Below are 72,089 nucleotides of genomic sequence, written 5' to 3' on the forward strand. Positions count from 1 at the left end.
ACAAAAATTGTGAAGACTTTCCCTAGCCACTCGTGCCAACATTTTTAGATAGTTGTCCTTTATGTCGGAACTATTGCTATAAGCTAATTGTCTTAGGGCGGCCGTAACCTTTTGCCACGTGGTAAATCCTAAATTACCACCCACATCGGTCTTTGTTGGATAAAAGCATAATTATCCTCTAAATCCTTTGATGTTCTTAAAAATAAATTTTTACTCATACGAAAAAGACGCCTAAACATTCTTTCATCATACGTTGATAATTGATTACCAACAAATCGTTTACGGTTTTGCGTTCACAAATAATATACTTCCTCTGTTTGGGTTGGGGTTGTCCCTTCATCTGCATCTTCAACTATAGCTTTCACCATCTACACTGCTGATAATAACAATTCCCCCCCCCCCCCCCCACATCGTCGGATGATGATAACAAAACAAATTTATCATATGAATCGCTTGAAATTAAAGAATCCATAAATACTTTTTTTTGAAGTTTGATAGTGGTTTTTCAATTTTTGAATGGTAAAAATGAGTAAGAAATGAAAGGTTTATATAGGAAATAATTAAAAGATTTTTTAATATAGCCGTGAGCCAACGGCTAGCCAAACGGTCATCAAAAACTAGCCAACCATGGCCAGCCACGTCATCTCAGGCCAATGCCCCACGTCAGGCAACATTGCCATGCCAAGCGGACAACGCTGACGGAAACGCCAACCCGGGGTGGAGCATCCGGCGTTGAACCCAATCCGCCTCCCCAACCCACGCCCCACACCCCTATAGTCTTGTACATGTTTTTGCGTTTATCAATGTTTCTAAAATCTTTTTATGCAATTGATTAATCTAAAGACTAATGGGTAGTTCTTGTTTGAATATGACACTACACATAGTGATGGTTTCAAGTATAACCATCAAACTTGAAGAACAATTAGGAACCATTTCATTATTAATGACTACACTACAATTTCTAATGGTTTAACAAATCTATTTATTCACAATGAGAACAAAGTTATCAAGATAACAAATGTTTAATGTGAGGGAATAACAAGAACTTTAATTTGTCAACAGAAAATATGCGTAAACAAGACTGGGGACAAACTTAAGTTTCTAATCCAACTCAAAATTACAATGAAGTCTTGAAATCATATATGACAAACATTAAAAGTATGCATACAAAAACTCCATTTGTTTGTCAAAATTAACATATCTTACGTCGTAACTTATAAAGGATAAACTTGAAAAAAAAATAGTTCTAAATTTAAAATTTCAACAGCTGGATTATGAAAAACTTTTTAATGATACAAAAAGAAAATCGGGAAAGAAGATCTAAGGAACAAAATCAAGTCCAGCATGATTATGTTTTGACAAGACCTTTTTTATTGATCAAATCGTTTAATCATGAAAACTATTTATTCCACATTTTAAATAAGTTTTATTTAATAATATAATTATATCCGTGACAAGACTAATTATTTATATTTTACATAAATAATAAACATAAAGATGTATGATTACATCTCTAAACATTTATTTGAATTAGTTAAATTTCATCACAAAACTATTTATTTAAAATTAACTATTACGATTTCTGATATATACACTTAAATCCGAGTGTTATTATTTTACATATTATGTGTGGTGTTGATATGAAATATTAATGCATAAACTTAGAATAATAACATTTTTAATAGCGTAACACCATGTTTCTTAGATAATAGCAATTAAACAACTTTCTTAATAACATGACGACATTTTTATTCATAACCCGACTCTTTATTGTTTTTTGGGGCAACGTGTCGAATGATGACACCTTAGTATATGTATTGATGTATAAACTACATGTGTTAAGGTTGTGAGGTATGGTTGGAGCCCTTAGAGGCTCTATTGCGACACATCATCGACACGTAGGTGGCACGTAGAACAAGAGGCTTCATTGATTATGAATATATATGGGGAATTGGATCAGAGGTTTCTTAAAAATAAAGAATTTTTATGGATAAATGCGTATTTTAGTTAAATTATCTAGGTATGGATGAAGTTGTATTATGAATGATATTAGAACATTCATATTGGAGCCTCTATTTCCATCTATATAATTTAATCAAAAACACATTTTTCTCTAAATTAAGTTTACTTTTTATTAACCTCTTACATTCAACTCTCTATCTATTTCTCTATCATACTCACAATTACTTATTTTATTATTTTTTTCTCTTTCCTACACACTCACAATAAAAATATAGAAGTATGAATATGAACCTCTAAATATAGAGGTTTACTTTAATTTCTATAAAATTTTCTCTGTGATAGAGATTTTAATGTAGTGGTGTTTTTTATTGTTTTATCAATTTTTTCCTCTATATTATATAGAATTTACTAATATAGAGGTTCCAGTTTGAATACTTTGAATACTAAAGATTATTGCTTGGTATGCTCTTCGCGATAACTCTAAAATGCTATTCAACAAAATTATGAAATATTTGATAAATGCTATTCAACAAAATTATGAAATATTCATAACCCCACTACGGGTGGCCTTATAAGCTAGAAATCGAACAGTGAGTTTTTAAATGTTCGATAAGCATTTTTACTTATAAACTTTACTATATATCATCCTTAAAGCTATTCTAAAAATTATAACTTATATTCGTGATTAATTATGTCAGATTGATATACTAGTAAAAATACAACCTCAACTATATACGTATGAAACTATTTCTAAGGGACGGGCCACTTTGTCCACCAGCGACGGGTATTCCTGATCGTGCGGGCTACATTGTCATCGGTCCAACGGGTAGGGGGCAGGTACTAGCCGAACGATGGTTATGTGTGTGTGTAACAATCAAATGCTCAAGTAGACGATATAAAGTTTGATGCCTTTGGCACGATGAGGAGCCCAACACATTGTTCCCCACATGTAGATGTTGATCGAAAATCAGGTTGGCGAGACGAGGATGAAAACATGTAGGAAATACCTTTGTCGAATAAACCATATTTTATTTTTATGTTTCATGTTTTGGATTAATTGGATATTTATTTGATTATGTGACATTGATGAATTTTGACATGAATAATATTTAAACATTTAGTAGTTGTCATGAGTTATGAACAATCATCATGTTCCGGTTGATAATCTATCAGGGATTAGGGTGTGACATTTCTACTTTTGACTTTGGAAAAAAACAAATCAACTCTGGATAACTATTGCATTTAAATTTTATTTATGGTAATCGCGAATCAGACAACAAGATAAATATATATTCTTTGATCTTGTTTATTCTGGGATGAATTAACGATACAATGTGAAAAGAAGTATACGTGTTTATTGAATTTTTCAAATTGATGTTTTAATTAATTTTTATATAATCTATCAAAATCCGGCTCGACTGTAACAACCCTCACTAAAATTAATATTTAATATGATAATTATGCAATAAGGAAACCCTAATTAAGTTTAGTATGATTAATTAATCAGTTAATCAATATTAATTAAGCTAACAAGATTAATTAAGCTAAGTAAGGTTTATTAAAAATAGATATATATGGAGTCGTATAAGAACGTTTAATATTAATAATTAAATATATTATTTTATTTCCCTTACTCCGTTTTTAATGAAACTTAGGTTAAAACGTAGATAAAAATATGCTCATTCTAAAGACATATTCGTCGTTTTATAAAACGTTATATTTTAAAAGTTATACGAGAAAAACGAGTGAAGCAGCTGAATTAATATATATAAGCAAGCTAGCTAGCACGTCAAGCTAGCTAGCAAGCACGTCACTATCCCACATCGACAGAAATGATGTTGAGGTGCTTGCTTGCCTGCTTGCTATAAATAGGAAGCTTAGGATTCATTTTTGTGACAACTCGAACTTTAGACTTGCTTTGTGTAACGCTATGTGCATATGTGAACTAAATTATATGTTTGATTGGATGAATGTTACGGTTAAATGTTTAAATGTTGCGTTATTGGACCACACAACACTACACCCGATCCATAAATCAATTGGGCTTTACTATTGTTTGCAAACCCACTCGGTCCATGTAATGGACCCGAGATCACAAACCGGCCCAAGTGAGGCTTCGGCCCACTTCTCTTATACGTATATACATGCACACATCCTTAGGGTTTTTGTTTACACAATTTGGCAACCTAGAGCACACACACAAACTCTCTCCCTCTTGCGACTCGGAACCGGCAATCACACACACACACCCTTTGAAGCTCTCGGCTCCGTTCTTGTTTTCATCTCGGTTAGTATGTTGATTATGATTGATTGTTGTTTATGGAATGTTGAGGTTTAATGTTTGTGATAACCGGTTTGCATACATAATATATATATTTCATTGTAGAGTGGAAAATTGTACGATGTTAATGTTAGGAATGGGAATCACCGGCTGCATGTACACTAATTGGTCCGAGAACATGTTGTTAATCGGCTAGGTTGCATGATAGTTAAGGATTCGGTATAAGGCTTGTATGGTAATCCGATTGCATGTTGTTTGAATGGATTGTTACTGTTCTCAATAATATGAAATTGCTATGAACATGATCTATTGTTGATATGAAACTGTTGAAATTTCTGTGATTGATCTGATTTCGAAACTGCCTTAGATGTTTGCTAGAATCACGGATAAGTCAATGCAGGAATTATGGAAATCAGTTACACAGCCGGTTGCGACTCAGATTGCGAGTCGAAACCTCCCCGTCTCGACTCGAGACCACAAACAGCACCAGCCGAGACCACGGTTGCGAGTCCCGTTGCGACTCGTAACCAGACCATGAAGAACCGAGATCACCATTGCGACTCGTAACCAGCAGTTGCGACTCGTAATCTCCGGTTGCGACTCGAGATCGCCGGTTGCGACTCGAGACGAGTTAATGCACGTACACTGTTGGGCCTTCACTGTCACGGGTCCAATCATTTGGGCCCAACGATTTGGATTTGTGGACTGTTTGTTAATTTGACCAGTATGTGTTTACTATTTGGGCCGGGTTATGTTGGGCCAGGGTTAACACGCACAAGTACACTCATGACTGCTAATTGGACTGCTTATTTGTTTGGGCCGATTACTTGGACTCGTTACACGATATGAACCGCTGATACGTTATGTGATTTGCCATGATCATACTTGATACCATAAGTGATACAAATGTGCTATATACGAACCTAACTTGCATAATAACCATGATAGGACGTGGTTGACCATTTACTTGCTACCTGTACTTTTTGTGTATCTGCCGAGCAAACCAAGGTGAGTTCACACAGCCAAGGCATGGGATTCCCGGGTTGGGAATTGGGTTGGATATGTTGAATATGGAATGATTACTCGTACTTACGCATTCTCTAGACTATAGACCATCGTCCTCAGGTTAGTCAGGACACGTTACGTAAAGCTTACGTAACCCATTATGTTGCCATCTGTCTCCCGGGTCGGGAGGACACGTTACGTAAAGCCTACGTAACCCAATACCATCCACTGGCTTCCGGGTCGGAAGGCCACGCTGCGTAAAGCCTACGTAGCCCCCACGCGTACCACTGTCCTCGGGGAAGGGCACGTCACGTAAAGCCTACGTGACCCTGTACGTTTTCCTGTTCTCGGTAAAGAAGAACACATGGTCGGAAGTTAGTCTAGTAAGTACCGTTAATGAGAAGCCCTCATTAGCCAGGATAAACATGGGAAGCCCCCACTAGCTATACTTAAGCACTATGTTATGAACTTACTTTCTGTGAACTCGCTCAACTAGTTTGTTGATTATTTGCTGCATGCCTTGCAGGACCTTAGGTACATTATGGAGCTTGCACAGGGAGGAGCAGGTCGTTGTGGGATTTGGATTCATGAACGTTATTCGAACTTATAATTATTTTGAGATTACATACTATGCTTCCGCTATTTAAACGATGTTTGGTTTTGGAACATCAATCATGTCACAATGATTTACATTGATTACTTTTATTATTAAATGCTATGTTTGATATGATTGATGGCTTGATCCTGGTCAGTCGCACTCCCAAGCGGTGGTACTCCGCGGGTGGATTTTGGGGGTGTGACAGATTGGTATCAGAGCCATTGGTTATAGAGAACTTGGTTTTAATATGGGAAAACGTTTTTATTAAAACCGGACTATAACCAGAACAGTGCTCTCAACGATCCACAACGACGCTTCGCTCCACGTGCAAGACTCGACATCCTAGGTAATAAGGTTTATGTTTATTGCCTGTTTGCTAGAACTGTTTAGAACTTTGCTCGCATTACGCTTAGATACACATGATACTATAGCATGAGAATCCCTACGTGATTACTCTTTTCTGTCATCGCCCTATTCGCGAACCATTCTTACCTATGCTACTTGTTACTATGAAGATCATGTCTGGACGAATTAACATGACACAAGCCCAGCTAGAGGCTCTCGTTCAAGCTCAAGTTGCTGCGGCAGTTGCAGCAGCTCAAGCAGGTAGTAAATCCTGCAGTATAGGCACACACTAGGATCTTTAGATCCTACATTAACACTCGTATTTAACTTCGTCCTATTAGTACACAATAGGTCAACCAGCGCAGCAAGTTTGCACCTTTAAGAACTTCATGGACTGTCGTCCAAACTCTTTCAGCGGCACCGAGGGGGCAGTGGGACTCCTCCATTGGTTTGAAAAGCTAGAATCAGTATTCGAAATGTGCGAGTGCCCTGAGGCTCGCAAGGTCAAGTTTGCCACTGGTACTTTGGAAGGAATAGCGTTAACTTGGTGGAACGCCCAAGTTCAGATCTTAGGGTTGGCAGCTGCTAACGCCACCCCATGGAACGATTTCAAGGAACTCATCAAGCGTGAGTATTGCACGCGTGAAGACATTCACAAGCTGGAAGACGAGCTGTATAACCTGAAAATGGTTGGATCGGAAATCGAAGCGTATACTAAACGGTCGAACGAGCTGGCCGTTCTGTGTCCTACGATGGTGGACCCTCCGTACAAGCGTATTGAGTTGTATCTCAAGGGATTGGCGCCAGAAATTCAGAGCCACGTGACGTCGGCTAACCTCGAAAACATCCAGGAAATTCAGCGCCTCGCTCATCGCATCACCGATCAGGCAGTGGATCAGAATAAACTGCCCAAGCGTGTTAGTGCTACTGCTAACGTCACCACCTCGGTTACTCCTGCTACATCTGGTGATAGTAAAAGAAAGTGGGATGGAGATTCCAGCAGAGGCTCAGCATCCGTTCAGTCTCAAGCTCAGCAACAGAAGACTGACCATTACCAGAGTCCTAGTCAGCAATCCTCTGGTAGTCACAGACAAAGGAGATATCAGGGTAGTCAACCTAGGTGCCACAATTGCAACAGGCATCACCACGGCCCGTGTAACAAGGGTCGTTGTCAAAGATGTTTTAAGATGGGACACGAGGCTAAAGACTGTAGGAGCCCTCGTCCTGCGAATCAGAATCAGCAGCCTCAGCAACCAGCTCCACAGAACCAGCAGCAGCAACAGCAGCCACAGCGTGGAAACCGGGGATGTTTCCAGTGTGGGGCTGAAGGTCACTTCAAACGCGATTGCCCTCAATTGAACCAGAACCAGAACCGCAACAACAACAATAACAACCAGGGCAACGGCAACAACAACGGCGGGAACAACAACAATAATGGCAACGAGGCAAGAGGTCGAGCTTTCGTTTTGGGAAGAGGAGACGCAGTGAACGATCCCAACGTTGTTATGGGTAAGTTTCTCCTCGATAATATTTACGTTACTGTTTTGTTTGATTCGGGTGCGGATACGAGCTATATGTCTGTGAAAATGTGTCAACTGCTAAAACGTGCACCAACACTTTTACCCACCAAACATGTAGTAGAGTTAGCTAACGGTAAAAGTCTAGAAGCCACGCACGTAGTTCAGGGTTGTAATCTTATCTTAGCTGGTCAAGCCTTCTCTATTGATCTCGTTCCCATAGTTTTGGGTAGTTTCGACGTCGTGATTGGGATGGATTGGCTTTCCCAACACCAGGCAGAAATCTTATGCAGCGAAAAGATAATTCGCATTCCTCGTTCTGGTCAGGAACCTCTAGAAGTTCAAGGCGACAAGAGTGGTGCAGTGGTTGGCATCATCTCTTTCTTGAAGGCTCAGAAATGCTTACGTAAGGGTCACACTGCCATTTTGGCTCTCGTTACAGACGCATCAGCAAAGGAAAAGAAATTGGAGGATATTCCAATTGTACGTGATTACCCTCAGGTGTTTCCTGAAGACTTACCTGGCTTACCGCCTCATCGTCAGGTTGAATTTCAGATCGAGCTCGCTCCAGGAGCAGCACCCATAGCTCGCGCACCATATCGTCTAGCTCCATCGGAATTGGAGGAATTGTCAAAGCAACTGCAGGAACTCTTGGAAAAGGGTTTCATTCGTCCTAGCTCTTCGCCTTGGGGAGCTCCAGTACTTTTCGTGAAAAAGAAAGACGGTACGTTCAGGATGTGCATAGACTACCGTGAGCTCAACAAGGTGACGCTGAAGAACCGTTATCCTCTTCCGCGCATCGACGACTTATTCGACCAGTTGCAAGGGTCGTGTTACTATTCGAAGATAGACCTGAGGTCTGGGTATCATCAGCTGAGAGTCCGGGAGGAGGACGTCTCCAAGACAGCCTTCAGAACTCGTTACGGTCACTACGAGTTTCTTGTCATGCCATTCGGGTTAACGAACGCACCTGCGGTATTTATGGACCTTATGAACAGGGTGTGCAAACCCTATCTTGACAAGTTTGTCATAGTATTCATCGACGACATTCTGATTTACTCCAGGAATCAGGAGGAACACGAGCAGCATCTTCGCCTTATTTTGGAACTCCTTCGGAAGGAACAGTTGTACGCTAAGCTTTCTAAATGCGACTTCTGGCTTCGTGAAGTCCACTTCTTAGGCCATGTCGTGAACAAGGATGGGATCCATGTCGATCCATCCAAGATAGACTCGATCAGAAACTGGCCCGCACCGCGTACACCAACGGAAATACGCCAATTCTTGGGTCTGGCAGGTTATTACAGACGGTTTATTAGAGACTTTTCGAAGATTGCTCAGCCGCTTACGCTACTGACACAGAAGGGTGTTACCTATCGCTGGGGAGAGCCCCAGGAGACTGCTTTTCAGCACCTAAAGGATAGACCTTGCAGTGCACCTATCCTCTCTCTGCCAGAGGGCACAGATGACTTCGTGGTTTATTGTGATGCATCCATTCGGGGACTGGGATGTGTGTTAATGCAGCGCGACAAGGTTATCGCTTACGCCTCTCGTCAACTCAAGGTTCATGAACGCAACTACACGACGCACGACTTAGAGCTGGGAGCTGTTGTATTCGCGCTTAAGATATGGCGACACTACCTGTACGGTACCAGGTGCACGATTTACACCGATCACAGGAGTCTCGAGCATATCCTTAAGCAGAAGGATTTGAATATGCGTCAACGACGATGGGTCGAGTTACTAAACGATTATGAATGCGCTATCAAGTACCATCCAGGCAAAGCCAATGTTGTGGCTGATGCCCTCAGTCGGAAAGACACTTTACCTCGGCGCGTGCGAGCGCTACAGCTTACGATTCAGTCTAGCCTTCCAGCACAGATACGAGATGCTCAGGTAGAAGCGTTGAAGCCCGAAAACATCAAGGCTGAAGCCTTACGCGGCTCACGACAGCAAATGGAACAGAAGGCAGACGGCGCCTACTATGTAACGGGCCGTATTTGGGTCCCACTTTATGGCGGTCTACGCGAACTTGTAATGGATGAAGCTCACAAGTCTCGCTACTCGGTACATCCAGGGTCGGATAAAATGTACCACGACATCAGCACTACTTATTGGTGGCCTAGTATGAAGGCCCACATCGCTACGTACGTTGGAAAATGCTTAACCTGTGCGAGAGTCAAGGTTGAATATCAGAAACCAGCTGGCCTACTTCAACAGACTAAGATACCTCAGTGGAAATGGGAAGAAATTTCCATGGACTTTGTTACAGGCTTACCGAGATCTCAGCGTGGGAACGATACAATATGGGTCATAGTTGATCGACTCACCAAGTCTGCACATTTCCTGCCGATTAAGGAAACGGACAAGTTCTCCACACTCGCAGACGTCTATCTTAAGGAAGTTGTTTCGAGGCACGGGGTGCCCACATCTATCATTTCGGATCGCGACGCACGATTCACGTCAGAACTTTGGCAAGCGATGCACAAATCTTTTGGCTCAAGGTTAGACATGAGCACAGCATATCACCCTCAGACGGATGGGCAGTCTGAGCGAACGATTCAAACTCTTGAAGACATGCTTCGGGCATGCGTTATAGATTTCGGCAACGGCTGGGAAAAGCACCTCCCTTTGGTGGAGTTTTCTTACAATAACAGTTATCACACCAGCATTCAAGCCGCTCCATTCGAGGCATTGTACGGGCGTAAATGCCGGTCACCTCTCTGTTGGGCAGAGGTGGGAGATAGTCAGATCACGGGTCCAGAGATTGTTGTGGACGCCACAGAAAAGATTGCACAGATACGACAACGCATGGCGGCAGCACGCGACCGTCAGAAAGCCTACGCGGACAAGCGTAGAAAGCCATTGGAATTTGAGGTCGGGGACCGGGTTTTATTGAAAGTTTCACCCTGGAAGGGTGTGGTTCGTTTTGGCAAACGGGGCAAACTGAATCCGCGATACGTCGGACCATTCGAAATCATAGAAAAGATTGGCAAGGTAGCCTACAAGTTGAACCTACCAGCTGAACTCGGGGCAGTTCACAATGTCTTTCATGTATCGAACTTAAAGAAGTGCCTATCAGATGAAAACCTCATCATTCCCTTTAAGGAACTCACTATCGACGAGCGGTTGCAGTTCGTCGAGGAACCAGTAGAAATCACGGACCGGGATGTGAAGGTCCTCAAACACAAGAGAATCCCTCTTGTCCGAGTTCGTTGGAACTCCAAACGTGGCCCAGAGTACACCTGGGAACGCGAAGACAGGATGACAGAAAAGTACCCCCAGTTATTCGAAACCAATGCTACCACTACTGAGGCTGAAGCTACTACTTCGGAATTTCGGGACGAAATTCCAGATCAACGGGGGGAGGATGTGACACCCCAGGAAAATCAGTGAACAGTACAGTTTACCTAGCTTCCTCAGTGAGTGCATACCAAATTTCAGGACGAAATTTCCAATTAGTTGGGGATAATGTGACAACTCGAACTTTAGACTTGCTTTGTGTAACGCTATGTGCATATGTGAACTAAATTATATGTTTGATTGGATGAATGTTACGGTTAAATGTTTAAATGTTGCGTTATTGGACCACACAACACTACACCCGATCCATAAATCAATTGGGCTTTACTATTGTTTGCAAACCCACTCGGTCCATGTAATGGACCCGAGATCACAAACCGGCCCAAGTGAGGCTTCGGCCCACTTCTCTTATACGTATATACATGCACACATCCTTAGGGTTTTTGTTTACACAATTTGGCAACCTAGAGCACACACACAAACTCTCTCCCTCTTGCGACTCGGAACCGGCAATCACACACACACACCCTTTGAAGCTCTCGGCTCCGTTCTTGTTTTCATCTCGGTTAGTATGTTGATTATGATTGATTGTTGTTTATGGAATGTTGAGGTTTAATGTTTGTGATAACCGGTTTGCATACATAATATATATATTTCATTGTAGAGTGGAAAATTGTACGATGTTAATGTTAGGAATGGGAATCACCGGCTGCATGTACACTAATTGGTCCGAGAACATGTTGTTAATCGGCTAGGTTGCATGATAGTTAAGGATTCGGTATAAGGCTTGTATGGTAATCCGATTGCATGTTGTTTGAATGGATTGTTACTGTTCTCAATAATATGAAATTGCTATGAACATGATCTATTGTTGATATGAAACTGTTGAAATTTCTGTGATTGATCTGATTTCGAAACTGCCTTAGATGTTTGCTAGAATCACGGATAAGTCAATGCAGGAATTATGGAAATCAGTTACACAGCCGGTTGCGACTCAGATTGCGAGTCGAAACCTCCCCGTCTCGACTCGAGACCACAAACAGCACCAGCCGAGACCACGGTTGCGAGTCCCGTTGCGACTCGTAACCAGACCATGAAGAACCGAGATCACCATTGCGACTCGTAACCAGCAGTTGCGACTCGTAATCTCCGGTTGCGACTCGAGATCGCCGGTTGCGACTCGAGACGAGTTAATGCACGTACACTGTTGGGCCTTCACTGTCACGGGTCCAATCATTTGGGCCCAACGATTTGGATTTGTGGACTGTTTGTTAATTTGACCAGTATGTGTTTACTATTTGGGCCGGGTTATGTTGGGCCAGGGTTAACACGCACAAGTACACTCATGACTGCTAATTGGACTGCTTATTTGTTTGGGCCGATTACTTGGACTCGTTACACGATATGAACCGCTGATACGTTATGTGATTTGCCATGATCATACTTGATACCATAAGTGATACAAACGTGCTATATACGAACCTAACTTGCATAATAACCATGATAGGACGTGGTTGACCATTTACTTGCTACCTGTACTTTTTGTGTATCTGCCGAGCAAACCAAGGTGAGTTCACACAGCCAAGGCATGGGATTCCCGGGTTGGGAATTGGGTTGGATATGTTGAATATGGAATGATTACTCGTACTTACGCATTCTCTAGACTATAGACCATCGTCCTCAGGTTAGTCAGGACACGTTACGTAAAGCCTACGTAACCCATTATGTTGCCATCTGTCTCCCGGGTCGGGAGGACACGTTACGTAAAGCCTACGTAACCCAATACCATCCACTGGCTTCCGGGTCGGAAGGCCACGCTGCGTAAAGCCTACGTAGCCCCCACGCGTACCACTGTCCTCGGGGAAGGGCACGTCACGTAAAGCCTACGTGACCCTGTACGTTTTCCTGTTCTCGGTAAAGAAGAACACATGGTCGGAAGTTAGTCTAGTAAGTACCGTTAATGAGAAGCCCTCATTAGCCAGGATAAACATGGGAAGCCCCCACTAGCTATACTTAAGCACTATGTTATGAACTTACTTTCTGTGAACTCGCTCAACTAGTTTATTGATTATTTGCTGCATGCCTTGCAGGACCTTAGGTACATTATGGAGCTTGCACAGGGAGGAGCAGGTCGTTGTGGGATTTGGATTCATGAACGTTATTCGAACTTATAATTATTTTGAGATTACATACTATGCTTCCGCTATTTAAACGATGTTTGGTTTTGGAACATCAATCATGTCACAATGATTTACATTGATTACTTTTATTATTAAATGCTATGTTTGATATGATTGATGGCTTGATCCTGGTCAGTCGCACTCCCAAGCGGTGGTACTCCGCGGGTGGATTTTGGGGGTGTGACAATTTTTCTTTGCTCATTTCTCTTCTTCTCTCTATACGTTGGTGTTCTAACCAATAATCACCGATACGATATTCTGTTCGGTCGATTCAGGAACCAACTAACGGAATCCAAAGTATTATACTTTGTGAGTTCGTTAAACGGAATCCAAAGTACTATACTTTGTGAGTTCGTTAAACGGATGCCAAAGTACTGTCTGAATAAGACTACACTTTGTGAAGTTCGTTAAGGTTCGAATCTCGTAACTATCGTTGAGGTTTGATTTAGGTTTTACACAAATACGTATTCCATTCTATTATACTATAATCACACACACACAATCACGAAACGCTGCCGCAATCAGGGTAATAACTCGATCGCTATTACGATTCAACGTCCGATCGATTATAACTATCCAACGATAGTCCGGGTGCTGCTCAATTGAGCTTGTACTTTGATTATTCGTCGTGATTTCGGCTTGAATATTAGAGTGTTGTTCGAATTCGGACTATGCTCTGTTATTCGTTGTGAATCCGACTGAATTATCGAGTATCGCACTGATTAATCGTTGTGAAGGTTTAATCTCGTGAATTGTCGTAACTGCTGTATTAGTTACTAACCTGCCTGTGTGTGCATTGTGTTAAACTTGGTATAATCAAGGCTAATCAGTAGGCTTATCTATTTGCTCGTTAATCTGCAATGTGAGTCATTCTTCTTTTTAACTGTTTTCTCACAGTTTGTGAGTAAGTATTACAAAACTCCAAGTTATTTTCAAAGGTTATAATTACAGGGATTAAGTCTTTGTAGTCACCAAATTACAGTTGGTATGTGGGGTAATTGTGCACATTACTGTTATTATCACTCTATGTGAGTGAATCTTACTCTATGTGAGTGATTATTACTCTGTGTGAGTACACCGTCACTATTTGGGCAACGAGACCCAATAGTGGTATGACCACAGTCACAGAAATGAATCGAGTGACAAATACCCATTCTTGATAATTGGTTGATAGAAACATTGTAATCGCTCTTAATACTGTAAATTATAACTAACGGGTCGTTTTAGAAAACAGAATGATTCACTCAGTATTTCCCGCTGACAAAACCTTTTTAAAACGCGTTTCAGGTAATTACAGTAGATTGGAGTAAGGATTAGATCCAGCACTGAAGGACTTCAAGAAGTGGCTTATTTCATTAATTAAATCAAATTAAGAAATATCGTTTTTATATTAAAAACTACCTTTGTAAAACATGGGTTTATCCCATCTATTTAATAAATAAAATCCGGTGTTTCTAAACTCTGATATTTTTCCTAACTCACGGTCCTGATGAAATTTCCGCTGCAATGTTTTTCAAAATAAAAATAATCACCGGTACCACTGGACTGCTCGCGGCTCCCGATTCCGGCCAGGGTGGGTCGGGGGCCGTGACATCGACCCCCTCAGAATCTCGACTCGGCCGCCGAATCCCAGTCCAACCTTCCAGTTTGCATCACAATGGTTACAACACCCTAAATCAAACAAAATAAGGGCCCGATTCCCAGTTCGAACGACCGGTCCGGATTTCAAAATATTGAAAACAATCGTACGAGATCATAAATAATTAACACATATATAACAAACTAAAAACAAAGCATGGAACTACTTTATTTTTCGAAGGACATTTGCAATGATAAAAATATGGAGTTTTAAAGAGCAATGAAACATTAATGATATTTTATAAGGAACATAACTAAAAAAATATCATTTTGAAATCCAACTACCTATATGGTTTACCTGTTTAACTTGTCAGCATTATAACCCACCAACCAACCTAAATGAAGAGAATTTAGAAGTATTAAATTGGACTGTTGTGTATACCGGTTTCTGTTAGGTTTTGAAAAGACTAGTAAAAACACTTGGATGGAATAAAAGGACATATCTAATGCAAGAAACAAATGCTTAGGTGGCGTCCGGAAAATCCAAACACTCCAATGGAGGAGTCGTTCGTTTTGTTGTTCATATTTTGGCGTCTAAATTTCCAAGCGAAAGTAGATGAGAGATAGGTGAGACCCTTTACACAACCCACATTTTAATATATATATATATATATATATATATATATATATATATATATATATATATATATATATATATATATATATATATATATATAGTAGAAACCTTTACCTGGTGTGAGTGAAGGAAGAGTATAGGCAGACTCAAATTGACTTGGGACGAGTCGATTATGCAATATCTGCTAGAGTTGCACCTCTATATGGACATGGTCCGTGAGAGGAGTTCGTGATAACGTACACGTAAGGTTAATGACTTTTATGGGAATATTGAGATGTGTCTGACATTTGTCTCAAGGCTTAGCTTTCCTACAATTTGGGTGGACTTTGAATGTGATTAAATTCTTGTATTTGTGTTTATACATTGTTTCTATATTTACTATGTTACTCTGACACCAATTCTTTTGTTATTACCAAACTCTCTATCTTTAGGGATAGAGACAAGATTTGTCTACATTCCCTTATTTTCATATCCTATCAGTAGTTTTTCTATTTGTGAGATTTAATATCATAGATTGTTGTGTGTTTTTAATGTGTTTGTTTTAAAAGGCTTTTTTGAAAAGGATTGTGTCATTAGAGAGAAAATAACTATGCTTGAAAGGATATATACAATTTTGATGTATCAAGTAACGTGAGACATTTTAAAAGGGATAGGTCCTCCAAAATACATATATTTTTAAATATAATAGTTTACATGCTTGTCAACAAAATTATTCTAAATATTAAAATATAGGTCAACAAATTATGCTAAATTTACTTGCATAAAAACAAGTAAGCTAATTTGCAATTTTGTTTCTTGTTTTAGTGGGATAATAATTAGTTTAGTAATGTTTGGTGATGGGGTGGGTGTCTCAACCCTACAATACTTTCTATCTCCGTCCAACAATCCATGACTACCATCGCTAATATCCACGTGTCACTCCAACATTCGCCTATCAAACTTTCTCTTGCTCTCTCACACACTTCACACTCCCTGTGTGTTTACCGCACAACCGTCTACTAGTTGGACCGGTTTCAAAAAACCCAATATTTTCATAATAGTAACGGACATTGAAATGGCCACCTTACTGGTCTACCGGTCGGACCGATTGATGTAACAACCATATGACATCCTAAAGAATATATAAATAAATACGGTAAAATAGAATAAAAATCAATCAAAATCCGATTCAACCCCCTCAGATTCTCGGCCCGATCGCCGAATCCTAGTCCAACCTTCCAGTTCGCATCAGAATGGTTCCAACACTCTAAATCGAACCGAACTAGGGTCCGGTTCCCAGTTCGAACTGTCGGTCCGGGTTTCAAAACATTGAAAAAAATCGTATGAGATCATAAATAATTAACACATATATAACTAACTAAAAACAAAACATGGAACTACTTTATTTTCGATGTACATTTGTAATGTTATTAAAATATGAAGTTTTAAATAGTAATGAAACATTAATGAAATTTTGTAAGGAACATAAATAAAAAGATATCGTTTTGAAATGCAACCACCTATATGGTTCACCTGTTTAACTTGTTAGCATTATAACCCACCAACCAACCTAAACGAAGAGAATATAGAAGTATTAAATTGGGCTGGTTGTGTATACTGGTTTCTGTTAGGTTTTGAAAAAACACTAGTAAAAACACTTGGATGAAACAACAGGACATATCTAACGCAAGAAACAAATGCTTAGGCGGCATCCGGAAAATCCAAACTCTCCAATGGAGGAGCCATTCGCTTTGTTGTTCATAGTTTGGTGTCTAAATTTCCAAGCGAAAGTAGATGAGAGATTGGTGAGGCCCTTTCACACAACCCACATTTTAATATATATAGTGGAAACCCTTACCTGGAGCGAAGGAAGATTATAGGCAGACCCGGATTGACTTGGGACGAGCGGATTATGCAATATCTGCTAGAGTTGCACCTCTATATGGACATGATCCATGATAGGAATTCACGATGACGTACACATAAGGTTAAGGACTTTTATAGGAATATTGAGATGTGTCTTACATTTTGGTCGGAGTGTCGCGCTCCGGTCAAAGATAATATTTATAAGCCCTATTTACCCTTAACAAATAGCTAGTGGTAGCAAGGGGTCGAACCGCGAAGAGTATGTGGTTTGTGAATGGATTCGATTGAATTAACAAAATTGTCACAAATTATGAAGCTTGCTAAGTATCTTTGTATTTTTTTTGGTTGATTGAAAAATTGTAAAGTACTACTGAAATTGATTAACAATTAAGATTAATGATTGCAAGAAAGATTGATTAGTAAACAATAGTAAGAAAAAAGATTCACGCCCTGTTTCGGTAGTTGCCAACCTAGGGTTTCTACACGTTTTTAGATTCAACTCAATTGCATATGATTAGCGGATTTAGTGTACCGTGACTTAGGTGCTAATAACTATCAAGGTCCCGAAGAACGGACAAGAATACACTTTGTAATCAACACAAGTAAATCCTAACCACGGCAACGCACAGTTACACATAACCATTTCGCAAAGTCATAACTTTTAACATCGTTCGACAGTTTACGAATTCGCAACAAATGTAACACTATTATCAATGGTTTAAAAAATCAACACAAATTGTCACAAAGTTGAAGCAATAAACAATTCGAAACCCTAAATTCAACAACTACCTACTCCGGGGTGAAACCGAGATGATTAGCCGCTCATGATTGGAGAAGCTTGATCACCGGATGTGTGGAACTTGATAGAGATCATCTTGAAGCTTGAAGAATAGAGGAATGGTGTATGAGTAGGGTTTTTGGTGAATGATGATGATGGTGGAAGGATTAGGGTTTGTGGATGATTGATTCGTGAGATGGATGATGATGATTGTTCTTGATTCGGGTGATGTTCTTGATGATGGAGGGAATAGAGATGAATTGGATGATGTATTAGGCTCCAAAAACTTGATTTCAAACTCCCAAGATGTGTAACCTCCGAATTGAATGCTCCAAACCCAATTAAAATCGTTCTCCTCACCAAACAACCAAAATTCCTGTTTCGGTTTTCTGCTGCCCGTTGCCGACGGGTATGACCCCGTCGCCGCCGGGTTCGTCTGGTGATGTTTCCGTCCGACGCTTTAATTGACTAGTTACGGGTATCTTTGGCCGACGGGTGTTTCTAGAGCCAGTCAGGGACGGCCTCTAGCCCGTCGGCGACGATCTCCACAATACCAATTTCTCATTTTTCAGCTCTCGCACTCCCGGTTGATCCGTAACGCGTCCCGATGCTCCGGTTTTCGACCCGGTGACTCGTAAAGCTCCCGAAAAGCTCCTTGAACTCCATCAAACCTGCAAAACACATTTTTGATTAAAAGTAGGCTATCCGAAATTAAAACTTATGTAAAAACATTAAGTTATACACTAACGAACACCGGGTTTCAACCACGCATCACATTTGTCTCAAGGCTTAGCTTCCTTACACTTTGGGTGGACTTTGCATGTGATTAAATTCTTGTATTTGTGTTTATACGTTGTTTCTATATTTACTATGTTACCCTGACACCAATTTTTTTTGTTATTACCAAATTTCTATTTTATACTTTTTTAGTTATATTTGTTTGTTTTTAGGCCAAAGGTTTAATAGAAAAACCTCTATCACAACTTGATCATTTATTAAAAAACTAATTTATCTCTCTTTCATCTCCACAACCTAACCCGATCTAACTTTTCATTCACATCCACAACCCAATTTAAATCAATATTTATAAATAAATATGAGTGATAAAGTAAAAGGAAAATATTGTAATAATAAAAAGACAAACAAAAAATATTATAATAATTAATATAATTATATTTTAAAAGTGAAAAAGTTATTTGTCTTATTTGAAGGTGGCAACCGGTTGTGAGAAGCGTTTATGATAGTGGGTAGTCTTAGGGTTAAAGGCAAGATTTGTCTACATTTCCTTCTTTTTAAATCCATTTAGTAGCTTTGCTAATTGTGAGATTTATTAATCATAAATTATTGTTGTTGTTTAATGTATTTGTTTTAAAAGGATTTATGAAAATCATTGTATCATTGGAGATAAAATAACTATGTTTAAAAGGATATATACAATTTTGATGTATCAACTAACATGAGGCATTTTAAAAGGGATACATTATAGGTCATCTAAAATACATATATTTTTAAATATAATAACTTGCATGCTTGTCAACAAAATTATTCTAAATATTAAAATATAGGTTTGTCAACAAATTATGCTAAATTTTAAATCATCAACTTGTATAAAAACAAGTAAGCTAATTTGCAATTTTGTTTCTTGTTTTAGTGGGATAGTAATAGTAATCACTAATCAGTCTAGTAACGTTTGGTGGTGGGTAGGGGTGCAAACGAGTTGAGCTCGAGCTCGTTTAACATATGAAAGCTCGAGCTCGAGCTCGGCTCGATTCGAGCTTTATTTCTGAAGCTCAAGCTCGGCTCGAAGTTAATTTTTCAAGCTCGAGCTCGGCTCGGGCTCGACTCGATTAGTATTTTTTAATTAATTTATATTAATTATAATTATTATTATACATATAATTTAGTTATTTTTTATATTTATATAAATGGTAATTATTATTATATAAATATATGTTTAATATATTAATAAAAAAATATACAAATAGAAAGCTCGATTAGGCTCGCGAGCCGGCTCGAGCTCGATAAGCAAAGCTCAGGCTCGGGCTCGTTTACTAAACGAGCTTGTTTTTAGGCTCGGGCTCGAACTCGAGCTCGTTTAAGCTCGGCTCGTTCGAGCTTTTTTTCGAGCCGAGCTCGAGTAGCTCGCGAGTAGCTCGGCTCGTTTGCACCCCTAGTGGTGGGGTGGGTGTCTCAGCAGCCCTACAATACTTCCGATCTCCGTCCAACAATCCATGACCACCACCGCTAATACCCACGTGTCACTCTAACATTCGCCTATCAAACTCTCTCTTTCTCTCTCTCTCTCACACACTTCACACTCACTGTGTGTACCGCACAATACATGCCTTACTACCAACTCTTGCCTTTTTCTCCCCTCTGACATATGAGAAAAAAGAATATCTTCACTCCAGAGATCTACTTAACAGGGGGAGGGGAGGGGAGGGGAGGGAAAATGGTGTTCCAGAGATCCACTTAACAGGGGGAGGGGAGGGAAAATGGGGTTTTTTTTGCCTGAAAATAGTCTTTCCAATTTGGAAAGACATGGAGGGGAGGGGAGGGGAGGGGAGGGAAGGAGAGGGATTTTTAACTCGGGAACACACCGTAAACAACACAACCCCTTTTCTCCATTTCAATTTCTAGAGAGAGAAACTGCAAAAAGATTGAATTTTTAGCCATACCCACCTCCCAAATTCGGTTTCTTGAAATAAAAAAATTAGGGTTTATGTTTATTCATCCTCCTCATCATCTTCTTTGCTGTTGCCTGTATGTGCTCTTTAATTCTTTTTCTGTAATCTTTGATTCACTGTACTGTTTGTAGATGCTTCTGTATTTTAATCTTTTGTGTTCTTATTCTCTCTCTCTCTCTCTCTCTCTCTAACAATCTTTAACTTTTTTTGCAGGTTTCAGGGTTGAATTTCCATCTGGGTGTTTGATTTTTGGGTTGTTTGTTTAATTTATTCATCTGGGTATCGGTTAATTTTTGTTTTTTTTGGTTTTGGGTGGAAAAAGATTCGATCTTTTGAATTCTTTTTCAATCTTTTTCAATCATCGCACTGTTTTATTGCTGTTTGTGATGTTTGTGATGAAAAGGTTGAATCTTTTTGAGGGTTTTAGGTGTTAAATTTGTGGGGATGATGAAGAGGAACACATGGTTAATCTGAAATTGAAGTATGAGTAACAGTAACAGTGAGAAGAAGAACATCATTAGGACAATAGAAGAAGGGGATTTCGATAATAATAATAATAATAATTATAATAATAATAATAGTAGTGATGGTAATAATAATAATAATAGCAACAATAGCAATCATAAGTCTGGGACGGTTAAATCGGGATCGGGTTGCTCGAAATCCGTTTGTTCGAATGGGTCGATCACAAGTTCTGACTGTACGATCGATGAACGGGTGCTTGTCGATCCGAAACTGCTGTTTATTGGAGCTAAAATTGGAGAAGGGGCTCATGGGAAGGTTTACGAAGGAAAGTGAGTCATAGTTCTTACTTCTTATCTATGATATTAGCATTTTAATTCTATGTTATTAATGTTATGAGCTATGTATAAATCTTGGACAAAAAGTGCCAAATATGGTGATAAATTGGTTATTATTTGTTTATTTGTATGAAGTGCAACGATATTTTGGTTTGAATAATTGAAATTCACAAGAACAATGGTCCGTTTTCAATAAAAAACAAGTGCTTGAAATGCTAATTACATGTTACATTTCTTATGAATTTAAAGTTTTTCTTGCCCTGTTTTAATCAACGCTTAAAGTCATTTCTTTGAAACGCACACGGTGGGGGTGGGGTTGGGGGGGATAGTGCATGGTCCTCCCAACCGCCGGAGTGATCCCACTCCGGGAGCCGCTACCCGACCAAGCTAGCTCCGCGGTGAATTCCCCTTGCCGAGTTCTTACCCTGGACGACATATGCCACTCCCAAGAATCGAACCCGGTACCTCTGGGAAGAGGTGGGTGTCGGTGGCCAACTGGGCTACCCCAGTTGGTTAACACGCACACGGTTTCTGTCCTTACGTTATACTTTTAATCGATGCCTTGAACCGTTTTCTTGGCTTTTCGTTGCAGCATTTTCATAAGATGTCAAAAGAACTAATATAGCTTTTAAGCATGAATGATTTTGAATAAATTATGGCATTATAGATGCAAACCCATGTTACCCATTATTGTTCTTTTTGTTCAAAACAACTCATTTTTTGCAAAGTGTACTCTTTTTATACTATATCTCTCTTTATTGAATGCTTGAAAGCTATGTAGTTAATATCCCGATATATCAGTGATATATCGGTTATCAGTCCCCTACCGAGATAGCGGTACAAAATATTGGTCAAAATATCGGTACTGATAATATCAGCGATATTGTCCGATATTTGACCGATATAGGACCGATATTTGATCGATAAATCACCGATTTTCCCGACATCAATACCATTCTTCTTATTTCTACCGTTCATTTTTCTTCTTATTGCTGCTATTAGTGTTTTAAGTCTTAAGTGTTAGTTGTTACTGTTAAATGTTCGTGTTTTAAGTCTTAGTCAGTTCTTACTTGTTACAATTGTTAGTGTTAAATTGCTATATATATAAATTTAGCATGATAATAAAATTACCGATATTCCACTGCCATAACCGATATCTCAAATATCGGTCCTTGACCGATATCCGATATTTTACCGCATTAACTACTTCGCTTGAAAGCATACGGCTTAATATTATGGTTGAAATTGGTGTATAATAATGTGTTTTGTAGGTACGGTGATCGAATAGTGGCAATAAAGGTCCTCAACCGTGGGAGTAAGACGGAAGAACGGGTCGCACTTGAAAGCCGTTTTGCTCGAGAAGTTACTATGATGTCAAGAGTGAAACATGAAAACTTAGTGACGGTAAATTTACTTTTTACAAGCATTTAAATTGAAAAAAATCCGTGCTTTACTTGTTTTTTTTTTAATTTTATTATTTCTAATTTTGTTACAGTTTATCGGAGCTTGTAAAGACCCGTTAATGGTGATCGTATCTGAATTGTTACCAGGGATGTCACTCAGAAAATACCTCGGCAGTATTCGTCCGAATCAGTTAGACCTTCGTTTAGCTTTAAATTTTGCTCTTGATATTGCTCGAGCTATGGATTGTTTGCATGCGAACGGGATTATACATAGAGATTTAAAGCCTGGTATTTATTTTTTTATTCATTTATTTATTTATTTATTTTCTTGCTGCATTACGACGGTTTATTTGTTTTAGTTTCGAGTAAATTGCCATTTTAGTCCCTGAGGTTTGGTCCAAATTGCCATTTTAGTCCAAATAAATTTTTTTCTCCTCTGGGTCCCTGACCTTTTCATTTTCTTGCCATTTTGATCACATTGCCTAACTCAGTCTAAAAATCTGGTTATAACCAGGGGTATTTTTGGCATAACTGTTGTGTAGTGATAACCAGGGGCAGTTTACAACATTTATAAACCTCATAGTAATTTAATGCCAAAAATACCCCTGATTATAACCTGATTTTTAGACTAAGTTAGACAATGTGATCAAAATGGCAAGAAAAAGGAAAAGTCAGGGACCCAAAGGAGAAAAAAAAACTATCTGGACTAAAATGGCAATTTGGACTAAAACTCGGGGACTAAAATGGCAATTTACTCTTTAGTTTCTAATTTATTTAAGGGTTGATAAACAGTTATGTGCAGATTTTGATTCTTTAACACCAGAATAGTCAGTAAATTATAAGCATAAGATTATTGCAATATTGATTGCTGTATTTTGTTTTCTATTTTTTATTTACTAATATAAAAATGTTGATGCAGATAACTTGCTACTTACTGCAAATCAGAAGTCTGTAAAGCTTGCCGATTTCGGTCTTGCAAGGGAAGAAACCGTTACCGAAATGATGACGGCGGAGACTGGTACTTACCGTTGGATGGCACCCGAGGTATGTGGTTAATACGTAATTCTTCTTCTGCTCGTTAATTCAATTGTTTAGGCGTTTATTAATAGTTGATCGTCTTCTACTCATTAGTTTAATTGTTTAGGTTATATGTCTGCTTTTCTTAGATAAAATCCTTTAGTTTAGAAAATAGGATATGGGTTAAAAAGGTCCTATCTTTTTTTTTTTTTTCAAATAATCTTTTGAAATAGTGGTTTTTTAGGCGTTGGTGGTTTACATGATGATTAGCTTTATGTACAAGAGGACAGTGACATATTATTAGGGGTGTTTGGATGTGCGTTTTGCAAGTAATTATGTCATCATTATCATCATACTCGGTAAATCCCACCAATAGCAAAGCTAGGTACGGTCTGAGGAGGGTAAGATGTAGACAGCCTTACCTCTGCCCTTTTGCAAGCAATTCTGTGATATTATTATTGTTGTTATTATTATTATTATTATATTAAATAACAAAGAATCAAACATAAGAAATATTAAAAGTAGCCACCCGTTAGGTTTGTTATACCTCATTGGTTTAAAAAAGCGCGCTTTAAGCGAGCTTAAAGCGTGAGGTGCTGAGGGCTGGGAATGTCGCTTTTTTTGCTCTTAGGCGTCACAACACGTGAAGCGTTTTGAGGCGAGCTTTAAGCGCGAAGCGACCTTGGTTTGAGGTCACATTTGGGTCATTTATTTAGGCCCAATAGTCTTTAAATAGGGTTTAAATGAGGCCGCTACTTCTTACCCTAAAAAAAGAACGTTAGCTATCTTTTAACATATCCAGCCGCTCCCTTCCTCTTCTCTTGCGATTAAGGATTAAAGACTATTTTTATGTTTATGTTTTAAGTGTGTTTCGACTTTAATTTATGTTTTAACTATATGTTTTATGTGTTAAGTGTGTTTATTAATCATGTTTTTGTGTTTATTATTGATAAACAAGTAGAACTAGAATTACGACCCGCCGCAATGCGGCGGGGATTCTTTAGTTATAACTAAGTCAATTTAGGACCTGCACGTTTTGTTGAACATGTCAAACGGTAAAAAATAGACGATGTAAAAACGTTCACCCACACACGCACGTTGCGTCGTGTTAACTCGCAAAATTTAGAACGAAACGTAAAAACGTTAACCCAAAGACGCACGTTGCGATGTGTTAAGTCATAAAATTTAGAACGAAGCATAATGCGAAAAATTTGCGGAAAATGAAAACTATAAAGGAGCGAAGTTGAAAGAAAAAAAAGTTGTGAGGATAAATTGCAAAAGATTAAAAGTTTTGGGTTAACCGTAAAAAAACAAATAGCTTTGGCTTAAAAGTAATTTATCAAATACTTTTGGGTGAAAAGTAAAAAGATCAATTTTTTTAAACCCCCGAAGCCATGGTTACAACAACCATATGCATAACCATTTTTTCTTTGAAAAACCCCCAAAGCCAAGATTACAACACTTCGCGAAAGATGAAAAGTATAAGGGACCAAAGTCGCAAAAGATGAAAAGCTTTGAGTTAAAAGTAAAAAAATCAAAGTGGTTAAATCGCAAAAGATGGAAAATTTTGAATTAGAAGTGAAAAATCAAATTAATCAAAGGGTTGAAATTGTATAAGATGGAAACTTTTAAATTAGAAGTGAAAAATCAAATTAATCAAAGCGGTTAAATTACCAAAGATTAAAACTTTAAACTTAAATTGTCAAAGATTAAAACTTTAGGGTTAAAAAGGAAACAAAGATTAAAATTTTAAACTTAACTTGCCAAAATTGAAACTTTAGGGTTAGAAATGAAAATTTCAAATTTATTTTGAAAAACTCCCAAAGCTAATTGTACAAGTATGATATGCATAAAATAGTTGGTTATTAATAAGGTTTTAATTTAATAGGTCATATTGATGTGTACAATTTTTTATTTTTTATTTTGAGCACTTCGTATACGTGAAGCTCTCGCTTCGCGCTTGAAGCTTCGCTTAAAGCTTTTGGAACCAAAACGCTTCGGAGCACCTCACGTTTTTTTAAACCAAGTATACCTCTATAGTCACGTCAGAGAAAGATTACACGCCACTAGCCATGTGGCTTACATATTTGATGTTATACCTCTACTTTTGCTTGCGTATCTGAATTTGTTCCCATAAAATGGATAACATACGAAGATGTTATGTAAGAAATTGCGCTATAGACACATGAAGAAAATGAAAAAAAAAAGCATAACTTACAAGAGCAAAACCAGGAAATAATACATAAAATAAAATAATGTGTAAAAAGAAGAGACGAGTTGTGAGATGAGAGTGAAAGTTGGCAAAGTACGTTAAAAAGAATAGATAATTGATTATGCAAAACTGCTTATTTGACCTTGAATCGAAAATTGTTTATTCAAACCTTAGAAACCAATTATTGTGATGTCATGTATTAAAAAGTCCATTTTTATTATAGACGAACAAACCGTTGATGCAAAACACATAATTATTTATACCGTCAATTTGATTTTGAGTAAACTTCCGTTTTGCTCCCTGTGGTTTGGTCAGTTTAACGGTTTTGCCCCAAACCTTTAAAAATAGCCATTTTTCTCCGATAGTTTGCTATGGTTTTTCCATTTTGCTCCCCGCCTCTAACTCCATCCAAATTGTTTGTTTTTCTATTTTGCTCCCCGCAGGGAGCAAAATGGAAAAACCATAGCAAACTATTGGACGAAATTGGCTATTTTTAAAAGTTTGGGGCAAAACCGTTAAAGTTACCAAACGACAGGGAGCAAAACGTAAGTTTACTCTTTGATTTTTTTGGTGTTCACAAATGTCTCATTTTTGTTAGAGTAAACTTCCGTTTTGCTCCCTATGGTTTGGTCACTTTAACGGTTTTGCTCCTAACCATTAAAAATAGCCATTTTACTCCCTGATGTTTCGGTTTTTTTGCCAGTTTGCTCCCTGCTTCTAACTCCATCCAAATTGTTTGTTTTTCCATTTTGCTCCCCGCAGGGAGCAAACTGGCAACAAAACCAAAACATCAGGGAGTAGAATGGCTATTTTTAAAGGTTTGGGGCAAAACCGTTAAAGTGACCAAACCACAGGGAGCAAAACGGAAGTTTACTCATTTTGTTATAAGCATTTATTTAATTTGCAGCCCCCAAATAATAACTTTAATTGTATGATTTACAGTTGTATAGCACGGTGACCTTGCGTCAAGGGGAGAAAAAACATTACAACAACAAAGTTGATGTTTATAGCTTCGGTATTGTGCTTTGGGAGTTGGTTACAAACCGAATGCCATTTGAAGGCATGTCAAATTTGCAGGCTGCTTATGCTGCTGCTTTTAAGGTACCAAAAATTGGTTTTCTTTTACTTTAGCCTATTTTAATTGCTTTTATAATATAGACCCGTCATTTAATTAGCGTGCTTTATTGATTTCTAGATAATCACATAGTGCTTTGAATTAGACATGGATTATTTACTATTATTATTATTTTTAGAGTAAACTGCCGTTTTGGTCCCTGTGGTTTGGTCACTTTTGCCACTTTAGTCCAAAACTCAAACATTTTGCATCTGGGTCCCTATGGTTTCAGTTTTATTGCCATTTTGGTCCAAAAATGAAATCAGGTCATATTTGTCTTATAAATTCTTGCGATTTTGTTCTTTTCCTCAGGGGCAAAATGGTCATTTCTTTTTTATAAATAAATACCAGATTTTATAAGACAAATATCACATGATTTGCCCATGAGGAAAATGACAAAATTGCAGGATTTTATAAGACAAATATGACGTGATTTCATTTTTGGACCAAAATGGCAATAAAACTGAAACCACAGGGACCCAGATGCAAAAGGTTTGAGTTTTGGACTAAAGTGGCAAAAGTGACCAAACCTCAGGGACCAAAATGGCAGTTTACTCTTATTTTTATTTTTATTTATTTATTTATTTATTTTTTTTTTGGGGGGGGGGGTTGTTTGTATGTGCATTTAAATTGAGGATTAATTTCATATATATTCCTCTAAAAGTTGCAAATTTCATATATTTCTTTTTTAAATTTCATATCATCTGAGCGGATAATGTCAAGTAAATGTTCATATTTTTTTATATATGAAACTGGTGAATATGATATTTTTTTTTTGTGTTTTAGAAGGGGGTAAGTATTACTATAGAGTTAAGAGGGTAGCAGGTTTTCTTTAAAATTTTTATAATATATTTTTCATGTTTATAAGTATGCTTTTACAACAATAAAATCACAAAATTGTTATTACAATATATATGTGCTTCTTTATCTAATGTCAAATCAATTTTATGGATATTTTTGAAAAATTGATACAAAAGGGAGCTTAAAAATGAGTGTTTTGAGTCCAAAAGATCAACCTACCATTGCCGTCGCGCAAATTGGGATGATTTTTTTTTTTTAAATTGCGTCATCTTATATCAGTGTATGTGGGTATGTTACGGGCAGTGTTGTAAGAATCGCTAGGGCGCTAGTCGGTCAGTGAGGTACCGACCAACGATTAATAGGGATTGATCGGAATTAATCAGATTGGGATTTTTATATATAATTTTTAGTTATATATACACACACATTTTTATATGTAGCTTATTAAAGTAGCCATATTTTAACCCCTTATTGACCCATTTTTTTAAGTAATTGACGGAAATTTATAAGGTTTGGTCGAAATTTGGCCGGAATCTGGCCAAAATTTGGCCAGAATAGGACCGCTATTGACCGCCTAGCGATTAATCGGCCAATAATCGGTGAACCACCGATTAGTGATTAGTTGGCGACTAATCGGGATTTTTACAACCATGGTTACGGGTCACTCGACTATTTTCCCTTTTTTTAAATGCATTTCATTAACAAATTTTTGTTCCAAATTCGACCAAAGAAACATTTTTATGTGATGTTATAATGCCAAATGCGCATTGTGTGACTCTTTACATCATAACTTGTACTCTGAAATTTACATATCTAACGCTCTTTTAACTTGTAAACCAGCAAGAAAGGCCGAATCTTTCGGATGATATCTCGCCTGAACTCGCGTTCATCATACAATCATGTTGGGTTGAAGATCCGAATCTAAGACCGAGTTTCGACCAAATAATACGCATGCTCAACACATTCCTCTTCACCCTACCGCCACCACCACCTTCATCGCCGCCAGAAGAATGTGATGCCAGCGAGGATGCAGCCGCCAGTAATGGCGGCGAGCTTTCTGCACGCTCAAGACGGAAGTTTTCTTTTCTTCGCCAGATTTTTGCTGCCAAAAAGACCAAGAACTCGCAATGACCGACCCCCCATAAGATGTTTCAAATTCGAAGGGATCTCTCGTATGTCTAAAAAGATGAGATCTTTGATGTGAATTTGTGAATGTTTGATGAAGAAAATATGGAATACATGAGAAAAAGTGTCTTGCTGCTCTATATTGGTTGTAAATGAGGCACATAAAACTCTAGATTTTTCTCTTATGTTAATATAATGAATGCTCCAGTTTAGCTTAACTGACAAACTAAAATATTCATTAGCAGTTAACTATGCAGTTAACTGACCGATAACCTAACTGAGCCCATGCAAAAAACGACTAATCAAAAACTGATTGGTCAACATTTTAAGGCTTAAAACTGAACCGGGCTGCTCCTAGCGCAAGCGCACCCCTCCCAATACCTATGCCGCCAAAGTTGTAGTCCGCACTGCCAACACCACCCTCATTGTCGCCGCCACCACCACCACCCTACAACTCTTTGAAACATATAGAGCATCCTTGATAAGGGATGATTTTTGTTGGTTTTGAGATACCAAGATGGAACCTACCAAATCAATCACATGAGTTCTCTCTATTTCATTCACATTGCACATATTATAAAAACAAACTTTCTTCCCTCATTCTTCTCTCTTCCTCTACTCCATACATTTTGGTTTTGGTGGTTATTTACCCGGAACATACATTCTTCTCATACATTCTTCTCTCAATCTTGAACCCAAAAAATGTGGATAGGAAGGAGTAGGGGTGTGATTGTCAGGCACGTCATGAGTGTGAAGAGGTTTCGTAATTATTACCTGATACTGTTTATTAATAACTTTTGTAACTTCAATTATATTTATAGAATTAACAAAAAAATATTTTGTTAAACATTTAATTATAAAAATAACATAAAATTAACCAAACATTAATATTAATATTCTAAAGCATTGCACTATAAGAAACAAAAAGAGTTAATTACACAGATGGACCTTGTGGTTTATAGCCAGTTTCATCTTTGGGTACTAACTTTTTTGTAACATGTTTAGGTTTTATGGTTTCAATTTCGTAACACCTTTGGGTACTAACATCAAAATAATCAATATAATGACTAAAATACCCTTCCATTTTTTTTTTAATTTTATCAATGTAACACCTTTGGGTACTAACACCTAATTCTATTTAAGTTTAAATCAATTTTACAAGATCTATTTTTTTTTATTTTCATCTTTTTATTATATCTCTTAATTAACATAAAATCTATATATAAGTAAATATTTTATATAATTTTTTAAGAAATGATAAATAATTTAGCACGATAGAAGTTGCTCAAAATCTTAAATAATTAAAAATTCAATAGGTATAATAATAGTTGGTAATGTGCAAATAAATTATTATTAAGATATTAGGTTAAAAATCCGTGTATTAAAACCAATAACAATAATAATAAAAGACTGTATCTAATTGAAACTAAAGTGTTTCCTAAGCACATAGATACACAAATAAAATAGATACATCATGGTTTAATCACATCGTCTCAAAATGTGCCAAGTAATTAATCGTAAAAAACAAATCAGATTAGATTATACATTTTTACGATTTTACTACAAAATATATTAAATTAGTTGTAGTTATTTTTAAACACTTTTTCTCGATTATGCTACATATCTTGATATATTAATTTAACTAAATTTCAGATATTATATTCGTGTGTTTTCAAGATTGCTATGGATTTTAATAGATACTTATTATATCACTTGTTTCGTTATTTAATTTATATTTTAAAGAGTTTTTATATATTCATAATATTAGTCAGATATTTATCTAGTATTATTTAGTAATATTATTAATAAATAAAAAATGGAGCTGACGTTTTCTGACTTTTTTAATTTATATTTATAAATAAAAAATAAATAGATTTTATGTTATTTAAGAGATATAATAAAAAGATGAAAGAAAAAAAATAGATTTTGTAAATTTGATTTAAACTTAAAAAATTAGGTGTTAGTACCCAAAGGTGTTACAAAATTGAAACCATAAAACCTAAACATGTTAAAAAAAAGTTAGTACCTAAATGTGAAACTAGCTATAAACCACAAGGTCCATCTGTGTAATTAACTCAAACAAAAATAAAATCCAAAATGCTACTCATCATCTCGTGCAAATCCAAATATGTTCAATAAAATCTGCAGTGAGAAAATTACGTGTTTCCTTGTTGCGTAGATCTTGATAGATTGCGTCTTTCTCTTCGTAGCTCAGCACCATAGTTGATTCACAAACCTCTTCATAATCTTGGCAAACGGCGAGGCATTTGTTCTTCAATATCATGTTATGTAAAATAATGTAAGCATACATCACATTCTTTATTTTGTCCTTATGCCACATTCGTGTCAAATTGCATATGATATGCTAACGCTGTTGTTGTACATCAAACGGGCCATTATATATACTTTATTGGAGATTATTGTGCTTTTTTGAAATGTTGGCGGTTGTCGTCTAATGGGCATGTAAACAATTTGACAATCACGGGGTAGTCAAGATAAATTCCATTGCCAAGATAATACCCGTAGGTGTACTTTGATCCATTTACATAAACTGAGGACGCTAGTGCAAGTCCGTCTATAAAGTCATCCAAATCATGTGATTGCTTAAAAAACATTGATGTCATTATTAGATTTGAAAACACCAAAGAAATATATGTAAAATCTAAAGATCATATTTTACCACCCCTTCAAGCATTAAGGTCGGGACACCGTGTTCAACTTGCGTCTGCTGGCTAGTCCCACGCTAATGTGTGCAATCGATGCTTATAATCATCCCGAGAAACTTTAATCCCATATAATAAAATTGATTATTTTCTCTATAAAATTCAAAATAATGTATATTCTACTATATCTTAAAAGACAGTCGGTGGGGCGACCCACCGGCTTTGCCTTAAACCCCCTAAACTTTTACAATTTTGTGTTTCAAGCCCCTCAGCTTTGCTACCCCCTAAACTTTTAAAATATTTCATTGAGTAAATTGCCATTTTAGTCCCTGAGTTTTGTCCAAAATTGCCATTTTAGTCCAAATAGTTTTTTTTTGCCTCTGGGTCCCTGACTTTTCCCTTTTGTTGCTATTTTGATCACATACACTAACTCCATCCAAAAACTCCATCTTTAACCAGGGGTATTTTGAGGATTTTCATTTTAAATGTTTTCAATTGCCATTTTGATCCAATTCCAAAAAAATCTAAAAAATTCCAAAAAATCAAAAAAATTCCAAAAAATTCTAAAAAATAATAAAATTCTAAAAAATCATAAAAATTCTAAAAAAAATACAAAAAATCCGTTTCGACGCGAACCGTTTCGAACCCGAACCGTTTCGAGCTGAACCGTTTCGACTGGTACCGTTTTGACCCGAACCGTTTCGAGCTGAGCCGTTTCGAGCTGAACCGTTTCGTCGCGAACCGTTTCGACCCGTACCGTTTCGAGCTGAACCGTTTCGACGCGAACCAATTTCGAGCCGAACCGTTTCGAGCCGAACCGTACCAGGTCGAAATGGTTCGGCTCGAAACGGTTCGGCTCGAAACGGTTCCGCTCGAAACGGTTCCGCTCGAAACGGTTCGGCTCGAAACGGTTCGGCTCGAAACGGTTCGGGTCGAAACGGTACGGGTCGAAACGGTTCGCGTTGAAACGGTTCGGCTCGAAATGGTTCGGCTCGAAACGGTTCGGCTCGAAACGTGTTTCGAGTCGAAACGGTTCAGCTCGAAACGGTTCGGGTCGAAACGGTACGGGTCGAAACGGTTCGAGTCGAAACGGTTCGGGTCGAAACGGTACGCGTCGAAACGGTACGGGTCGAAACGGTTCGAGTCGAAACGGTTCGGGTCGAAACGGTACGCGTTGAAACGGTTCGCGTTGAAACGGTTCGCGTTGAAACGGTACGGGTCGAAACGGTTCAGCTCGAAACGATTCAGCTCGAAACGGTTCGGGTCAAAACGGTTCAGCTCGAAACGGTTCAGCTCGAAAGGGTTCGCGTCGAAACGGTTCAGCTCGAAACGGTACGCGTCGAAACGGTACGGGTCGAAACGGTTCGCGTCGAAACGGTTCAGCTCGAAATTTTTTGGAATTTTTTAGATTTTTTCGGGTCGAAACGGTTCGCGTTGAAACGATGTCAGTTTAGAATTTTTTAGAATTTTTATGAGTTTTTAAAATTTTTTGGAATTTTTTTGATTTTTTGGAATTTTTTTGATTTTTTGGAATTGGATCAAAATGGCAATTGAAAACATTTAAAATGAAAATCCACAAAATACCCCTGGTTAAAGATGGAGTTTTTGGATGGAGTTAGTGTATGTGATCAAAATGGCAACAAAAGGGAAAAGTCAGGGACCCAGAGGCAAAAAAAAAAAACTATTTGGACTAAAATGACAAATTTGGACAAAACTCAGGGACTAAAATGGCAATTTACTCTATTTCATTTAAAGCCCATCAACTTTGTTACGGCCCCTTTACTTTTGGAGTAATCAATTTTAGTCCCCCACGTGCTTTGCCTTACCCCCCTAAACTTTTACAATTTTGCATTTCAAGCCCCTCAGCTTTGCTACCCTCTAAACTTTTACAATTTTTCATTTGAAGCCCCTCAGCTTTGCTACGACCCCTCCACTTTTGGAGTAATTAATTTTAGTTTTTTATCTAACTTTACTATTCTTTAACTTTAACAATTGACATTTTTAGTCCCTAGCTTTTTATTAATTTATATATTACTTAAGTATAAAGTCGGTGAAACCACCACTCTTTGACTTTCAAAATTTCCACTTTTAGCTTATAGTTTTGTAATTCATATTTTTTGCATATAGAATTTTCCTTTTTTTTACTCTCTACTTTTGTAACTTGCATTTTTTACCTATACTTTGGTAATTTATGTTTTTGGCACATATGCTTTATATCGACCACTCAACTTTTAAACTTTGCTTTTTTACATTTTGACATAAATTTGGTATACGCTTTCAGCCTTTATTTTGTATGTTTCCTACATATGAATCGGGTCACATATAATACGTTTTGACTTGATGGTATAAATTCGAGTTAGTCGAGTCGCATATAATACGTCATGATTGTACAATATAAACTCCATTTGCTTTACATTTTAATCCAATTGCAACACATCTATAGGATACATTGAGTTCAGTCGGATACGTCGAAACGCACATTATTATATGATTAATATATCACATAACGCTTGGACTAATCCGTTCGACGTTTGCGATGTATCCGCGCTGCAACGCGCGCGGTTCTTATTACTAGTTGAAATTAAAATATAAAAAGATAATCAAATTAAAAAAAAATCCAAAAAATGAATTATTTTCTCTATAGAGTACAAAAAATAATGAATCTATTGGAGTTAAAAATCCTAAAATAATAAAATTCAATAAACAAATCCAAAATGAAGCATGGGTTTCCTAGGAAGAGTCACCACGTGTCTGTAAACAATTCATGAAAAGTGCCCAATCAATCAAGATCCTGAGAGTCAAAGGCCGTGTTTTGGAGTTTTGACTCAACCAACCCTGTTGACAATTGGAAATTATTGCCAAACACAATTGATGGGTTTGTAATATCTGAATCTTTAATTGATGGGTTTGTAATCTTCACTCTCTATTTTCACCATTACATATTGTATGCTTTCACTATTGATTTCTTGTTCAAGAACCCTAAAAATCCGATTTTTATTGATGGGTTTAGTGTCTTTAGCCCTAATTCGAAAAGGGTTTTGGATTTAACCTGATTCTTGGATTTTGGGAGGTGGGTTTGTGATCTAATCAAGAATTTGGTACTGAAAAATTAGGGGGTTTGTGTAATTGTGTTTGAAAGTTGGAGTTTTTTATAAATAAATATAAATCCTTATCTTCAAAAAAAAAAAAAAAAGTTATTGAAGTTTGATGAGATGGAGGAAAATGCAGCAGCTTTGCATACCGCGGTGAATTCGGTACAGGCGTTGGGTAAGGGTTTCGATGTGAATTTCGATACGAGGTTGTTGTATTGTAAGGGAGTACTAGCAGGGTCAAAAGTTGTGGAGATTGATGAAGAACATACAAGGGATGTTTGGATATATGATAATTTGGTTGTGCCCAATGTGTCTAGAGATATCGAGAGTTCTCAGGATGCGGTTAACCACGATAGTTCCGGGGTCTGCAGTTATCATCAGGTATACTGTTGATCACCACTAGGTTGTTGTTAGTTGTTACTTATTAACGAGAATCTTTATCTACTTGCATAGAAAACGCGATGATCGTTTTGTAACGAAGATCATTTATTTATGGCTTTTGATGTTCAAACATACAGTGGCGAAGCTTGACCCGAATGACCGAGAGAGGGGGGGGGGTCGAAAACGTATATACCGAAAATTTCTATAGAACCAGGGGGTCTAAAGCATGTATACCCAAAAATTTCTATACGAAAACTACATATATAACACTACTGAGCGAAAAGTTCGGGGGGGTCGGACGCCCCCTCCCGCCCCTTCTATACTTCGCCTCTGCAAACATAGGGATTTTAGGTTCCATGATCTAGAAGAATCCTTTAATGCCTTCACATTCTTTTTTGTTTATATGCTGTATTGAACTTAAACATCAACTCGGTTCTATCCCCCTTCGTAAAATAGTCATATGAATTTGCGAAATTTTGGATTTCAAACGGAGTCAATTTGACTCTTAAAAGTCAATGGGATGCTTAAATATGCTCATTAAAACTTGTTATCCGCTTGTTACGACCTTAAAAAAAACTATCTTATATATGTTTCAAAACTTAAGAAGAAAATATTTTTCATGAGGGATTTTTCGAATGCAGATGGTCGAGTATTTTAACGAGAAAGCTAACCTATCAGGCAACGTTCCTCTTGGTAGCTTTAACACTGCATTTGGTTTTACGGGTTCTAAAAATATTGATGCCGCAGCCACTAAGACCCTTTGTATGGATGGTTATTTCATCCCACTTTCTAAATTTGAGCTCACAAATTCCTCTTTAGTGTTGCAAGAAAGTGTTAAACGCGCGGTCCCCACATCATGGGACCCGCCTGCCTTAGCGAGGTATCGTTTTTTTTTTGTTTGAAGTAAAAGAATATTTGAGATTTTGAGTTGCTTTGAACGAACATCATCACTAATGCTCTGTTTATTTATCATTTTGTGCGATAGTTTTATCGAGACTTTTGGCACTCATGTGATTACATCGGTTACAATTGGCGGTAAAGATGTAATATACGTCAAACAACACCACTCGTCACCTTTGTCGACTGTTGAGATGAAAAATTACGTTGATGATATAGGAAACCATCGGTTTACCAACACCGAAAACCTTACCAACTCGGGTCTTTTGAGATTCAAGGAAAAGGCTAGTTTCTCTTAATTTATTCTTCTTATTTATTCATGCACCAATTTTTTTTTTTTGAGTAAATTACGTTTTTGGCCCCTGTGGTTATATCACTTTTACTATATTAGCCCAAAATAAGAATTTTTAACGTATCTGCCCCCATGGTTTCTATAACTAACCATTTTGGCCCCTAAGTCTAGAGATCATGGGGGCCAAAATGGTTAGTTATAGAGACCATGAGGGCTAAAATGGTTAGACTTAGGGGCCTAAATGGTTAGTTATAGAGACCATGGGGGCAGATATGTTAAAAATTCTTATTTCGGGCTAGTATAGTAAAAGTGATATAACCATAGGGGCCAAAAACGTAATTTACTCTTTTTTTTTCATGCATAAGCTCTACAAGTTTTTGATCCTTAATATAAATTTGTAGGGCAATTGTTCATATTGGATAATTTTTTTAGTATACATGAAAAGGCCGGTTTGGGTTGACCCGTAAACACTTTATTGTTCATTACATATAGTTCCGTTTATTATGATTACAAAAACGGCAATTTTACAATTGTAATCCAACTCGTTGTATACAACGATTTCAAAGGTTGTATGTATTAAAATAGACGCCGGATGAAATTCAAATCCTTGTACTAGTTTGACCCCTTTGACTAATATGATTACAAAAAAAAAGTTTAGAGTAAAGTACACAGATGGTCCCTATGGTTTGCCAAAATTTTGGATTTGGTCCCTAACTTTCCAAAAGTACATAGATAGTCCCTATGGTTTGCACTTTGCTACGCATTTAGTCCCCAACTTTTTCCAAAAGTACATGGATGGCCCTTGTGGTTTGCACTACCTAACTTGGACATGCTAAAACCTCTAGATTTGTTGGTTGGGGACTAAATGCGTTACAAAGTGCAAACCACAGGGACCATCCGTATACTGTTGAAAAGCTAGGGACCAAATCCAAAAGAGTAAATTACGTTTTTGGCCCCTGTGGTTATATCACTTCTACTATATTAGCCCAAAATAAGAATTTTTAACATATCTGCACTCATGGTCTCTATAACTAACCATTTTGGCCCCTAAGTCTAGAGATCATGGGGGCCAAAATGGTTAGTTATAGAGGCCATGGGGGCCAAAATGGTTAGACTTAGGGGCCAAAATGGTTAGTTATAGAGACCATGGGGACAGATATGTTAAAAATTCTTACTTTGGGCTAATGTAGTAAAAGTGATATAACCACAGGGGCCAAAAACGTAATTTACTCAAATCCAAAATTTTGGTAAACCACAAGGACGATTTGTGTACTTTACTCAAACGTTTATAAATACGTTGATATTTTCAGTAATAAGATTAAAAATCACACAACCAAATGATTTGGGCCAAGTCGACTCTTTTATAAGTAAATGGGTCGAAATCACCACCTCTACAGTTTCTTAAGTTTTTTTAGTACTTCCGCTTTCCATAATATACCGTTATATGTGATTTTGGTTTGTATTTTTCATTGATCAAGTTTTTTTTTTTTTTTTTTTTTTTACAGGGCGGTGATCCATCATTATTCAGTAGCCAAGGCGTATATCCTCAACCCACAAGCGTACCATCACTTAGCGGAAATGCAAAGGAAGTATGTAAGACCGTATACTTGTACCTTTTCTTCTGAATAAACCAACTCAATTGACGGTCAAAAGTCAACTTTTTACGTTTATACAGGATGTAACGGTTATTTTAAGAAGAAGGGGAGGAGATGATTTAGAGCGAAGCCATACTCAATGGGAGAAAACCGTTAAATACTCTCCCGATATCATTGCCATGTCATTCGTTCCCGTTACTTCTCTTCTAGAAGGATTACCGGGAAACGATCATTTGACTCGCGCTATAAATCTTTACCTTGAATGTAAGCCTCCAATCGAAGAGCTGAGATACTTTCTCGAGTTCCAGGTGGCACGAGTATGGGCCCCGTTACAAGGTCGGCTTCCGGGCCATCAAAGAAAAGAACCTATGTGTCCTTATTTACAGTTTAGCATGATGGGCCAAAAGCTTTACGTTTCTCAAGATCAGGTATGTGTCTTTGAATTAACGGGTCGATTCGGGTTGTATCGTATTGTAAATGGGTCAAACCAGTAGAAGACATGGTATAAAGACGAGTTACACATAAAATATTTAAAGAAATTGATAACGGGTCAATCGGGCCTTGTAAAGAGGCCAATACTTGGGTTATAATTTATATATCATTGATAATTAATAATGGGTCAAATGGGCCTTGAAACGGGTCAGTGCATTACTGCATTTTTTATATTGAAGCAGGTCAATGGGTCAAATGGGTTGGACATGTTAAATGGGTCAAAAGCCGCCTGACGTGTATTCAAATGGGTAAATCCTTTTACAAAAATAAGTTTGACCGTTGACCCAACCTGACCCGTGTATAAATATTACATGTACTTCTGTAGTTTTCTCCTGCGCTGACCCGACCCGACCCGACCCGTAACCAAATACCAATTTAAATACATTTTATAAACATTTATTTGTTGTTTATTTTATAAACAGATAACGTTAGGACGTAAGCCCGTAACAGGCTTACGGCTATGCTTCGAGGGTTCAAAACATAACCGTTTAACCATTCATATTCAACACCTGCAACCCCTCCCTAAAATCCTCCGCCCCTATTGGGACACACATGTAGCCATCGGAGCACCCAAGTGGCTAGGACCCGAGGAGCAAGACAGCCGATGGTTCGAGCCGGTCAAATGGAAAAACTTCTCTCACATCAGCACCGCACCAATCGAGAGCCCCGAAGCCTTTATCGGCGACTTCTGTGGCGTGCATATAGTCACCGGGGCCCAGCTTGGCGTATGGTATTTCGGGTCAAAAAACGTTTTATACATGAAACTATTATATTCCCGGCTGCCCGATTGTACGGTTCGAAGATCGTTGTGGGACTACTCTCCAACCGATAATACAAAGCGGTCAACTGGTTATGGAAACGGTGTCGGTGATTCAAGCTCGGATTCTGGAAGTAATAAGAAGTTGGCGAAATTTGTGGATACTACGGAGATGAGTAAAGGGCCCGAGGACCCGCCGGGCCATTGGGTGGTTACGGGCGGTAAGCTTGGGGTGGAGAAAGGGAAAGTTGTATTGAGACTCAAGTATTCTCTTCTAAACTATTGAGTGTGTTATTGCTGGTACCGGGCCGGGCCGGGCCTACTTGGGCCGGGTCAGTTCGGGTTGGGTCGGGTCGGGTCGTATATAACATGTATGACTGTAACCAAATACTTAAAAGAGTTATATACAACATACCTTAAGGCTTTATTGTTGTATCGGGCTGGGCCGGGCCTAGTCGGTTTGGGTCATATATAACTTGTAAACAGTTTTATATAACACACACAACATAATTGTTATATCGGTCGGGTCGTGTCAGTTCAGGTCATATATAACTTGTATGTAGGGGTGAGCAAAAGGGAAAACCCGACCCAACCATTATCCGACCCGACCCGACCCGAGAACTGATCAAACATAAAATACAGAACCGATTCACTACCCTAAATATAGAGTCGGTTCCGGTCCATAGGTCCAAGTCGGGTTTCACCATGAAAAGAACCAAGAACCGACCCGACCTTATTTTATATGAAAATTTGGAACCGATCTAAATACCTAGGTACTTGGGTTCGGGTCGGGTTGGGTATATTTTCAGTTCGGTTCTCGGTTATTTTCGGTCCGGACCTAAACTTGCTCACCCCTACTTGTATGACTGTATAACTATAACATACACAAAATAATTGTTTTGTTGGGCCGGGCCGTGTGGATTCGGTTATGACTGTAACCAAATACGTTAAGCAGTTTTATAACGGGCCAGGCCCGGGTTATATATAAGTTGTATGAATGTAACAAAATATTTTGAACCATTTTATATAACATACACACCTTAATTATTCATATTATACAAAAACAAACACATAAAAGAACAAGGAGATTATAGTATTATACAATTATATTCCCTTTTTATTTTAATTTTAAATGGGATTTAAGTATTGAATTTTTTATAGATCTTAAAACTGACCACCTTGAAACGTTTGACCGAACTTCCAACCAGAAGGTACGACGTGGTAGCTGGTTACAACTCTTCCGTTACTGGCTGTTACTCTAAAAGAGAGGCTTTGACCGTCTAGATAAGAGTTGCTTTGCCAGTTTTGACCCCAGTTTCTTGTCATCGTTTGCCACCCTGTTTTCGACCCTTTGATCGAGACCCCATGGATATCCCCCGCACCGCCGACGTTGGTGATCAAAACCAAGTTGAAGTAAGAGTGACCATTAATTGTGAACCTCATTCCTCCTTTCTTTATACATGGCACCCTATAAAATACATCACAAGTTAAATAAAATAATTATATGTATTTTTTTTATAATTGGTTAGTTCGGTCCGAGTGCGACCGTTTATCCAAACCGTCTATCATAACGCATCTACGGGTGTAAGCAAGCCCAACTGAGTCGAGCCTAAGCAAAACTTGGTTTGAGTTCTGCTAGTTTAACTTACGAAAGCTCGAGTTTAGCTCCTTTCGAACGCTATTTCTAAAGCTTGAGTTTGGCCTGTGAGTAGTTTTTCAAATTGAGCCCTGCTCGTTTATTATTTATTAATTAATTAGTTAATATACATTTATAATTATTTATAGTTATACATTTTGTATATAACATAATATATCATTTTCTTATTTTATGAGATTATATATAATAATTAGTGTGTGTATATATAAAAATATAATATGTTAAATAAATTAGTGTGTGTATATATAAAAATATAATATGTTAAATAAATATTAGATAAATAATAGGTTTGTTTAGACGCACAGGCTCGATAAATGAATGTTACATGTCATACCTCCGATAGGCAACGGGGACGATTCCAGCGCGATATTGTGCAATCTTCAAGAAAGCGGGCTGCGACAAATCAAAATGGCGGAGTGGGGGGTTGCACCACCCGCCATTGTCATTGGCGAGTGCGTAATTGGGCGGGCAATAGTTGGTGGCAGTGATGGTGATGACGCCTTGAATGCACCATTTCGGATCATCAATACACCGCAACTGGAAGCAAGAACCGCAGCTCAGCCCGTTGTTGAATAGTGCGGTGCTCAACGCTGCGGTGTTTGTGCCGTAACCGTCGCTGTAGAGGTTTCCGTAGCCACAAGCACCACCTGAGCATTAAAATTGTTCACAAAAATGTTAAGTCACCAAAGAGGTGGGGTGCCACCCTATGTTGTGTCACAATCAAAATGATAAAAAAAAAAAATTGGGACAAAATCAATTAATATTGGTATTTATTATCGTTTTCTTATAGTTTTGACCTGAATAATTATGTTACGAACTCAGTTGAAAAGTGACGCGATGCATTGTTGTTTGGTAGGTAATATTAAAGAACGAGGTCTTTAAATACTAACGGTGATCTGTTTTCTCCCTGTCAACTAACTACTTTTAAGGTTTAAAGTTTAGGGTTTATATATACGCACACTTGCATGACATGTTATATGACGTTTAGTTAATAACAAGTCACGCGTGCAAAGACAAACATAAACACATACCCATGGTGCCAGATGCATCTTCGCCGCCGTAAAATGTTGCATGAGCCTTTTGCCAACCCCCTTTTAAGCCATGGGTGGTACGGAAAGCCAAGAGGATGATACTAAATGGCAAGAGAAAACCCATGATCAAATTCACAATGAGGAGAGAGATAGAGAGAGAGAGATGGTTTGAAAGAGGAGGGAGATTTGGAAGGTATAAATAGGGGATATGTGTGTAAAAAAGAGTAGATGAAGAAGTGTGCATGCATGTAATGGAATCACGTTTGCAGCGGCAAAAAAGTCCCAATAATTCAATCAAATCATATTATTCAATCTTTACATTTTAATTAATTAAATTAAATTTTGGCTTTTCTATAGGTGGGTAATTAGGAAGAGTGAAATTCGGGTATATTACAAGGTGTCTAAAGACTCTAAATTAGGGATCATTTTGAGTTTGGATTAATAATAATTTTGCAAGTTTTAGTTTGGGTCGGGCTTTGGTTAATTTATCAATAGTTACCTGTTTAAGTTATCTTATTTACATACATATTTTTAATGCATCACTTTTAATTGGGCTAAAAAGCAAACCAACAACGTAATAGTTTATGTTGTGGTTCAACCAAGGTTTTAAAAACCGGTTTATACCTGCCGGTTGAACTGGATGCTGAAAGCTTGGCTGGCGTGAATCATATCGGTAAACTGAGGGGACAGCAAAAAAGTGTACCGTCGATATATTGGGTTATACTGTTTTAAACCAGTATACTGGTATCGAATTAAATGTTAAAAATTGGATTTATAATCTTTTATGGGTCTAAAAAGGTAACGGCAGTGAATTATTGAATTATGTTTTTTTTAAGAATTACTTTTGGAATATTGTTTATTATGGTATGCTGTAGTTTTGAATTATTTTTTGAGTTGAAATTGTATTTTATGGATTTATACTTATAGAGTTAATTAGTCAAACCGGTTTACCGTCCGATACAACCCGATTCAACCGACTAAACCATTTCTGAGCCTAGCCGGTATGATTTAAAAACCAGTTTTTACATTGGGTTCAGCCCTGGAACGACCACTTAATCACTCGACATCTTTCTTAACAATAAATCAACTTTAATACGCACACTCAATATCGCTAAAGCCAAGATCTAGTAATTAAAACATTAAGTGACAAAGTGAAGATCGATAAATTTTAAAAGGTATATGATAAGGAAATAACTAGAAGTTATAAATATTTTTAACAAATGTATAATAAAGGAAATTATCTAGCAAAGTCTTGCAAATTCAAATCAAATGAAGTTTTAGTAAAAAAGTGTACAAAATATATTTGAGAGAGTAAAATCCACGGATAGTCCCTGTAGTTTGATAAAATTTCACCTTTAGTCTTCATCTTTTCAAAATTACATGTATGCTTCCTGTGATTTGTTCAGTTGTTATTCGGATAGTCCCTGAAGTGGACGGGGTAATTTTGTCATTCACATAGATTTAACTCAGAAAATTAACCCTCACCCACTTCAGTAATTATCCGAGTAACAACTAAACAAATTACAGGAACATACATGTAATTTTGAAAAGATAAGGACTAAAGATGAAACTTTATCAAAGCACAGGGACTTACATAGTTGCATTATATTTAGTGAATAACGATGATACGTTGAAAAGTTCCACGTCAGCAAAGAACACCACGTCACTACATTAACTTTTGTACTCTTTTCTGACACGTGAACTACTATCGGCCTAAAAAATAAGGTAAAAGTTACACGTCGGCAAATCTAGGTGTTTGGTTAACACATGTGAAGCAATCTCATCTGCACTTCCTGCTTTTCCACCAAACGCTGATTTGCCACGTCATCTCAAAAGTGTAACTACTACATGACTCATCTCACACTTTTTTATTCATAAATGTAAACTTCACTTCTTAAAAGTATAACTACATGATGACTCATGTCACACTTTTAGTCATAAATGCAAACTTAACTTGTAATGTTATTCATTGTTTATATTATTTGGGCTTCAACATAGAGTGAACTAGTAAATTTCATGCGTGTTATGACGGGGTCTACACGTAAAGTAACTCGAATTTATACTGTTTAATGAAAACGTCTTATATTTGATCTGACATGTTTTAGAACAAAGTTTACGTTAAAATGTAGAACAATTGAAAACATATATAAAAGTAAGAATAAAAACGTATTGTATTTGATCTGTCCTGTTTTCAAACAAAGTTTATGTTAAAACGTAGACTAACTGAAAACATATATAAAAATAAGAATAAAAGCGCATTATGTTTGACCTGACTTATATTTTGGAAGAAACAGACGTTGAAATGTAAACCAACTTAAATTTATACTGACACGCATATAGAAATAAGCACATAAGACTATAATGTTTATTAAGTTAAAGAATGGTACGACGCATTGCGGCGGCGTTGGAACATAAAGTAATTTGAATTTATATTGTCTAATGAAAACGTATTATATTTGACTTGACTCGTTTTAATTTATAATGTTTTATTAAGTTAAAGAATGGTACGACACGAAAACGTATTATATTTGACATGACTCGTTTTAATTTATAATGTTTCATAGTAGTTGGTTAGTGCATGTCGAGTTTGAGTAGTCTTGTATATACAAGTTAAAGTAACATTAATTTGAATAAATGAGTTACAAAGAAAAAGGGTATTCAATTAATCAAGAGTTGTAGTATATGATAATATTTGTTGTTAGAAAGAGTTCTGTAGTTGTGAAACTTGGCTTTTCAATACTTGAACTGTTAGAATCACATTTCAATGATTTCGGGTGTTTTTGTACAAACTTATAAAAAAGGTAAAAGTATGGAAGTGGCACAATGTGCATAATCACTAAACAAAGTTTTCAATCAGCTCTAATACCAATTACCAACGTGTGTATGCATGTCATACACATGATTATATGATTGAATATAGCCGTATAAGATACACGGAGTGGGCGTGGAAGCTTCTCCACGCCGGGCAAACCGGCCCATGGGTGGCGTGGAGGGCGGTGTGGTGGAGGGGGCGGCTTAGTTTTCACCGGCGTGGAGGGATTGTGGGTGGCGTGTGGTGTTGTTTGGGTTGGTTTTAATTAGTTGATATTTATCTTATTTTAATAAAAATGCCACTTTCACACTCTTTCACCCCGTGTTTTTTTATCACACCCCCTTGCGTGGGTGCCACATAGCACTTAATGCCCTCTCTTCATGCCCTCACTCCGCATAGTCTAAGAGTAAATACTTTAAATTGACAATAAAGCGGACACAAAGACTTGAACGTTGGTAAATATTCAAAATACCGCACTCCTTCGTATACGTCAGGAGTCCATTGATGAGAAGGGGTTGGGGAAAGCTTGAACCCAATTCCTACAATGATGAATATGAGAGCAATTGAAATTCCTAGGGAGTTATACATTTGCGCAGGAATAATGGATTTTAGTAATCCCAACTATTGCCCGTTGGCCGGCAACGGTCCTAACATAAAAAATTCCCACTGGCGGTCCCATCTTTTCACATATTGGCTTTCAATGGAACATGACTAATAGAACCATAACGTCGTTAGTCTCCGGTCGTCGGAAAAACGTTTTTGGTCGGAAAAAGGTTCCTAAATGTTTGATCAATGGTTACAAACAGGTTTGGGATGAAAACTTTGAGTTTTCCAGCCAAAAAAATTGAGTTTTCCAGCTAAAAAGAAGTTTTCTGGTGAAAAATGAGTTTTTCCGACGACCTTAATAATTAGGGCTATTATCAAAAAAAGGTTCTTAAAGGTCCGTATTAAGGTTACAAAGAGGTTTGAGATGAAAAGGTTGAGTTTTCCGGCCAAAAACATTTTTTCGGCGGCTGGAGACTACCGGCGTTACGGTTCTGTTAGTTAGGGTCCATTGAAGACCAATATGTGAAAAGATGAGACCGCCAGTGAGAATTTTGAAGTTAGGACCGTTGCCAGCCAACAAGCAATAATTAGGATTATTAAAAGATAAGACCATTCACTATTTCTTCAAGCTCGATCTCTACCATATAACTAAGTGAAACCATGAACTAGAAAAAAATACTTTCAAAGTGTACTAATAGAGTAATAGTTCATGCCAAATTAAATATTATACTATAAATATTTAAGCCCATGGGCTTTAGGCCTTCAGCCCAATATTATGCAAGCTTCAATTATATCAACCTGTTACCTGGTGCGTAACTGCAAAAAAATTTCCTTAACCATATAGTGACTATGAAATGGTTTTAATTATTTTTTTTGTTGGGAAATCTTATATTTCATTCCAATCACCATGACAAATTACATAAGGATAGCAGGTAGACGAGCAACAAGCTGCGCCGCCATCCCCTTCTGAATAGAAAACTCTAATCTACGGTTTATTAAATTACTATGATATTTCAACTGAGTATTCTCAATTTCGACTAGGGAGCCCCTAACGACTTTTGCATCCATGATCAAGACGACGTGTGATTGAAGTGATACTGAATACCAGATGCCGTCGTTTTATTTTCTTTAGTATGGTTTGTATTTGTTTTTTAAAATGTTGTTACTATAACACTTGATGCATATAAATGTTTCATGTAGTAAAATTCTTTAGGGGATCTTGTCCATCATACCAATCATTATAAACATCATTACAATAGGTAATCATATAATGCATGAGGGTGGGTTCATGATAGTATCATCATGGAGGTAATATTAGGAATTGTAATTTGTCAAAGGATTTAAGTTTGGATTTTGAACATTCCAAAAGAAATTAGAATCCATGAAAAGAATTTTTGTTTCTAATGTTGAGCCACAAAACACTCGTATATGCATATTTTGTTGTAAATGACATCTAGTTCCATTTTTAACGTGTTTGGTTGAGAAATAAATTAAGTCCACTTAAAGCCCATTAAAGGATATCAACATTTCTTTCAAATCGTGAAGGAATTCAACCAAAGAAATTTGAATCTTCGATCTCTCACCATTATACAACTCAAGCTCGAGACGAATGCCGGGCAGAAAGACAAGTGAAGATGTCCAAGATGGCATAAAACTATCGTATCCAACATCATAGTTAGCAATCTCATAAATGTAAAAGAAAATTAAACAATGTGTACAAGGCCTCGTAGTCTAGTGTCACAGGGTGTTATCTTGTCAAATTGGTATGTGTCATGTCTCAAAAAATTAGCAATAAATGGGTTTTAAAAGTAGATTTTATTGGGTTGTCTTTATTTGCGGTAAAAACAATAATAATTTAGATAAAATAGAAATGCCAATGACTGCCCACAGGTCACGAGTTTGATCCCGAGCCAATGGGTTCCTGCACGGAGCTTAGGTCAGACAGACCGGGAGGTACCACATTGTGGGCCGGCGGATTCGAACTTAAACGGGTACGTCTAGCGGTCAAGGTAACCAATTGATACACTCCTTCCCAAAAAAAAAAAAAAAATAGAAATAGAACTGAAAAAAAGTTGGAATAAATGACTCGGTCGACAGATGTGACATGGTAGTTATATGTCGGCACTAAGATTCAAAGAAAAGTAAATTTGAAATAAATTCTGAAACATAAAATAATGTTTGAAATAAATCCTGAAACATAAAATAATAAATGTGTACGTTTTAATTATTTACTAAAATGTTTAAAGTCTTACTTTTTCTCGTAAAATAAAATATCTCATAAGCATCCGTCGACGAATGGATTGAAGATGGGATGATATTGATGGTGGTGAGCAATGGATTGAAGATGGGATGATATTGATGGTGGTGGGGGATTAGGGTTATCGATGATTCGGGTTGATCGGATAGATTGATGTGGAAGAATGATGAAGGTTGGGGTGTTCTTGGCTCCAAGATGATGATCAAAACTCCTCAAATGCGTAACTCCTTTCAAAATACCCAAAAACCATGATATAACCCATCCCCAGACATTAAAAAGCAAAATTTCCCGTTCTGCATCAGATGAGGGCGTCGCCGACGGCCCAGGAGGGCGTCGGCCACAACTTGTGGTTAGCCAGAATGTCACACCCCTTTCTAAGGCGGAAGCATGAGGTGTGATCATGAAAGGTTTTCATTGCATACGATTGGTAAACATACTACATGCTCATAAAAATAACTTCAAACACCATTACATAACAGAAAACATAGTTAAGTGTTTACATCATGAAACAACATATTGTCTGAAAGTTTACAACTTTATTTAAGACAAACATAAACGACATCCACGAGCATGAGTAAGACCGCGCGCACATCCACCTTAGTTACCTGAAATACATGTGAGTTTGGAAAAACGTCAACATAATGTTGGTGTGAATTCATGTAATTCTTGTATTGAACGTTTGTATACTTTGTATGAAAAACATGGTATGTATCTTGTGAAAATCAAGTATTCATGTATAAATCAAGTATTCTTGTATAAATCATGTATTCTTGTATAACTCAAGTATTCCTGTATGTATCAATAATGGGTTGCAAGGCCATTAACATGTGACACGACATAGGAAGTCACCAAACCATAGGCATTTTTCTAGTTGTCGATTCACGACGGAGACACCAAAACACTACTCGGTACTAGTTGTCACCAAGAGTGGGGCTGCCCTAGTACCCATTAGATCTAACCTTTTGTTCTGCGGTCTAAGTATGTACACGATTAATGGTGCTTATGGTACCCTATTCGTGACACGATTTCTCGTATCATTTCTCAAAATGCATCATACTTGGTACTAGTTATCACCAAGAGTGCTTCTTGTTTTTGTAATCAACATACCATTTGTAAACATTGTAATATTTGTAACATGTATTTCACCCCCGAAGTTATAAAACCAAAAACAGTTAAAGAAAAGGGGGAGCATGAACTCACAACTTTGCGTTCCTGCGTCGTAAACTTCACCGGATTTGCTTTATCTAGCGTCGTGACCTAAACGTGTTTTATTAACGTTAGTCACTAGACTTGTATCGCACAAGTACAAGTCACCATCTTTTGTATATGTTTTCTTGTGTTAAAAATAATTCATATTTTTAACTATGTATCTTACTTATATTATTTTCTCGAAAATAAATATAAGTATCTTGTATTTTGCACTTTGCACCCGAATTATGTATCTTTGTTCAAAACTTCATTTTATGTTCATAACTTGTCCAAGTTATTTATTCTATCAAATAATATATTTTTATAAATATATTTTCTTGTATTTGTCTAAGTATGTTGTATGTGTATTTTTTTTTCACTTCTTACGAGTATTTAGTGTATTTTCAAGCCCTAATACACTATTACATGTAATACATACTACATACTTAGCACAATATTTTGTGATCAGTAAATATATATATTTTTCTCAAAAATATACGTACTTAACATCAATTTTATTCTTGAAGAAATCATCATTTCTTAACACAAAAATTAGGGAAACCTTGGTAAACATTTTTAGATACATTTTTAGGGAATAAGTTTCTCAAAACTTATATTTTTCTAAAAGTCAAAATTTATAAAAATTTTGACATAGTTTCCCCTAAAAATGGAGGTTTCCCATGTTTTCAAAACATGTGTTTATTTTCTTTTTAAATCGTCACAAACAATCATCAACAACAAACACTAACTTCTTCATATGAAACATCATGGTGAACTTGTCTCTTCTTAAAAATGTGTAGTCTTTTAGATCTACACTTTACATGTTATGATCTTTCTAAAAACAAGTGTTCTTTTGTATTTTAAACAAACTTTTTATCAGTTTTAGTTTCAAAAATTAGTTCTACACACAGTTTATTACTTCGAGATTACAAGTTTATGTGTAAAAATTCCTATTTCAAGTTCACATTATGCTTCATGTGTTCACCCTTAAGTTTAACCATGGATCTTCAAGATCCATGCTTAAACTTGGTAGATCCTAGCTTTAACGTACTTGATTTAATCATAAACACAAGATATAACATGAACAACTTCATTACATACACTAAAAATTCATGTAATCACTTATTTTCTTCATGAATATGTTAGATCTTCTTATTTTTAATACTAGAAGTTAAGTTGTTTAGATGGTGAAACTTGCACATAACATAATCATGACATAAATTAGTGATCAAGAAGCTTACTACTAACTCTAATGGCTAGGGAAGTGGCACAAAAATGATGAAGATGAACAAGGAAGAAAGTGAGTGGTTAAAAGCTCCACAAGGTGGTCCTTCAAGTTCTAGCGCCATACATCTTCATAAATGGCCTTCATACACCTCCTAGTGAGCTTGGATTGTTAGAAAGTGAAGTGAAAATGGTGGGTTATGTGTGTGTAGATTGAGCCGAGAGTTGTAGGGGGAGTAGGAGGTTGAAGATGAAGTGAATGAATGGTAGGTTATATAAGATTCTTCCATATCTTTTAAATGGCATATTGCTAGCATATTCTCTTACACAAGATCTAGTAAAATCCAATAAAATCAAGTGAGATTTAAATCAAGTGAGATTTAATAAAATCCCCATGTGGGGCCCATAGGGGCCGGATTTGGTGAGGGGGGGGGGGGGGGTAAAATGTAATTTTTGAGAAGTTGAAGGTTTATGATGCAAACTGGAAGGTTTAAGTTAGTATAAGTGTGTTTAGGTGTTTTTATGATTTTTAAGATGTTCTAGCATCAATACTAGTTTAATATCATAAAAACATTACTTCTAGTCAAATTTTGATGTCCCAGTTATTGTCCGGTTGTTCGGTTCATTATGGTTCGTTAAAGTGTTGAATTGCGCAGTTTCGCTAGGTATAAAGCACTTCTTTTGGCAGGTTTTATTCCCAACACTTTGTAAGTTATTTTGGACAATAAAACACAAATTCTACATGATATTGATGTGTTAAAAAGCTGATTATAGCTGATTATAGCTGATTTGTAGCTGAATTATGTAGATTTCTGCATTTAAAGTGCATTTCGGGTGCTTTTTAGTGCGTATTTTAGCTTTCGGAAGGCCTATATGTTAACCCTTGTATGTACTCTTGGGTTTTAATGTATTCTTGTCATTGGGCCTACACCTAGGCTCCAATTTTATTTTCTAACTGCTTTCTGCAGAATTGTTGACACAATGTGTCTTACCGGTGAGTTTACTAGTATTTCTGACGCAACGCTTTTGATTAATGCATAAAGTAATTCTTGTAGTATAAAACGTGCATGAATTCACTTGTTTAGTATGTAATTAGACAATGTTGACATTTAAGCACATAATTGCAGTCGTTAAATAATAATTAAAGTGTACGGAAATTACCGGTTTTGTGCCAGTTGTCACACAGAAAGTGTCGGACGGCCTAATAAGCTGTGACAACCGGTAATTTACGGCCCTTAATTTCGCGAATAACAAACATTAGAACGGTTATAAGTAGGTTAATTAAACGTACATTAACTTAATTAGGCCTTTAGTATGCCTTGGAACGTCTATTCGACTTTACAGTACGCGTATGATGATCTGCGGAAAATCTACAAAACGTTAAATGGTAACTCAAACTGAACAAAACACTGACAACACCGACAAATACAAATTTTCTACGAATAATTTATACTTATAAGCTTAGTTTTGCTAATTTATCATGCTTTCGTACGCCACAAACGCAAACGTGAACAAAAAACGAGACTGCAGGAACGCACCGACAACGAAACGGAAGTATCGGAGACGCGTGTTACCTTTAAAACTAAAATTTTACGATATATTTAGCTTCGTAATTAAATTTTAAGAACCGCAGTCGAAACCGGATCGAAAAACGGATTTTAAACGACAAACGACGCATTTTACGTGAGTTTTTAACGTAACCGACAAACGGGCGCGTCAAACGTGACTACCGATCCTATTTTACGTGTTTTAATCCAAAAATTATGTTCTACGACATCTCGCCAAGCCCACTAAGCAAACCATAGATATAAATAACAACACAATACCTTATCCCCTTCATTTCTTTTGAATTCACCCACACACGACACGACACAACACTCCACTCACTTCTCTCGCTCTCTCTAACCCTAGCCCCCATCTTCTTGTTCATTCTCTGCAGACTTATCCAACACTCACCCAAACTCCCTGCATCATCCCTCCCATTCTCCTCTCCAAATTGTATAAACCACGTAGTTTCTTCCAAATCCGTCATTTATATAACAAACTAATTATTAATACAATTACAGTAGAACCTCTATAATTTAATACTTGATAAATTAATAACCTCGATAAAATTAATAATTTATCAGGTTCCAACTTGGGACCAGTACAAAATTGGACCCCAATCGATAAAATAATAAGATAATATTTTTTTTTGAAATCCCAATGTAAATTTATTGGTTCCAGCGAAACTATAATGTGATAATTACTAAAATATTCCAAAATTCTAGGATTGTCTAGTAAAAAATAAATCTATAGTCACTTGTTTTTTTTGTGAACTTCAAATCTGTAGTGAGTTCATCTTTAAATCTCCCCATTGCACTTAAGAGTTGAGGCACTATATTCTCGTATTACAACAAAAAATTGTGAAGAGTTGTGCCGCTTGCAATGCTTCTTTTCGAGTGACCGGTTCCAAAGGTACTGAATCATCATCATTAAAATTCATCATCAACCAGATTTTGAACGGTATCCGCTACAATTTCTTCAATGCTTTGAACCTCGTAACATTCATTATTTTCACCAGGATAATCCAACAACTCATTCACATCCATTTTGTGCCGATAATGCATTCCTGTAATCAAGTTCTCAAGTTCACGAATGTCTTCGATCTCTAGAATTTACATCGTTCAAAATCATTTGAGTCGATTAGATTAGCCGAACAAATTTTACAGTGTCGAAAGCAATTTGTTATGGACTCTTTAAATTAATAATTTATTAATTTATCGATATAATAATATTTCGCTAAATTAATAAAATATTCCGATCTTAACATTATTAACTATTAGAGGTTTTACTGTATATTTTATGATAATTATAATAGCGACTGCTTTTCTTTATTTTTATATTAATCGTTTAAAAAGAAACTGGAGTTAATATTTTTATAGCTTATTATCGAAAAATGTAGCTTAAATTAAAATACTTGTTTACAATCAAAATCATTAACAAAGTTCCTATTATGATTTATTGAAAGAGGTAAAATAACTAAACCATCTATGGAATGAGCTTTTGACAATCATCCAGAACATTGAAAGGGTAACATGATAATTCATAATTATTTTATTCTCTTTATCTGTTTTTATTTTCATCTATTTTGTTGTATGTTGTATTTATCTTTTTAGATGTGTTAGATATTTGAGTTAACTTTTGTTTTTTGTTTTGCTCCTGATGGTTTGGTCATTTTAACGGTTTTGTTCCAATAATTTAAAAATAGCCATTTTCTCCCTGATTTTTCGAGTTTGTCGCCAGTTTGTTCCCTGGCTCTAACTCGGTTAAAACATTCAATTAAAAGTAGGGGTATTTCGGTAGTGTACTCCCTGGCTCTAACTCAATTAAAACGTTTAGTTAAAAGTCGCGGCAGTCGTGGTCGGAAGGTGGTAGTTGCAGGTGGTGGTGGATGGTTGTGGATGGTGGTGGCCGGTAGAAAAAGTGGTTGGAAAGATGTGGGATCAGAAAAGAATTACTTATATACATGTAAATAAACAAGTTATAAGTTTATTTAGATGAAAAGACTTACATGCCCTTGCTTTTATCTATAAAATTACCAAAATACCCTTCTAGTTAATGAATTTTTTGGATGGAGGTAGAGGCGCGGAGCAAAACGACGATAAGTTAGAAAAATCAGGGAGGAAAATGGATATTTTTAAACTATTGGGGCAAAACCGTTAAAATGACCAAATCACAGGGAGCAAAATAGAAGTTTACTCTAGATATTTTATAGGAGTTACAATTTAATTAGAGATTTTATTAAAAAAGATCAATTATTTATATATAAAACATAATTAAAAATTATGAGGTTAAAAGAGAAAATATCATATAGTATTATTTGAAATCCTTTATTAGAAGTTATTATACATACACATCTATACTATATAATAAAAGAAACCATTTTGTGGACACTTATCATTATATTAGGTCATGTTTTATACATAAGTATTATTTTAGTTTAATCTTTTCTAATTAATTATAGATAATCCTTCTACTAAATATTATTTAGTTTAATTTCTTATGAATAATTATTATTTAGTTTAATCTCCTTCTCATTTATAATATTATTTATTTAACTAATAGAGTAAATTACGATTTTGACCCCTGTGGTTATATCACCTTTACTCTTTTAACCCAAAAAGAATTTTTAACATCTGAACCTCCAACATCTTTTTTTTTAATCTTTTTAGCCTCTAACTTCTTTTTTCTGACCCTTCTGGCCCCTAACATTTAATGGATGAGGTTTGTGTTAAGGGCCAAAAGGGTTAGAAAAAAAGACGTTGGGGCTCAGATATTAAAAAAAAAATTGGGCTAAAAGGGTAAAAGTGACATAACCACAGGGGCCAAAATCGTAATTTACTCTAACTAATATCATTTATCATTTATACATTTACGGAGTTTTAAATAATAGGTTAAATTTATTGAGACTTCGTTAATAAATTTTGCTACAACAAAATAATCTATTTATATCAATCTAAATTTTTATCTATACTATGCTATATAATAAAACATTAATGTGTGACACATGTCGTTTATTGTAGGTATTTATTTTATGATTTCTCGCCTCACTTCCAAACTTATCTTATATTAATTAAATAAATAAATGAATAATGAGCTAATATTAAATTTTATCCTACTTTAAATTTCGAATACTATTCTTCTATTTTTCTAATAAAATATTATCCGAAATTGTAAAATGTTAATTTAAAACATTTTAAATAAAACAAATTATTTATCACGAAAACCAAACTTTGTATTAACATATTAAATATTTTTATTTTCACTATACAAAATTACATTTACTAACTTTTTTATTATTTGGTATATAAAATTACATTTATTTAACTCGTGTAATAAATGAGGTTTTTTAAAGATGTATTATTTTATTATTTGGTAAACAATATTACATTTATTCAACCCGTGTAATACATGTGGTTTTAAAGATATAACTTTTTTTATTTGGTATATAAAATTACATTAATTCAACCCGTACAATATGGTTCTTATATATATAATGTTTAGAGGAAGTTTTTAAAGATATAATGTTTTATTATTTAATATATAAATTTATTTAATTAACCCGTGTAATACACGGAGTTATAACCTAGTATAAAATATACGCATGTAATGTGTTTTATCTTGACACAATTATTATGCGAAGTTTGAGTAACACGTAATAAACTGATCTAAAAATGTTGTATTATTAAATATTTGTAACCATAAAAAGTTTGTATTTGAAAATCAAAATAGCATATCTAATAAACGTGAGGGACTCCCAATGATCCGTAGCCAATTGGTCTGGGAGGAGGTGGAAAGGTTTATTCACTTATGCGGGGTATTTACCCGAGAGGTCTCAGGGTCGAATCTTACAGAGACGAACTGTAGCACCGATTCAAACTGACAATAATATGCCAACCACGAAATTCCTACTCATGACATAGGTGAGACCATGGGGTATAGGGGTCGTCCCCTCCCCGTCCCGGTTTGTCCCCCACGTCGCACACCACCCCCCTGGGCTCGTCGCGGCACCGGCGTCTTCTCCAAGCCGTCGGAGACGAGGCAAACAAGTGGGCCCCCCTCTGACTTCTCTCTCTCCCCTTTATTATATATTATATTATATTGGTTTTTTATAATAGATTGGGTAGTCTTCCACACCTTTAGGTAGTCTCTAAGAGGATGGTCCTTCACCCTTGGTGAGGTGACACCTACGTAATAGGTAGTCTCTTTAAGGATTAACCAAACCACACCGGATAGTCTGATCAAAGTCCAAATGCCTAACCACCAGGTGATCTAACCGTAAAAAAAATAATAAACGTGAGGGAGTACAATAATTCAATGGCAAGCAACAACATTAAATGACGTCTGAATCAATTTGATTGACGTCGCACACATAATAAATGCAGGCTTTCTATTGGTTGGGTTATGATTTAATTATAAAAAAACTTCATGTAAGCTCAAAGAGAGAGGAGCTAAAAAACAAAATAAAATGTATAAGATGTAAAGAGTGGTTAAACATTTGAGAGTGGTAAATTAAAAAATCAACCAATGAGAGTGTAAAAGCGTAACCTGAGCGGGTCGGTACTTCTACGGTGATGGATACGGATATGGCCACATCTCGTCTTCTTCGCCCGAATCCTAGACCTGCAAATAAGAAGAAGGTAGAAAAACGGGGACGTAGAGGAGGCCGGTAGGGGAAGAATCCCCTGTTTCCAGCTACAAAAGTGTTGCCCCATATTCCATGCCCTAATAACGAGGTGGAGACCTCCTTATATAGGAGATATGGGAAAAACCCTAACCTCAATGGGCCAGGCCCAGTTAGGGGTTGTCTCTACGAGTCCACAGCCTAGTGTAGCATAAACTACAACACGTTGGGCTTCGCGGGTTAGTACACAATAATAATATATAATTACTATAAAAGTGATAAATAGCAAGAAAGTCCGACCGCTCGGGTCGGGTCCAGTACCATACCTCGTCAGAGAGTGTGCTATGTCAAAGTGGTAAACTATGCTCAAAAGTGTTCGCAATGGTTAGACACTTGGTGAAGTGATAAACTATTTAAAAAAAAAAAGAAAAATGTGTGATTGGTTGAGATTGGAATGGATCCCACCCACACTACCCTCTCTCTCTCTCACACTACCCCCTCTCTCTCTCTCATGATTCCCGCAAGGCAAGCCCTCACCGAGCGACAATGAAACCGCAGCGGCAAAGGGGTCGGCGGCGGTGTTGCCGCGCGACAAAACCCTTTGCCGCACCACTCCGGACACCCTAAAACATGTAAACAATAAAAAAGTTTCTTTTGATTCAAACGTTAATTTTTTTAACGGCAAATTTTATTAATCACAAACACACTAGCGAGAAGCAAGGCCAAAACAAAACAACATAATACAACAAGAACAATCATAAAAAATTGAAGGTGCACCAATTCGACCATTTTATCGAGATCTTCTTTCTCTATTTGTGATCCGGGAAAGCTTGTACATTTGATATCAGCCATGAGTCTCGAGATGTCTACCCGACTGCTTGAGAAGACCACATCATTCCTTAGTTTTCACACACACCAACATGTGGTAAGAATGATTGCATTAACCATTGCTTTTTTTTGCATCCGAACCGCTCGAAAGCGTGTGGACCTGCAGCAAATCTGAGATAGAGTAGGCGTATATGGGGGGCATCGATAGCCATCAGGATACCATATGCCAAACGACCGAGCACACATAGTATGGGGTGAAAAGGTGTTCTACGCTTTCTTTGTATTCTCCACAAAGGGGGCAGAGGTTTGAAGACATAATAATATTTCTTCTTTGCAACGCTGTTCTGGTTGGTAATCGGTCCAGATGCATCCTCCACCCAAAATGTAACACCCCGTGTTTTCCCAAAAGTCAAAGTCAAAGTCAAGGGTTGACTGTTATTGGAATTAAAGATTAATAAAGATTAATTTCATTTTAGTTTCATTTTGAGTTTCATATTATTTGGAGTAAGTGTTGTATAAATCAAACTAATCGGCCGATAATCGAACTGTGAATCAACGACCGACTGTGAATGATAGGAAGTAACAATGCAATAAAGCTAGTCAATCAATAATCAAGCTAATCAAATCAATCATCAAACTCTAGTGTGGGGATTTTAGTACTTTTTATACGTGTGTGTGTGCCTTATGTGTTACTTGTGCATGTTTACTTTTATGTTAAAGTGTGTGGTGAATCAATCAAATCAATCAAGACTCAAAGGTGAATCAAACTCAATGGAAATCGAACCCGAAATGGTTGTAAGGATGCTCGTATGTTAGGTATAGTAGTTGAGACTAAAAGTAATTTGATTAGGAATTCTATCATTCTCTAATCATCGTTCATCGAACTCGAAATATCAAAAATCGTCGCGAAACACTCAAAACCAGGCAAGCCGATCGAACAGGGCAACCTGATCGAACAGGCTAGCCGATCGAACAGGGCAACCTGACCGAACAGGCTAGCCGATCGAACAGGCTGTTCGATCGGGCAGCCGCTCGATCAGGGATGCTGTTCGATCAGCTGACCCTTTCCTCTTTTGGAAGCCTATAAATAGGGCTGTCCTTGTCAAACTTTCCACTTTTGGAAAAGCTCTGACCGACCAGCCTCTTCTTCTCACTAAATCTCAGATTTCTCTCAAACCGGTAAGTATTTCGCTCTAATCCTTGTACGTTTTTGTTCATTAATCGATTCTCCATCTTTCTATCTTTCAAAACTTGGATTTCATCCATGAAATCACCAAGATCTAGGTGTTCTTGGGTGATGTCATCATGTGTTCTTCAAGAACACTAAGTTTTGGCATCATTCCACCATGAATAACTTAGATCTAACCGATTTCCACATAAATAACCTAAAATCTTCCAAAGATCTTAACATTTCACGGTGGAAAAGGATTGGAAGATGGGTTTTCATCTATCTTTCAACTCTTTTACACTCAAAAAGGTGAAAACGAGACTTGAACCGATTTACAAATCAATCTAAACAAACACATGGTTCAAGATTCGGGTTCTACCGAGAGATATACCGATTTCGGGTTAAACGTTAAACTTAAGTTCCAAACCGCCTCTGGCCGAGCTTGGGTGATTCCTGCTCGAGTCAGTAGACTAAGTAGGGACTTCAGCTTTGTGGTTCAACTCGTAGTCAAAATATCTCTAAAACATCAACAATTAACGGGAATAACCAAGTGTTAAGTGATAGGTTAACCGAATCGAGAAGCTGGCCGAACGGCTAGGCTGTTCGATCGAACAGCCCAACCGAACGACTATGCCAGCCGATCGACTAGGCTAACCGATCGACTAGCACTTAGTTCCCCAAACTCATGAAGTGTAATATTGACAGAGTTCTATTCGATCGATCGAGCCACTCGATTGTAATCATTACTACTCGAATCATGAGATACTACACTTCAAAACACTTAGACTTTTCGAAACATTGGAATGTCACCCGATCGAGCATGCCAACCGATCGAGTGACATATTTGAAAACAATGAAGTGCTAGCCGATCGGTTGGGCTAACCGATCGAACAGCTGTTCGATCGGCCAACCTGAAAGGTAGTACAAACCATCATACACAAACACATCCTTCTCATCAAAGGAAGAAACAATCCACTTGAAGGAACCAGCCGATCGAGCCAGCCAGCCGATCGAATGGATGTTCGAACGGACTTTCAAACCAATCGAACAGCCCACTCGATCGAACTGCTGTCCGATCGAATGGCCTACTCGATCCAAGTACATTGTTTACTTTTTCCGCGTTACTCATCGTTGTGTTATCGAACTATTCAGGCTAACCTATTCTCAGTGCTCCTTTCAATCCACAACCAACCACTGTGAGTATACTCGATCCCTTTTTGCTTTCAGCACTTTTGGGTGTTACATACGTAATCTATCAAATTCACAAACAACACAAACTATTTGAACGCTAACCTACTTGCATGTATTACTTGTCTAAATGATTGCTGTTTATTATGTTTACACGTGGAGTGCTATCTGCCTGCTTTAGCAACGTAGTACTATAGTTTGGACTCAGCACCCGTTCACACGGGGGTTGCTAAGGACAATTACTTGCATGGGTTACAGTGGTAATCATGTATTGCGAACTGTCTCGGACAGTCAACTTGAAGTCGTTGGTATCGATGGTCCCATGTTGATAATTTACATGCATCGTTTGCCCTTGTGTACGTGCTTGGTTATGCGTAAACTTTTCGAACTTTATATGCTATATCAAACTTGTGTACTCACCTTTACATTATATGTATTGACTTTTATTTTAACGTATGTGACAGGTGTTTAAGCTACTAGCGTGCTAGGGAAGCGAGGCAATAATAAGCTTCTAGGAGCCTGTGACCTTAGGACAGTGTCCACTTACCTGCTCCAGGGCCATAATTATCTGTAGATCTTGTACTGGCACCTGTAGTCAGTAAGATCTACAGTTAGCCGTCTAGAAGTCTTAAAACAATATTTAATTCGGTCTGTAATAATTAAGAATTTGAGTTGTCGGAACAGTTCCCATATTGTTTAGTTGATTTCTATGATAACTTGTTATTATTTGGGACACGGTATGGGACGTGTTATATAACTGAATTGTATGATAGTTGTTGTGGAAACTTCTGAACAATCTGTTTCGCTCAGTGCCGCGCCCCGATGATTCCGCCATCGGTTGGGGTGTGACAGATTGGTATCAGAGCCATAACTATAGGGAATTAGGTTAGACACGATCTAGTCCGGATCGCTGTCTTAGAGACCTAGACTATAGTTAGGAACCAAGAGACCAAGTTTATGTGCTTATTTTATGTTGTTTCCTTCTATTCTATCATTACATCCGAACTCCGAGCCAAATTTCGTAATTTGGACAGGATTAGGAGTGAAACCCGCGAATTCCCGCCTAAATTACAAATTTTTGCCAATTATTTTGTGCGATTTTCTATCAACAAACGGGGGAAAATTATACCAAATCAGGGCTGAAACCCATAATTTGATGAAAACTTTCCTCTAAATTTTCTTAAAACAAGGAAGAAATTTCTGAGCTAGGGGTGAAACCCTAACCTTGGCAGTTATTCCGACTTTATTTTATCTCGCCAAGGCAATTGACGGACTCCAACGACCTGAACTCACGAGTATGGCCTAGAATGCGCATGCATAATGCCCAAGAATCGAGGCAGAAACATGTCCCCTAGAGTCGAAAGTGACGACAAGTCAACTGTGAATAGTTAAATTGCCATGGTTAGTCAAAGTCTAGTAGCCGCAGACAATCCATTTTCCGATTTTGAGTGTTGCTTCATTGATTTTATATGATTTACCTGTTTACGTGTTTTAAGATTCGTTGATTACTCCATTTGTTATCAATCTGCGTGACCTTTGTTGCTATCCTATCTCGATTCAAATCCCTGTTGACGTGATCTAAACGAAACCGGTGTGCTATGCTACGCTATACGACTAAGTTAGACGATACAATGTGATGCTATCCGATACGCAAAACGAACGACACTCGACTTGTGGTTATAGGTTTCTGTTTTCTGACAACCTCTGTGATAAAATTTCGTACGTGTTTAGGAAATTAAGTGCTCTATTTGCTTAATTGCTTATGTGCTCTAATTGCTTCTGTGCTTATGTGCCTCTATGATTATGTGCTTATGTGTTTTACGTGACGTGAGATGCGACGTGATTCTAAGCTTTAGTAAACTAAGACGTGCGAGATTCGAATTCGTTGTGTTGAGCCCTATGGCGATGTCTATTGCAGACCATGTCGTCATCATCAAGAATTCGCCAAAACCTCTCCCGTCAGGAAAAGAGAGACCGACGTCTCGCCAAGCTCATCTCAAGGTCTGTAGCGAAAGCTGTCAGTGAGGTGTACGAAAACACCAGCAAGTCGTCAGAAGAATCCCGAACCCTCACTGAACCCAGCAAAGCTCCGTTCAGTTTCAAGCAATTTAAGGCATGTGGACCGAAGGAGTTCACCGGTGAAGAGGGCCCTACAGGCTTATTTCACTGGTTTGACTCTGTGGAAGTTACCCTTCGCCAAAGCGGATGCCCGGATCATCTTCGAACTCTCAATGCTACCGGTGTCTTCCAGTCGCGGGCATTGGACTGGTGGACAGCCGAAAGGAATAAGCGCGGGAACGACGCTGCCTACGAGCTGACGTGGGAAGAACTGAAGGCTATCATGCTGGACGAGTTCTGTCCTCCCCACGAACGCCAAAAGTTGGAGGATGAGTTCTGGACCATCAAGCAGAAGGAGGGCGACAACGCTGGTCTCACCGCCCGTTTCAAACAACTGAGCATTATCTGTCCAGAACAGGTCAAGACTCCCGAGATGACCATCAAGAAATACATCCGTGCTCTTCCGGATTGTGTTGCAGATTATGTGTTCGCCGCCAAACCCGCATCAATCGAGGAAACCTACCTACTCGCTGCCGAGATTAACGACAAGCGAGTTAAGGCTGGTGTCTGGGATAAGCCATCCAAGTCGTTGCATCAAGTTACTGCCGCATCAACCGACAACCCTACTGCTCAAGCCTCCAAGTCCTCGAGGAGAAGAAAGAAGAACAAGGGTTGTGCCGCCGCAACCAATGCTGCTCCTCTTCAGTCAGTACCGCCACAACAGCAACAACCACAGCGCACTGCGCCAGTGATCAATGCGCCGCCGGCTAAGCGTGCGTACACCGGCCCCCACCCACTCTGTGCTACATGTTCTTATCATCACCCGGTGGGTGTGGCCTGCCGTTTCTGTGTCCACTGCAACGTTCACGGGCATTTCACTGCGAATTGCCGCTATGGTCCTCGTCAAACGCAAGCTCAAGCCGCTGTTAACCAAGCCCTGCTACCTGCTCCTCAAGCTCCTCAAGTTGCACAGGCCCCGGCAAACAATGTTCGGACCTGCTTTGCATGTGGTGACCCTAACCACTTCGCAAACCGGTGCCCGAACAGGGTGGTGAAACAAGAAGCTCAACAACCCCAGCAACAACAACAACAGCCTCAACAACAAGCCGCTCACGCCAGAACTTTCAACATCAACGCACGCCAGGCTCAAGCTGACAACAACGTGGTCAATGGTACGTTCCTTGTGAATGGTATATATGCATCATGTTTGTTTGATACTGGAGCCGATAACTGCTTTGTGTCATTTGAATTTGAGAAGCTTCTTAGACGTAAGCGCTCTTATCTTTCGTCACCTTTCGAAGTAGAAGTCGCTAGCGGAAGAACCATTGCTGTCAATTCTGTGCTCTGTGATTGTACTCTCGAGCTCAACAGTCATATATTCCCGATTAATCTCATTCCAATGCAGCTCGGAAGTTTCGATGTCATAGTAGGCATGGACTTTCTTCGTGAAAATCGTGCTGAAGTTGTGTGTTCCGATAAGATGATTCGTTTTGTGCTAGCTAGTGGTGATATTCTATGTGTTTATGGTGAAACTACTGCGAAAGATCTCAAGCTCATGTCCTGTCTTCAAGCTCGCAAATATCTCCGCAAGGAATATCGAGCCTTCTTGGCCAACATTGTTGTAGCAGAGATGGACAAGAAAAGGAAAGTTGAAGTCAAGGATGTTCCTGTTGTCCGAGAATTTCCTCAGGTGTTCCCTGATGATCTTCCTGGATTACCTCCAAGTCGTGATATCGACTTTCGAATCGACCTTATTCCAGGAGCCAACCCAGTGGCCAAAGCTCCGTATCGACTCGCTCCATCTGAGATGCGAGAACTCTCAAACCAACTCCAAGAGTTACTTGAAAAAGGCTTCATTCGCCCGAGCACTTCTCCATGGGGCGCACCAGTCCTTTTCGTCAAAAAGAAGGACGGGTCGTTCCGAATGTGCATCGATTACCGGGAATTGAACAAGCTGACCATCAAGAACCGATACCCCTTACCAAGAATCGATGATCTGTTCGACCAATTACAAGGTGCTCAGTGTTTCTCCAAGATTGATCTACGTTCAGGCTACCATCAGTTGCGGATTCAAGAGGAAGACATACCCAAAACCGCTTTTCGAACCCGATACGGCCACTACGAATTTGTTGTCATGCCTTTTGGTTTGACCAACGCACCCGCGGTCTTTATGGATCTGATGAATCGCGTGTGTAAACCGTTCTTAGACCGTTTCGTCATTGTATTTATCGACGATGTCCTGATTTATTCCAGATCGAGGGCCGAACATGCGCAGCATTTGCGATTGGTTCTCGAGTTGCTTCAGGGAAACCAACTCTACGCCAAATTCTCCAAGTGTGAGTTCTGGTTGGAGGAGGTTCAATTTCTGGGTCACATTGTGAATAGTCGGGGTATACACGTTGATCCTGCAAAGATTGAGGCAGTCAAGGGATGGGTTACGCCAAGGAATCCGTCAGAAGTTCGCTCTTTTCTCGGATTAGCCGGTTACTACCGGCGATTCATCGAAGGATTCTCAAAGATTGCTGTACCGCTTACCTCCCTTACCCACAAAGACAAGCCTTTTGTGTGGGGAACCGCACAGGAGACTGCTTTCCAAACCCTCAAACACATGCTGTGCCATGCACCAGTTCTTACACTGCCGGACGGAAGCGATGACTTCGTTGTCTATTGTGATGCTTCAAACCTTGGACTTGGTTGTGTTCTCATGCAACGAGACAAGGTTATAGCTTACGCATCTCGACAGCTCAAAATCCACGAGAAGAACTATACAACCCATGACCTCGAGCTAGGCGCAGTTGTCTTTGCCCTAAAGATTTGGCGACACTACCTGTATGGTACAAAGTGTACGATCTTCACCGATCACAAGAGCCTACAACATATCTTTAACCAGAGAGAACTCAATATGCGTCAACGCCGATGGGTAGAACTTCTCAACGATTACGACTGTGAGATCCGTTATCACCCAGGCAAGGCGAATGTAGTTGCAGACGCCCTCAGCAGAAAGAATTACGTGATAGGTGTTCGAAACATCCAGGCTCAGTATAACCTCGAAGCTCTCATCCGCGAAGCACAACACGCTTGCTTTAACGAGCGTACGTTGAAGAAAGAACGAATCTATCACGATGGAACTCAGCTCGTGAGCAAAGCCAACGGGATATTCTATTATCTGGACCGAATCTGGGTTCCGAGGAGGACAGATTTGCGAAAGATCATCATGAACGAAGCCCACAAATCCCGATATTCCATTCATCCCGGTGCGGACAAAATGTACCAGGACCTTCGCTACAAATACTGGTGGCCTGGGATGAAAAGGGATATTGCCCTATATGTTGGTAGCTGTTTAACTTGTGCAAGAGTCAAGGCTGAACACCAAAGACCTTCAGGCTTACTCGAACAACCGCCGATACCCGTATGGAAGTGGGAAAGCATAGCTATGGATTTCATAACTAAGCTTCCGACCACGCCATCAGGTCACGACAGTATTTGGGTTATAGTCGACCGTCTAACCAAATCAGCCCACTTTCTGCCAATACGAGAAGACTATAAGGTGGCCAAGCTAGCCCAAATCTACACCGACGAGATCATCAAGAATCATGGTACGCCTCGAGACATCATTTCTGATCGCGATGCTCGGTTTACATCGAGATTGTGGGAAACTTTTCAAGCAGCTCTTGGTACGACGCTGAATTTGAGTACCGCATTCCACCCGCAAACCGACGGACAGACTGAAAGAACGATTCGTACTATTGAAGACATGCTCCGTGCGTGTGTTATCGATTTTGGTGGTAGTTGGAGCAAACACCTACCGTTGGTCGAATTTTCGTACAATAATAGCTATCACTCCAGCATCGAAATGGCACCTTTCGAAGCCTTGTATGGTAGGAGATGTCGCTCGCCTATTGTATGGCACGAGGTCGGTCATTCACAATTGACTGGGCCCGAGATTCTGCAAGAAACGACTGATAAGATCCACCAGATAAGGGAAAATTTGGTAAAGGCCCGGGACAGACAAAAGATGTACGCCGATAAACGACGCAAGCCCCGCGAATTTGCAGTTGGCGACTACGTGCTCCTAAAGGTATCGCCTTGGAAGGGAGTAGTCCGATTCGGCAAAAGAGGGAAACTTGCGCCTCGATTTGTTGGACCTTTTAAGATTCTGGAAAGGATCGGTAAAGTTGCCTACAAACTCGAATTACCGGAGGAACTCAGCAATGTCCACCCGACTTTCCATATTTCAAACCTTCGAAAATGCGTAGCCGACCACGACGCAATAATACCACTCGACGATCTTCAGGTCAATGAGACGCTACACTTCGTGGAAAAGCCTGTCGAAATCATGGACCGACAGACCAAGCAACTCAGACGCTCTCGCATTCCTATTGTAAAAGTACGATGGGAAGGCAAACGAGGCGCGGAGTTCACTTGGGAACTCGAAAGTGACATGAAGGCCAAGTACCCGCAGTTGTTCAGATAGATCTGAAGCATCAAATTGGTAAAATCACACGGCGATGTACGGTTCTCGGCCTAATTTCGGGACGAAATTCCCTAAAGGAGGGGAGACTGTAACACCCCGTGTTTTCCCAAAAGTCAAAGTCAAAGTCAAGGGTTGACTGTTATTGGAATTAAAGATTAATAAAGATTAATTTCATTTTAGTTTCATTTTGATTTTCATATTATTTGGAGTAAGTGTTGTATAAATCAAACTAATCGGCCGATAATCGAACTGTGAATCAACGACCGACTGTGAATGATAGGAAGTAACAATGCAATAAAGCTAGTCAATCAATAATCAAGCTAATCAAATCAATCATCAAACTCTAGTGTGGGGATTTTAGTACTTTTTATACGTGTGTGTGTGCCTTATGTGTTACTTGTGCATGTTTACTTTTATGTTAAAGTGTGTGGTGAATCAATCAAATCAATCAAGACTCAAAGGTGAATCAAACTCAATGGAAATCGAACCCGAAATGGTTGTAAGGATGCTCGTATGTTAGGTATAGTAGTTGAGACTAAAAGTAATTTGATTAGGAATTCTATCATTCTCTAATCATCGTTCATCGAACTCGAAATATCAAAAATCGTCGCGAAACACTCAAAACCAGGCAAGCCGATCGAACAGGGCAACCTGATCGAACAGGCTAGCCGATCGAACAGGGCAACCTGACCGAACAGGCTAGCCGATCGAACAGGCTGTTCGATCGGGCAGCCGCTCGATCAGGGATGCTGTTCGATCAGCTGACCCTTTCCTCTTTTGGAAGCCTATAAATAGGGCTGTCCTTGTCAAACTTTCCACTTTTGGAAAAGCTCTGACCGACCAGCCTCTTCTTCTCACTAAATCTCAGATTTCTCTCAAACCGGTAAGTATTTCGCTCTAATCCTTGTACGTTTTTGTTCATTAATCGATTCTCCATCTTTCTATCTTTCAAAACTTGGATTTCATCCATGAAATCACCAAGATCTAGGTGTTCTTGGGTGATGTCATCATGTGTTCTTCAAGAACACTAAGTTTTGGCATCATTCCACCATGAATAACTTAGATCTAACCGATTTCCACATAAATAACCTAAAATCTTCCAAAGATCTTAACATTTCACGGTGGAAAAGGATTGGAAGATGGGTTTTCATCTATCTTTCAACTCTTTTACACTCAAAAAGGTGAAAACGAGACTTGAACCGATTTACAAATCAATCTAAACAAACACATGGTTCAAGATTCGGGTTCTACCGAGAGATATACCGATTTCGGGTTAAACGTTAAACTTAAGTTCCAAACCGCCTCTGGCCGAGCTTGGGTGATTCCTGCTCGAGTCAGTAGACTAAGTAGGGACTTCAGCTTTGTGGTTCAACTCGTAGTCAAAATATCTCTAAAACATCAACAATTAACGGGAATAACCAAGTGTTAAGTGATAGGTTAACCGAATCGAGAAGCTGGCCGAACGGCTAGGCTGTTCGATCGAACAGCCCAACCGAACGACTATGCCAGCCGATCGACTAGGCTAACCGATCGACTAGCACTTAGTTCCCCAAACTCATGAAGTGTAATATTGACAGAGTTCTATTCGATCGATCGAGCCACTCGATTGTAATCATTACTACTCGAATCATGAGATACTACACTTCAAAACACTTAGACTTTTCGAAACATTGGAATGTCACCCGATCGAGCATGCCAACCGATCGAGTGACATATTTGAAAACAATGAAGTGCTAGCCGATCGGTTGGGCTAACCGATCGAACAGCTGTTCGATCGGCCAACCTGAAAGGTAGTACAAACCATCATACACAAACACATCCTTCTCATCAAAGGAAGAAACAATCCACTTGAAGGAACCAGCCGATCGAGCCAGCCAGCCGATCGAATGGATGTTCGAACGGACTTTCAAACCAATCGAACAGCCCACTCGATCGAACTGCTGTCCGATCGAATGGCCTACTCGATCCAAGTACATTGTTTACTTTTTCCGCGTTACTCATCGTTGTGTTATCGAACTATTCAGGCTAACCTATTCTCAGTGCTCCTTTCAATCCACAACCAACCACTGTGAGTATACTCGATCCCTTTTTGCTTTCAGCACTTTTGGGTGTTACATACGTAATCTATCAAATTCACAAACAACACAAACTATTTGAACGCTAACCTACTTGCATGTATTACTTGTCTAAATGATTGCTGTTTATTATGTTTACACGTGGAGTGCTATCTGCCTGCTTTAGCAACGTAGTACTATAGTTTGGACTCAGCACCCGTTCACACGGAGGTTGCTAAGGACAATTACTTGCATGGGTTACAGTGGTAATCATGTATTGCGAACTGTCTCGGACAGTCAACTTGAAGTCGTTGGTATCGATGGTCCCATGTTGATAATTTACATGCATCGTTTGCCCTTGTGTACGTGCTTGGTTATGCGTAAACTTTTCGAACTTTATATGCTATATCAAACTTGTGTACTCACCTTTACATTATATGTATTGACTTTTATTTTAACGTATGTGACAGGTGTTTAAGCTACTAGCGTGCTAGGGAAGCGAGGCAATAATAAGCTTCTAGGAGCCTGTGACCTTAGGACAGTGTCCACTTACCTGCTCCAGGGCCATAATTATCTGTAGATCTTGTACTGGCACCTGTAGTCAGTAAGATCTACAGTTAGCCGTCTAGAAGTCTTAAAACAATATTTAATTCGGTCTGTAATAATTAAGAATTTGAGTTGTCGGAACAGTTCCCATATTGTTTAGTTGATTTCTATGATAACTTGTTATTATTTGGGACACGGTATGGGACGTGTTATATAACTGAATTGTATGATAGTTGTTGTGGAAACTTCTGAACAATCTGTTTCGCTCAGTGCCGCGCCCCGATGATTCCGCCATCGGTTGGGGTGTGACACAAAAATATTAACTTTGCAAAGTACCCATTTGTTCTGATGGTAGTGTGTGTCACCTGTCTGCATAGACGGTCCGTTGAGAAGGCTTTTGATGAATTTAACAGTGAAAACTCCGAAAGGATCGGAAGCCCACTGCCATGCATCGGTTGTACCCGAGAAAGACACCCCTAACAGGATCTGAACCAATAACCCATATTCTGTAAGTTCAAGAATAAAATTGCGCTCACGACGCCAATCCCATGTCGCATTCGAGGGCGTAGTCCGCATCGTGCAATTCAAGTTCAAGTTATCCAAGATGAGTACATAGCTCTTTTTTATGTTTTATTTTATAAACTACGAGTTGGAATACATGCATACGATCAATATTCTATGGCTATTCATACAAAGTCTACGAATGGTTTTCTCTTACTTGTAAGAATAATACATGACGCATTCAATCGTATTATTGGCACATTTATAAAGTCCTCCTAATCAATTTATACAACCGTTAACTTTGCGAAGCCCATAGCAGTATGCATAGATCTATTGTCTTGGCAAACCCATCTAGTATTTCCGGGTAGGGTCTGGATGTGCAGAGCCCAACATTCTAGAAAATCATTAGTTTGATCTCCGGGTGTCAAGGAGTCAGACATAAGGGGTCTCAATATTCATGTCATCGGGGTTGGTTATGAACACGTGTATGGAAAGTAAATAGAACACGTGTATGGAATTTAATTTACTTGTAAGATTTAACATGTTTATGACTTTGTTATTTGCAAACATTACTCTCATTTATTCTTACGTTAAAACTTGTGTCTCAACAACTATATATTGTGGTTGACACTGTCTAGCATGTTTTTCGGGTAATGGAAATTAAAGACTGTTGAATGCTCATCCAGAATGCAAGGACATGGACCTAGTTAATTTAAAATAAAGACATTTGGATGTTTCGTGGATTACATTTTGAAAATAATTATTATATATTTGGAAATAAAATTTGGTATTTCTTTGTTCCAAGTGTCTGCAATTCGTCGTGCCTTGGTGTTTCTACCTTAGGCCGGGGTGTGACAGTTCTTCTTATCCACCCTTTTCGAACATTCCCGAGATAACTTATTCTTCATACAAACTTACTTTCTCAACTGGAACGGGTGCCATAAACAAGGAGGGATCACAATCACCTTCTTCATCTGTCTTTTCTAGATTTACTTCTTCTTTCCCTTTGCTTGGTGCTTTGCACTCACTTGGGTAGTGCCCAATTTTCTCATAATTGTAGCACATCAAAGTCTTCCTTCTATCTTGCCATTCATCTGGGTTCTTCTCCTTTAGTCTTGATCATGTTCACCTTACTCATTCTCACATTCATTATTCTATCTTGAACTCCCTCTTCCTCTTCCATTGGATCTTCTATGTCCTCTACCACGTCCTTGGTAGTTTTCAACTTTCCTTTCACATTAGGTGAACAAGAGCTGACTTTGTCATGAACTTTTATTCAAAATTAACATTGAACTTGTTTCTTTCTTCATATGCCTTCAGTCTTCCAACCATATCTAGATCTTCATATTTCATGTTCTTGATCTTTGCAAATTTCTTGATCGAGTAAACCATAGGTAAGTATCTATCAGACATAGTGTTAGAGAATTTCCTTATCACAACATCTTCTTCGAGTGTTGCTCCCAAACTCTTGTATATTGATTGTACTTCGCCCGACTTTGCTGCAAATTCATCAATCCTTTCTGCCTCTCTTATCTTTAATCAATCTAACTCGTTTCTTAGCATTTGAAGACGAGCTTTTTGTGTTATTTATGCACCAAGATAACGAACTCTTAGCATTTGCCATACGTCTTCCGGTTCCGTGTACTTGGCCATCTCAAGCATAACATTTTCCGATAGAGTTTGGAAGATGACACCTAGAGCCATGAACTTCTTTCTTTCTTCTATTCTTGCCCCTGTTTCTTGATCCATCGCATCTGCAAGCCATTCACACTCAACATGATCTTCATCATGACCGACTACACTGTGTAGTTGATCGAGGTCAAATTTGGTGCATGCAATATAAAACCGGTCGCTGATTCCTGAACTTCCATCTTTGTCACATACCACGATCAGCCTTCAGTTTCCTTTTCTGCGCCCGAATGAACCCGAACAAGATCTAAATTAAAAACATTACCGAATAAAAAAAAACCAACCACACAAGGATATATATAATTGTATACGATTAGGACATGAAAAAACGGTGGCGAGATGGGCCGCCACACTTTGTCACACGCCAAAGAAAGGAAGCACGTTTAGAACTTTAATACCAATCGTTGGCCCATGTGGTCAAACAATTTAATAAAAAAACGAACAAACACATGGATACGGGGGGGGGGGGGGAGGGGGACAACATGCGACGCTTTTATGTATATTCAAATCAAACAAGAGTACAATTCAAAGCAAAGCAAACTAACCTTATTTATAAGGTTTATTCTAACTTGTTTTAAACTATTATATTTCTAAAATATAACTAAATGTCTCTTAACGAAAATAAACTAAACTTTAAATATAACAATTAGTGGCTGAGCTTGATCAAAATTTCCGACGGGGCGGAAAGTCATGAGACCTGAAGAAACACCAGATCCTATATTATTTTAAAATTTTTAGATGAAAAATATGAACTTTTACGCTTCTAACCGAAACATTTGAGATGGGGGGGGGGGGGGGAAGCTACGCCACTAATAACAGACAAAACAAACCTTAACTTTTATTTAATTTCAAGATTAGATCTTCAAACCATAGGTATTTCACGAAATATAACATGATCTATATAAGGTGTAATCGTAATTCCACCATACCATGTTGATCATCATGTTTTCAGTTTAGATGTCTCATACTGACCACTATGTCAAAATCTATCATCATTAGAACACATCAAGAGTTTTTTTTGAACGCCAAATTTCTTACTCCTGTCATCTACGGAACTTGGACTCAAGACCTCTCTCTCTCAAGGTGTTCAAAGGTTTTACCTTTACCAATGGAGTACCACTCCATTGGTACATCAAGATTTTTTGAAAAACTTATTCTGCTTTCTACATCTTTAATATGGGAATTGGTCTGTAATAATCCCAACTAGACGTCATTGGCCATTGCCTGTCTCACCTTTAAATATTCCCCATGTCAGTCCCACTTTTCACTTATTTTTCTTCTACCGGTCTCAGTTAAAAAAACTTAACGGAGTTATGTTTTTTTTTTTTTTTGTGAATTACAAGCTGAC

At 38.0% G+C, this 72,089-nt stretch overlaps 3 protein-coding genes across 5 annotated transcripts; 2 read left to right on the plus strand and 1 right to left on the minus strand.

The window, feature by feature from the left end:
• The first annotated feature begins 20,628 nt into the window (after positions 1-20,628).
• On the plus strand, positions 20,629-29,403 carry LOC110909819 (serine/threonine-protein kinase STY13). The gene is made up of 7 exons (XM_022154571.2): positions 20,629-20,789; positions 20,927-21,507; positions 22,785-22,917; positions 23,009-23,204; positions 23,836-23,960; positions 27,088-27,246; positions 28,901-29,403. Exons 2-7 carry the CDS (start codon positions 21,197-21,199, stop codon positions 29,189-29,191), a joined length of 1,215 nt encoding a protein of 404 aa, XP_022010263.1. The 5' UTR covers positions 20,629-20,789; positions 20,927-21,196; the 3' UTR covers positions 29,192-29,403.
• Positions 29,404-34,564: 5,161 nt separating this feature from the next.
• LOC110909818 (MACPF domain-containing protein CAD1) lies at positions 34,565-40,362 on the plus strand. 3 transcript variants are annotated; one of them, XM_035984071.1, is made up of 7 exons: positions 34,565-34,753; positions 35,080-35,321; positions 35,963-36,201; positions 36,307-36,502; positions 38,016-38,099; positions 38,186-38,533; positions 39,020-40,362. In XM_035984071.1, the coding sequence occupies exons 1-7, from the start codon at positions 34,750-34,752 to the stop codon at positions 39,638-39,640; spliced, it is 1,734 nt and encodes a 577-aa protein (XP_035839964.1). In that variant the 5' UTR covers positions 34,565-34,749; the 3' UTR covers positions 39,641-40,362. The 3 variants fall into 3 exon arrangements, with proteins under 3 accessions (XP_035839964.1, XP_022010261.1, XP_022010260.1); XM_022154569.2 differs by having other exon boundaries at positions 34,593-34,753; positions 35,077-35,321; XM_022154568.2 differs by having other exon boundaries at positions 34,593-35,321.
• Positions 40,363-40,379: 17 nt separating this feature from the next.
• Positions 40,380-42,286, minus strand: LOC110911154 (expansin-A10). Its single transcript, XM_022155740.2, has 3 exons — positions 42,043-42,286; positions 41,346-41,658; positions 40,380-40,822 (listed from the first exon to the last, which is right to left on the minus strand). The coding sequence occupies exons 1-3, from the start codon at positions 42,284-42,286 to the stop codon at positions 40,519-40,521; spliced, it is 861 nt and encodes a 286-aa protein (XP_022011432.1). The 3' UTR covers positions 40,380-40,518.
• Between the last annotated feature and the right edge of the window lie 29,803 nt (positions 42,287-72,089).

This window comes from Helianthus annuus, chromosome 15, assembly GCF_002127325.2.
Source record: "Helianthus annuus cultivar XRQ/B chromosome 15, HanXRQr2.0-SUNRISE, whole genome shotgun sequence".
Classification (NCBI taxonomy): Eukaryota; Viridiplantae; Streptophyta; class Magnoliopsida; order Asterales; family Asteraceae; genus Helianthus; species Helianthus annuus.

Bases quoted from the DNA above. Each gene is read 5' to 3' on its own strand.
- LOC110911154 (XM_022155740.2), bottom strand. From the start codon at position 42,286: ATGCACACTTCTTCATCTACTCTTTTTTACACACATATCCCCTATTTA. The intron at 41,659-42,042 runs GTATGTGTTTAT...TTTAATGCTCAG, and splicing joins AGATGCATCTGGCACCATGG to GTGGTGCTTGTGGCTACGGA. The intron at 40,823-41,345 runs GTATGACATGTA...TGTATTTTATAG, and splicing joins GTCCCCGTTGCCTATCGGAG to GGTGCCATGTATAAAGAAAG.
- LOC110909819 (XM_022154571.2), top strand. From the start codon at position 21,197: ATGAGTAACAGTAACAGTGAGAAGAAGAACATCATTAGGACAATAGAA. The intron at 22,918-23,008 runs GTAAATTTACTT...ATTTTGTTACAG, and splicing joins AACATGAAAACTTAGTGACG to TTTATCGGAGCTTGTAAAGA. The intron at 23,961-27,087 runs GTATGTGGTTAA...TATGATTTACAG, and splicing joins ACCGTTGGATGGCACCCGAG to TTGTATAGCACGGTGACCTT.
- LOC110909818 (XM_022154568.2), top strand. From the start codon at position 35,061: ATGGAGGAAAATGCAGCAGCTTTGCATACCGCGGTGAATTCGGTACAG. The intron at 35,322-35,962 runs GTATACTGTTGA...TTTCGAATGCAG, and splicing joins GGGTCTGCAGTTATCATCAG to ATGGTCGAGTATTTTAACGA. The intron at 38,100-38,185 runs GTATGTAAGACC...ACGTTTATACAG, and splicing joins TTAGCGGAAATGCAAAGGAA to GATGTAACGGTTATTTTAAG.